Source organism: Panicum virgatum, chromosome 1N (assembly GCF_016808335.1).
Source record: "Panicum virgatum strain AP13 chromosome 1N, P.virgatum_v5, whole genome shotgun sequence".
NCBI classification, from domain to species: Eukaryota; Viridiplantae; Streptophyta; class Magnoliopsida; order Poales; family Poaceae; genus Panicum; species Panicum virgatum.
Genome location: NC_053145.1, coordinates 14,503,342 through 14,574,767, shown reverse-complemented (window position 1 = coordinate 14,574,767; position 71,426 = coordinate 14,503,342). Strand labels below are relative to the sequence as shown.

Below are 71,426 nucleotides of genomic sequence, written 5' to 3'. Positions count from 1 at the left end.
ACTTTCTGTCTTGCCGGGAGGCAGGGTACGTAACTCGATAGTGTTAGGTGTGGTGCCTAGACTTGGTTAGTTACTTAGGGTTGTGTTCCACCCCACGGTACCGCAGTGGTAGGCGGCAGGTGGTGACAACCCTATCCATCCTTTGTAGTCCACCATGTTCGGGTGTTTTCATAGCAGTAGGATTGCCAAAAGTATGTTGGGCCCCTTCTCACCCCTGTCTGAGCCCTTCGCTTAGGCCGCCGAAGCAGATCAAGATAGTTTTGTTGCTAGTCTTCTGGGTAATGAGTTGGCTAACCGACGTTAGCCCCTCTGCCCACTTACCTCTCTTCCCCTGGTGGGTCCGGTTGAACTAGTTCTACATCTGGTCGCGCTTTATCATTCCCCGTGGATTCGATACCCTGGAATACTCCAAGGCGAAAGCTACATCAGTCTCTGTGTGCTTGCGGAGTAATTCATTTAGGCTAAGGAGTGCCAACATGCATCCATCTTTGTGGAGAGGCAAGAGGAGGGACACGCTTTGCCTGTCCAGAGGCCGGTATACTTCATCAGTGAAGTACTGTCCGAAACCAAGACGCGATATCCACAGATCCAGAAGCTGCTTTACGCAGTGGTCCTGGCTCGGCGCAAGCTGCGCCACTACTTCGAGGCTCATCCCGTCACCGTGGTCTCGTCCTTCCCTCTAGGGGAGATAGTCCACAATCGGAAAGCCATGGGTAGGATTGCCAAGTGGTCAGTGGAACTCATGGGAGAAGCTCTCACTTACGCGCCCCGCAAGGCGATCAAATCCCAAGTTTTGGTAGACTTCATTGCTGAGTGGACCGACACTCAGTTGCCCCCATCGCAAATCCAAGCAGAATGCTGGTTCATGTACTTCGACGGGTCGGCGATGACAACTGGCACAAGCACAGGCCTTTTTTTTTGTCTCACCCCTCGGAGTACACATGCGATACGTGGTGCGCCTGCACATCCCATCGTCCAACAACATGACGGAGTACGAGGCCCTCCTCAGTGGCCTTCGTATCGCCATCGAGCTTGGCATCAAACGCCTCGACGTGTGGGGAGACTCTCAACTCGTCATCGACCAGGTGATGAAAGAGTCTAGCTGCCACGACACAAAAATGGAGGCGTACTGCAACGCAGTACATCACCTCGAAGACAAGTTCGACGGCCTCGAGCTCAACCACATTGCGTGCAAGTACAATGAGGAGGCGGATGAGCTGGCCAAGATTGCGTTTGGCCGGACCATCGTTCCCCCGAACGTCTTCGCCCACGACCTCGCTAAACCATCCGTCGATTTCCAGGACCCAGCGCGAGCTGGCGCCACGACCGCCGAACCCTCGGGGGCTACGACCACCGAGCCCTCGGTCGAGGACCCCTCGGCGGAGGAGTCCGAGGTCATGGAGATGGAGATGGAGATCTCCTCGGCTGTAACACCCCATTTTTAAATTCTAGCCCTATCCTGATCTCTTAAGCTTCAATGGTCCCTGCTCCTCCGGCTTGGTCTGTGCACCTGTGCTTGTACCCCCGTGAGGTGGGCCCCATCATCGCCGATCCAGCTATTAGCGGTTACGCCTTACCAACGAGATTCTTTGTAACGGCCTCATAGTGAGTTTGCTAGTCATCTTACCTAAGAAAGTGTGATGAACAACTAGCGTAGCTCACGACTTGTGGGTAAAGATGTGCAACCTCTGCAGAGTGTAAAACGGGTATACTAGCCGTGCTCACGGTCATGAGTGGCCCAGATCCTCCTTTTGATTAGTGGGGTTATCTTCCTTTGGTTAGAAGGGTTTCCCCGGGTGGTTGATTTGGTTTGGTTCTCAGTAGCATCATAATTTAATTCTGATTAATTACTATGTAACTGGGTTTATGGTAATTCATCCACTTGTAGTAATTAGCTTTAATAAAATTTTGCCAAGATTAAAAGCTAATGCAGTCGAGTCAGCCAACCTTAGAGCCTCATAGTTTGTGTTATACTTATTGAGTACAAGTTGTGTACTCACTCTTGCCTACTCTACTCTTTTTCCTCTTGGGGATACTCTACTGCTGCTCAGTTCCTGCAGACGCGAGGGAGTTCACCCGGAGCTATCAGGAGTACGAGGACTTCTAGGCATTTGTCTCCCAGTCGATGTCCCTGTGGTGCCCAGCTTCCGAGAGACTACGTATATGTATTTTACGCTTCTGCTGTATCAGACATTTTGTCATTATTGTAATAAATAACATTCGTACTCGCGTTACTATATCTTTTTACGTGATATGTTCAGTGATATACTATTCATTCTGTTGTATATATGTGTGACTTGATCCTGGCACGTATATGATTGCTCGGTTTATGTCCTTTTATAAACCGGGTGTTACATCGGAGGACGAGGCTGAAGCGATGTTGATTGACGAGGCCCTGCCTTCTCAAGACTGGCACTCCAAGTACTGTTGGCCTGATCGGTCGGCTAATGTATCAGACACTCCCACGCCCACATGAGAGCAGAATTAGCCGATGTCGATGGCCGGAACTGTAGAGTCGGGCGAGGGAGCGGAAGTAGCCGATGGCGAAGAAGCTGTAGGAGCACCGGCGGTAGTTCTTCAACCGGACGAAAATTTTTGTATGGGTCTCCATATTTCATCACCAAATCTCCGCTTATGCCCCCCCGAGCCGGATCCTTCATGTATTGGAGGAGATCGGCTCTCCAATCGGCCGTGCCCAACTGCAATATTTCATCCTCGTCCAACTCAGCGCTACAAATCACGTGAGACATAACATAATAAACAGGGGCCGGTGGCCTGCATCGGCCGATATTACTTCACTATGAACCGGATAATTCAGATGTTTTGCCGCCGATTGCTGGAATCGGCTGTGTTTGGGGCTGATCTGCCCATCGGCCTGGACTCGGATGTTAGCCATGCAGCTAATTTGTTCTGCTACTATTTCTTTTGACTTTCTTTTTCTAAAGGCGATGCTGGTGCACCGGCTTTTCTGGGCTCCGATGGCATCGCATCGGCTGGGGCCGATCGCTTAGATCAGCCACTACAGGGCATGATCCCGTAGAATTCATGAAGCTTACGGGACATCATGTCGTGCCGCGTCTTTAGCTCCTGCAGCTGAATCAATCTACGGCTTGCACTTCTAGACCAAACTGCGCCTTGACCGTAGGCTTGGTATTTCTGAGATCTCATTGAACCTTTCCAGTAGCCGAAGGTAGTCCTCTTCGGCTTGTTTGAGACTGCACAGGAATTGGACCCTGCGCTTCTGCGGCCTCGACAGTCCTCCTGGGCACCACCTTGGCAGGTGGCATTAGTCACGGTGTTGGCTGTCATCGGCATGTTGATCATGCGCCTGTTGCCGATGACGCTTTGGTGGTGGCACTCGCTTCGGTGGTGGCGACGGCAGCCGTTGATCCTGGCGACGCAGAGGGCGTCGATGTGGCGAGGAAGGAGCATGTTGACGTTGTGGCGAAGGTGTTTGCTGGCGAGGTGGTGAACAGGCACGGTGTAGGCGCTCGAACACCGATGGCTTCTCATGCCGCCCTCTGGGAGCAGAACACTGTGGGCAATCATCGGGGGTCGGGAGCCTGTCCATACCTTGGTTCTAGTAGAAGTGGAAGAATGGGCACTCCCAGTGCACCCTAATTCTTCTGTCATCATGACGGGTGCGCCCCTCATCGTGGTGCCGCTCGCGGCGGCGGCGTTCTTCTGAAGGCACGGACAGATCCATTCCGCGAAGAGCCGATTCAGGATCGCCGACAAGTTTGATCCCCCAGTGCGAGTCCATGCGTAGTTCTTGAGGACTTGCTCTACCAGGTCTACCATGACCTGGTCATACCTCCACCTGTGCTCTCCTATGAGGTCCTCCAGCGTTGGCAGACCCGATCTTCTCTTAGGGACGAAGGCTTCCTTGGCTTCCTTGTCGGCCTTGGAACCAGGCAGCTTCGGAGGCATGGTTTTGATCGTTCATGCCGCCGTCGAGGTCTGGCTATCAGATCGGTGTGCCGGAATGTGTTTATTCTGTGAGGCCAGTGGATAAGACCAGCCTCAACCCGTTTTTTGTTGCTTCAATCCGATCACAGTTTTCCAGTGCAATCCCTGAGATCGGCTTTTGTCCTTCCGCATCCTAGGCGTTCATGTCTGCGAGCGAAACCTCATTGGAGTCATCTGCACAGACCACCTCCACTTCGTCACCATCCCATTGAACCAAACACTGGTGCATTGTGGAAGGAACACAACAATTGGCGTGAATCCAATCCCTCCCAAGCAGCACTGTGTACATACTCTTACTGTTGACGATGAAGAACGAGGTTGGGACGGTCTTGTGGCCAACTATCAACTCCACATTGAGGACGCCCTTTGCCTCCGACGGCTGCCCATTGAAATCATTGAGCATTACGTTGGTCTTGATAAGGTCAACAGCAGAACGACCCAATCGGCGCAGCACTGAATACGGCATCAAATTGACTGCGGCGCCGGTGTCGACCAACATCCTGTTCACATGCTTGCCGTCGATGAGACCCTTGAGATATAACCCCTTCAGGTGCTTGTAGCTTTTCTCCTTGGGCTTCTCAAAGATGATCGGCTATGGGCCAAGATCCAGCTGCGCAACGGCCAGCTCCTCCGGATGAGGCGCTCGAAATTCCGACGGGAGCACAAATACCATATTCACATCAGCCGATGGTTTCTCATCATCTTTCAAATGTTTGGGACGCTACTCCCTCCTTGGAGGGTGCCTTGCCACTCTTTGCGGGCGCCTGACTTGCCCCGCGAGATCCGAGCGCGCCTTCCTCAACACGTCGAGGTACCTTGCTTCCGCTTCTTCGAGATTGCGCAAGCGCTGCACTCTGCGCTTCTGTGAGCGACTGAGTCCATCAGGACACCATCGTGGATGATGATACTTATCCTCCCCTTAGAGCTCAAGATCATCCCTGGGTGGCCACTCAACATGGTCGTCATGACGTGCTTTGGGCCCCAAGCGTCGGAACACCGATGTCTCGCCTGACTGGCATCCCCGAGGCCTGCACTCCAGGCAATCATCGATAGTAGGCAATCGGCTCATACCGGAATTCCAACAGTACCTGAAGAACAGGCAATGCCAGTGATCGCGTACAGCCTGGCGCCTCCCCAGCGTTCTCCCCGCGCGGTGCTCATACTCCTCTTCCGATTCATACCGGCGACGCAGCTTGTACTTATACTCGTATTTTTCAAGAAGCCGATTGGAAGCTGGGAGTTGATTGCGGATGTGACGCACTTGTTCTTCAGTAATATGTTGCTGCTCCGACTCGTCTTCATCCTGGGGCCGTTTGCCAGAATCGGCCTTTTTCCTCTACTCGTCACGGCGGCGTACGGATCCCACCATATTAATCCGGAACGCAAAATTCTGGCCCTCAGATCTAAGATCTGACAGCCCCACCATGTTAGCCTGTGGGAACGGTTGACTATCAAACTTCATCGTGTGTTGGGCCAGAATTAATCGGCCTTGCTCAATAGCCGATTGGATCTGCCGACGCAGCTCCTTCCAGTCATTCGTGGCATGGGTGAACGAGTGGTGCCACTTGCAGTACGGCCTCCCCTGTAGCTCTTGCGCCGTTGGCATCTTGTGATTCTCTGGGAGCTTCAACTGTTTTTCCTTGAACAGTAGATAGAATATCTGCTCTGCCTTGGCCACGTCAAAGTCAAAACCCTTCACAAGCACTTCTGTTTGACCCACTTGCACGGGATGGGGTTTGCCCCCCCGGGTCCACTCTGCCACAACTACTTCTTGCTCCCCGCTAGAATCATCAGAATCATCTACTTGGGCCATATTCACATGGCGCTTAAAATTTTCCTGGTACAACTCAGGGTGATAGTGTTCATACATCATGAGCTTCTGCACCATCTACGCCAGAGAGGTGAAATCCAACTGAAAAACTAGATCCTTGATCGGCTTAGAGAGCCCCAGAACTGCCAAATCGACTACCTCCTTTTCTGTGATGCGCGATGAGTAGCATCGATTCTTAACTTCTCTGAAGCGCTGCACGTACTCCGACACACTTTCCCCTCGTTTCTGCTTGACTTGGATGAGGTCGGCAATCCCAGCTTCAGCAGCCTCTGAGTGATACTAGGTGTAGAACTGATCTTCCAGCTACCTCCAAGTGCGGATCGAATCTGGGGCCAATGATGTGTACCATCGAAAGGCCGAGCCCGTGAGAGACTGGCAGAAGAACCGGACCCTCAGAGGATCCGATACTGAAATCATCCCGAGCTGTGTTAGGTCTCGGCTCACATGCTCGATGGAGCTAGCCCCTTCTGACCCGCTGAACTTAGTGAACTCTGGGAGCTGATACTTGGGTGGCAAAGGGATCAAGTCGTAGTCGCTTGGGTATGGCTTGGAATAGCCGATCGCCTTTCTCTTGGGCAGAATGCCGAACTAGTCCCATAGTATTGCGCTGATCTCTTCCACACTAAGAACTCCTGGGGCCGAGGGTTCAACACTCGGCCCGGTAGCGTACTTCGCTAGCCATGCTTGTTTCTCTGCATCTGTCCCTGAAGCTCCTGTACTCGCCAACTATCTCGCGTGTGTTGGGTTGATGTTGTCAGGTATGTACACGCACGTGTAGCCATGTGGGATCTCCTTAGGCGGCTCGCTCAGGAACTGGCCCTCCCCGGGATCTCCGCCGATCTTGTAGATGACGTAGATCGGAGAACTCTGCGGCCCTGGAGTTGTGAGTGAGTATGGCAAAGGCGGCCTAGACTGAAGTGGGGCTTCTGCCCTGTGACTCCCCAGGATTGGTCCCGATGGGGAGTACTGGTTCTTGATCACCTCCTGGACGACGCGATGTGCCACGTGCTCGAGCTCGTTCACCAGGCTTTCTGAGTGCCGATGAAGCGAGTGAGCCACCATGTAGTTCATCTCCTGGCGCAGGGCCCTGGTGCGCTCCTCTGAAGGTACGGACAGGTCGATGTTGTCGAGAGCGCCTTCGGGTGAGAACCCCTTCCACCTGATGCCGTGGTTGTGGGTCCTCTCGAAAGAGCTGATGAGATCGGCTTCGAACTGAGCTTTGACCTCAACATACTACTGCTGGTGTTTGGGGGTCAGCTCTTCATACGTGACAGGGTTGGTGACCGGCGGAACCGGCGCTTGGTTCTGAGCTCTAGTCATCCCGGCGGTGGACGTTGTTGCTCATGAAGATCCCGCCGGGCGTGCCAGAATGTGTTGTCGGTCAAAACCCACCGGCGAGTAGCGACAGGCAACACGAAGAGCCGGGAGGCTGCCGGGGCGCTGGCTGGCACCGGTCCCTCGGCCAACGGCCCAGATCCTGGCACACGCTGACGCTTCCGGAGATGCAGGGCGTGCCACCTGACCTATACCCGATCAGGAAGTTGCAAACATGCTTTCGATGGTTTGCCTGCATGCACAAACACTTGTAAACATTAGTCCGAGCCGTGGTCAGCTCCCCGGGACGACTCTTGCATCGACTTTAAAGAGCCAATCGAGTCCCGGTGTCAGATCAGATCTGCATATCTGGATGTTAATAGATAAAGCAAATAACTGCAAAAACTGCTTCAATTAGATCTAGTTAATCCAATCCACAACGGTAAAAGCTTCACTGCTAGATTAGAACATCCTACACGTAATTAGGCCTAATGAGCGTAATAGATAACCAAACTTTAACCAGAAAAGAGGCCTAAGAATAAGCGAAAGCCGATTTCCGGATCAATCCCTATTAAGATCAGAGCAAAGCATCTAATACGTCATCGACATCGACATCGACATCGCCTAATTCTGCTCTCATGGAGATGAAGATCGAGATCTCCTTGGTGGACGAGGCTGAAACGATGTTGATTGACGAGGCCCTGCCTTCTCAAGACTGGCGCAACCAGTATCTCAACTGGATAAACCGAGGGTGCTACCCTCGAATTGCGCTCGGGTGCGGCGCATCGCCAGGCGGGCCAAGTCTTTCGTCTTGATCGACAACGAGCTATACAAACGCAGCCCCTCGGGCGTTCTGCAATACTGCATCCCCATTCCCGAGGGCAGGGAACTGATCCGAGACATCCACACCGAAGTTTGTGGCCACTACATGGCATCACGCACCCTCGTGGGCAATGCATTCAGACAAGGCTTTTACTGGCCCACAGCAATCCCGATGCCACCGAAATTGTGCGGACTTGCGAGGGTTGCCAGTTCTACGCTCGGAAGACGCATCTCCCGGCTCATACTCTACAAACCATCCCCATCACATGGCCTTTCGCCGTGTGGGGACTGGACCTCGTCAGGCCATTGCAGAAAGCGCCTGGGGGCTTCACCCACTTGCTGGTAGAAATCGACAAGTTCTCCAAGTGGATCGAGGCTCAACCCATCGGCAAGATCAAATCCGAACAAGCCGTGCTGTTCTTCACTGACATAGTTTACAGGTTCGGGGTCCCGAACTCGATCATCACAGACAATGGCACCCAGTTCACAGGAAAGAAGTTTTTGGCATTCTGCGATGACTACCACATACGTGTGGATTGGTCGGCTGTGGCGCATCCACAAACGAACGGTCAAGTAGAACGTGCCAATGGCATAATCCTACAGGGCCTCAAGCCAAGAATCTTCAACAAGCTGAACAAGTTTGGCCGGAGATGGCTCACGGAGCTACTCTCAGTCATCTAGAGCCTAAGAACGACCCTGAGCAGAGCTACTGGCTTCACCCCGTTCTTCCTCGTCTATGGCGCCGAGGCCGTCCTCCCCACCGACATGGAGTACAGGTCGCCAAGGCTTAAGGCCTACCAAGAGCAGCAGAACTAGCAAACCCACGAGGACTCTCTGGATCAGGTGGACGAGGCTCGAGATGTGGCGCTCCTACACTCAATGCGGTACCATCAATCCCTACGACGATACCAGTGTTATCGCCAGAATTTGACCAGGATTGGTAGGCCAAATGTCAAAAGAAGCCTACGGTAAAGGAGTCCACTTAGCCAGGCTTATATCATAAGTTTGGCCAAATACAATGATAATTGGGCATTCAAGGGTCAAGCTGAGATGGGGTCACGTGCCTAATCCATGTTGAAGCCCAGTCTATTCACGAAGCTGGATTGCAGGAAGAGGCTGCACTCGTTGACACCTCCGACGTGCTACATGCGGCCATCGGCCGATCCCAACCAACATCTGCGTGGGAGGTCTGCCTCGCCCGACCCCGCAGCAGGGGTTCCCGATGCTGCAGGAATCACGTCAAGATATGTTCAGAGTCGACGGGGATTGCCGAAACAATAAGATCTACCACGATTATTTCGGCTGATATCTGGAAGCTTCATGAAGATCTAGATTGACGGAAGGCAGGAGTCCAGATTTAGTTAGTTATTTAGATATTATATTTTGTTTCCTTTTGTTAGTTATAGTTTGCCTTACGGGTCAAGTCATCTAAACTATAAATATGTACCTATTTATTTAATGAAGAGAGAGAACGTCATCACGTCTCGCAACAACAATTCTCGGCGCACCGCTACCCCTAATCCTAGGGTTTCATCCAAGTAAGCGGCATGCTATCCTGATCACTTTTTGTGATCAGGGCAGCATTGTTCTTGTTTTTACCTTGGTATTACTCATACTGAAGCATTTTTGATGGCGAGTAATGCCAGTTATCCTGATGTTCGTAGCATGACCATTAGTAGATCTATCATGCTCTTGTTGTTTATCATCTACGAATATCATGTTATCTCTGCGTGATCATGTATGAATCTTACGCTATTTGTCGTTGCATAGGAATTAGTCGCGTAGAGATAACACCCTGCTTCTTTTTTATCTAGTAGATCTAATCTGTTATGGTTTGTTCTTATACTTAAGAATCGGCTTAATATCTGCTAGGTTAGGCCTTGCAAACGGGTTGGATGATCCGGCGACGTATTAGATGCTTTGCTCTAATCTTAATAGGGATTGATCCGGGAATCGGCTTTCGCTTATTCTTAGGCCTCTTTTCTGGTTAAAGTTTGGTTATCTATTACGCTCGTTAGGCCTAATTACGTGTAGGATGTTCCGATCTAGCAGTAAAGCTTTTACTGTTGTGGATTGGATTAACTAGATCTAATTGAAGCAGTTTTTGTAGTTATTTTCTTTATCTATTAACATCCAGATATGCAGATCTGATCTGACACCGGGACTTGATCGGCTCTTTAAAGCCAATGTAAGAGTCATCCCGGGGACTAATGTTTACGTGTGTTTGTGCATGCAGGCAAACCATCGAAAGCACGTTTGCACCTTCCTGATCGGGTATAGGTCAGGTGGCATGCCCTGCATCTCCAGAAGCGTCGGCGTGTGCCAGGATCTGGGCCGTTGACCGAGGGACCGGTGCCAGCAAGCGCCCCGGCAGCCTCCTGGCTCTTCGTGTTGCCTGTCGCTACTCGCTTGTGGGTTTTGACCGACAACAACCAGGCACAAAGGGTTCGACGCCAAGACCTCAACAAGGGGGATCTAGTGCTGAGGCTTTGGCAAGACAGCCGAGGGCGCCACAAGCTCACCTACAAGACTGCAGAAGTCCTCAAGCCCGACACCTACAAACTAGCTAACAAGAAGGGTGAAGTCTTCACCAACGCTTGGAACATCCAGCTGCTACGTCGCTTCTATCCTTGAAATTCCAAGCTCTTTGTACATACTTTTTACTTGTATTATGAAGTTCTCAAAATAATAAAGAAGTATATTTTACTTGCAAATTTTTCGGGAATCATTCGAACCCTCGGGGGTTTGGACGCGCACGGCAAAACCAAGCCTTCCTCTGGGGCTATGACGGGGGTTCCCCCCAAACGTCCCCAAAATGCCATCATTTTTTCGAAATTTTTTCATATCTAAGCCTCTTGTACACTTAGAGAAAATGGACGCGAGACATAAGCAACTCGGGACAGGGCCGGCCGAGCCGCGGGACCGCCTACGCCTTCGGGATACGGCATCCCCACTCACCTCCCTACGCCTAAGTCGCTTATGAACACAAAAATTCTCGCACAAATCTATCTAAGTCGCATACGAGAGGACGAAGACTTAGTAAAGAAAATGATGCGCGCGCAAACATACACAAAGGCCTCGAGCGGCCACACTGTCAAATTTACATCTCCGATTTCTTTATACAGAAAGACAATCGAAACAAAATTCTAAACTATCTACTTGGTCTCCATGGCCCAAGCTCCCTACAGGTTGCCCTCCCCGTCGTCGGCATCGGGGAGGAGATCGCCTTCGAGAAGCTTGGCCAAGGCGAAGGCGGCGCCCTCTGCAGCTGCATCAGCCTGCTCCATAGCATCAACCTTGGCATCATCATCGCCATCGGGGACGACATAGCTCATGGCCAACTGATCAAAGTTGATGATGTAGTGCGTCGACACCACGCCGAGGGCCTTCTGAACGCTGAGGCGGAGGGCGCCCTTGAGGCGCTCGGACACCCAACCGCCCAAGGACCTCAGGCGACTGGCCAGCGAGCTGCCAGACGAGCCACCCCCGCCCTGGAGTTCTTGGCACGCGACCACGGCGGCCCTCTCCAGGTCTTCATAATCCCTCTACGCCGATGTGTATGCAACCTGGAGGGCTTCGTTCGCCATAGTCTCGTCCGCCGCCGCCTTCCGCAGCGCTGAGCAAGAAAACTAAGATAAGCTCCGGCGAACTAAAATTAATGTGAACTAATTCAGACACTTACCCTCGGTATGCTCTCTCTCTTTCTCCAGCTGTGCCTGCACGACATCTACCTGCTGCTAGAGCACCGACAGGGCAGCCCCCTCTCTTCAAGGGCAGTCTCTGCGTCGCGGAGCACCACCCCCTGCGCCTCGAGGATGACGTCCTTCTGCACAAGGGTGTCGTTGAGCGCCACGATGGCCTCCTCCTTGAGCTGGAACTTAGCCGCCCTCGCCTCGAGTGCCTCCGTGTTCTGCTGCAGCACGGTGGCTTGCGACTCGACCTCCTGGCCTTTTGCTCGGTCGCGGCCGTCTACGCATCGCGCTCACCATTGGCTCGGGCAAGCTCGAGCTCCAGCGCTCAGTTGCGCACCTCCAGGGCGGACACCTGGGCATTGGCCTCGCCTAGCCGCACACCCAGGCTAGCATTGTACCTCCCGAACCAGTCCACCCTAGAGTACAGCTACGCCAGCTTCATGCTCTTGTCGCGCGACATAAGCATCAGCTGCTGCAAACAGGAGGACGTGAGTAGATACCGTATAAGCACGATCAGATATGGATAAGACATAGGAGAGGCACCTACATTGTTGATGCTGAAATTCATCCCCATGTGAAGCTCCAAGGCACGAGCGTTATTGGTCTCGATCTGGGCGCCGACATCGAGCTGTGCCTGCCAAGCGTCGTCCTCCTGTCGCTTGGCGCGGACAAAATCCGAGGGGACCCCAGGCTAGATAATCGCCCAGGGACCCCCTGACTGGGCCCCTCGGACGGTCTGGCGCCGAGACCACCCTCGGAGGTAGGGGCGATGTCTGTAAATAGGCCGATAGTGCCGGGTGTGACGTTCGGTGCGACCTCCCCAGGGTCCTCGAGCCACCCTGGCGCCCCCATCTCCGGCATTTCCGCCGCCGGCATCCCCACCGCCGACACCTCATCTGCCGACGCCGTCTGCATTGTAGCCGCTGCCACGGCCTCCTCGTCCCCAGCCCCTGTGGGCTCTGGGGTGGGAACCTACTCCTCCACTTGGCCGGCGGGCCGCTCCGATGCGGCCCTGCCGGTCTCCCCTCCTTTGGCATCTGGTCAGGCAGCGTCCTCCGCGCTGCCCCGGCCGGCATCTTCTTCAGCATCCGGCCGGGCGGCATCCTCCGCGCCGCCCCGGCCGGCCTCTCCTTCGGCACCCGACCGAGCAGTGTCCTTTGTGCTGCTCCGACTGGCGTCGCCCGCGCCCGCCTGTGCCCGGACCGCCGCGGCTCCCCGGGCAATCGCCTCCCGGTACCACGCGGTGATCGCCTCTGCCGTCTGAGGCCCTCCGGTCAGGGACTGCGCCGCCATGCATGGCATAGCACTTGCCCCCGACTTAAGGGCCTTGGTAGGCGCCAGCGAGGGAACGGCCGCGGTGAACTTCAGGCTGAGCCGACGGGGCAAAGGGTCGAGATCAGCAGGGACCAAGGAACTAGACAAGAACAAAGAGTAGACAAAAAACTACTTACCCCGAAATAGGGCTCATCTCGCGCTTCCTCGAGCTTCTCGGGGCTGTAACCACCCCACCGGCTCCTGTCGATCGGCCGGCGGGCGGCACCCTCGAACTAGCTTGCTCCCTCGGCGGCGTCGTCCGTCTGAGGGTCGTCATGCCCACTGCCGGTGTGGGCGTCCTCTCTCCCACCGCCGGCACTAGCGTCCTCTCGACCGCTGATGCAGGCGTGCTCTCGATCGCCGCCAGCATGGGCGTCTCCTCGCCGACCGCCGACGCCGGGACCTTGGTGCCAGCCCTCTGCTGGCCCAACGATTGGCCTCCGACCACCCCCGTGTCGGGGTCCTCGAACATTGTGAGGTCCATGCCGATGGAAGAAGAGTCGTCGTCCGGCTCCGGCGTGGACTCGTGCGAGGGCTGCGGCGAGAGGCCCTCCCTCCCCCGTGCCCTGTTCGCCTTCTCGTGCTCCTCCTTCCTCCTCTTCCTATCGTGGCTCATTCTCCGCGGCTTTCCGCTTCTTCTCCGCCTCCGTGTGCCGGTGGTTCGCGGCACGGGTCTCGGAGAGCGGGGGGTCCGAGACATACCCACTCCGGGTCAGCCCCTGTGAGCGCGACTAAGATCAGAAAGGGAAAGGGGGCAACACAAAACTATCAATAATCGAAAACAATCCTTACCAGCTGGATGTACCCCGCCTTGGGGCGCATCTTGATCACCGAGAGATCTGCGGGGTTGGATGGGAATGCCGCCACCGTGCGCTTCGCCCTCTAGGAGTCGATGTCGTGGGAGAGCAGCTCCTCCGTCATCCCCGAACCATCAGACGAGGCTTGGGGCATCAGCTGGTAGATGGGGAGCCTCGTCTCCATGAGGGGAAGCACCCTCTGCTGGTGGAAATTGGCGATGACGGCGACCGCGGTCAGCCCCCTGTCCGCCAGGCGACGCAATGCCATGGTGAACACCTCGAGCTTGGCCTGGTGCTCAGCGGGCAACACCCCATTCGCCCAGGACTCCGGCCTCTCCATCAGTATCTTGCCGGTGTATGCCGGGAGCCGCCCGTCGTTGTTGCGGAGGTTAAACCATGCCTTATCCCAGTCACGATTGTTCGTTGTCATTGTGCTGGGGATGTACAGGTCCTTCCTCTTCTCCTGCACGTGGAGTGTGAAGCCGCCGGCGCGAACGGGCCTCCTCAACCCTCGCTGGATGGAATCGGTGTGGAGCTCCCCCCGGAACAGGTGTCGCCACAAGGCCCAGTGCACACTCACCCCCAAATAGCCCTCGCAGACGGCGATGAAGGCCGCCACCTGCAAGATGGCGTTGGGGGAGAAATTGTGCAGCTCCACCCTATAGTAGTGGCAGAGCGCGCGGAAGAACCTGCTGGCGGGGACGCCGAATCCCCGCTCGTGCAGCCGCGCCCGACTCCTTCTCCGTCGATGCCAGAGCAATCCACACCGGGCGTGCCGAATCGGTGTTCGGCGGCAGGTTCCCGGTGGCTACCAGCGAATCCAAGAACGCCCGGTCGGTGGTGGACTTGCCCCACGGCACGGGATCAAGCAGCTGCGCCATCACGTCGATGAAAGTGGGAAAGGGGAATGGTCTCGAACAAGGGAAAGGTGTGCCACCTTCTTCCCTTGTTCTGGCAAGGTGGAGGCAAGGATGCATGCGGCGAAGGAGGCGAAGGCAAAGGCAAGGTAACCCGAACGGATGCCGCCACGCCTCTCTTTATAACCGCGGCACCAGGCGGATTCGCCACGGCTGCCCCAAATCAACCACATTAAATGCGGTAGATTTCGCAGTCGCTAACAGTTGGGCCCCACGGCTGTGGAGATCCGAGCGCACACGCAGTAACTACAGTGGTGCGGTAACCGAAGCGGTACAGGGCCACTTGTTGACGCGAGATGATCACACACCAAGCCCAGGAGCCCCGTACGCCAAGCCCGGACTGCACTAGATTTGAACCAAAGCATGCCAGTCAATTTGACCTGTAAATTGACAAGGAAACAGCAAACAGTCAAATTCAAAAGTGCATCGGCTAGATTTCCGAATCACTCTTACGCGGGGTATCGGCAAAGCCCTGCCGATATAGAAGACGACAACAGATCGGGTATGATGAGCGTGTAATAAAAGCGATCTGCAAGGGATCGGCAAAGAGCTGCCGATGCCGATAAGCAACTAGACGGCTAAATCTAAAGCCGACATGTGCCGAGTAACAATGTACAAACCCACGAATGTATGGATCTGGACAAAGCTTTATAAGATTTATCGTGATAAACAAGGAGCTTACAGCCGATTAAACAGATCACTAAGCCAGATATTTTGTGAATGAATCTAAACGAGAAAACAGCGATGCGCCCGAGATCAAAGCTTAGATAAATTCGATAAATTTTGAATAGATCTGAACGAAGCCACAGCGATGCGCCCGGAAGCTAAAGCTCAGATTTACTCGGTAAACGAAAACTTACCAGCAAACCAAGTGGCTCGAATGTGAGATGTCCTTGATCAGCTCGAAAGAACTCACGGAAAGAAAAAAGATGGCGAAGCCGCCGACAAGAAAGCAAATTGCGAGTAGAGTAAAGTTTGTTTGTTGGATGTGTATCAATCTTTACAATAGCCGGAGGGTTTATATTTATACCCTACGTTAACACAATCCTAGCCGATTACGGCAAAGGACAATTCTATCTTAAGAAACCTACTTTAATAAACAAAAAACACCGCCTTCCAAACCGAGACCGTCTCGTATCAAAACTTGCCCAAAAAACACTGAGACGCCTGATCGGCACCAAACCGTGCCCGATCCCTTTCTTCTGCGCACCATCATCATTTTCAACCTGGCATTCCTTTCGTTCACCAATCCTTTGATACGTGCCAAAAAAATAGTGTCAACACATGCCCCCCATTTTCGGAGTGAGATATCTTTTCACTCCGAAATTATTTCCTTCAAACGGTTGCCTAGAAAGCGTTCCATGCCGTTGTGATGTAAACGGCTCGTCAATCCGGAATCTCGATTTTTTAGGTGGGGTCACCTTATAAATACGTCAGCACACTTTATCCCCCTTCCTTCTCCAGTTCATTGCACCCAGGCCATTCCTCTCCTTGCTCAAGAACTCATCTGTTCCGCCGCCTTCGAAGTCCAGCGCATCTTCCCCGATCACAAGAGGCTTCTCCCAGGTTTTGCAAATGGCTTCCATCTCCGAGATCCCCAGGTGCGCTAATCTTACATCCCCCTTCTGTGCCAGTGTTTTAACTTTTGATTTGTAACTGCTCTTCATTTTCTCCTTTTCTAGGCCCTTAGGAACTCGATCTTCATACCTCTGTCCTAGCAAACTAGCATGATCTGTCTAGGCCACATGGGCAACCCAGATCCAACCAATATAATCAATCTGAAAACCGGCAAAATCCCCCTCAAAGCTTCAAATATGACCTCAAATTGGTCTATTGCTTTAGATCTTGGCCGAGTGTCACCCCAGGGTTCAGGAATTGGTTCCGTAGGGTAGCAAGAGTTTATCGGGCTGACTGGGAGCAATACGACATTAGTCAATGCCTGAATCTTTCTCTATCTGAGATGGTCAAGAATGAGCCGATGCTCGCATCGGCTTCCTATTTCTGGTCTGATGCCATGAATGCCTTCTTGTTTGGACATGGCCTGATGACTCCAACTCTTCTAGATGGCATGATGTTGACTGGTCGGAATATCACTGCTTCCGACCGATCCTTTAATTTCTTGGACCAAGCTTCTTTTAAGGTAAAGACCAGAACCATCGGTGGTTGGAGCGGATATGTCACCGAGAACATGAAAACCGGCTTTGTGTCAGTCAGAGAACACACTGCTTTCCTCAACATGTGGTTGGAAAAATTCATCTTCTACGGCAAAACAGTAGGCCCAACCAACAATACTCTGAAGATGGCCGAAACCCTGGCTAGTGGAAATCCAGTACCCCTTGGCAATCATCTTCTAGGATCAGTTTACCACCTACTCCATCAAATATCGGTCAAACTTAGGGCCGATCAACCAATCTCCAACTTAGGAGGCCCCTGGTGGTTCATTCAGCTATGGTTGAACATGTATATGCATAAAACCATGGGTATCAAGCTGTCAGAAATGTCCTTCCCATCTGAAGAATTTGATGAACAATAAGACCCAATCACTCGCCGTTGCACTTCCTTCGGCGAAGCAGCTATTATGATTGCCAATGATTCTAGTGTCTTTGGCAAAACTGATTTCTTCAAATGTTTCTATAATAGTTTTACTGAGAATTCTACCATCTGGTTCGCGTACCATGATGACAACAAAGAATATGAAAATCCTTTCAAATTAGTCTTGACTCTTGGAGAGATGACAATGGAGCCACAGACATCATGAGAGAGATCATATCTCCAAGAATTCTGCCGGCCAATTTTACCTCTGGAAAAAGTGCAATTGGCTATGAATTCTGCTATTCGTCAGTGGTAGCCAGGCAATTGGGATTTGTTCAAGTGCCGCCCCTCCTCTACTTCGCCGACAAGGTGCAGACGAGAAACCCAATCGGCACTGCTCTTACATACAATCGGCTGAAGAGTCTGGAGCCGGTTTTCGACATGACACAGCTAGCCGATTGGCAAATAGCACCTCTTACCACCATACCCTTTGTACAATGGTGGTCAGAATGGCAAGAGCATCTCTTCTGTGGATCACTGAAGATCTATTGCATTGCCCTGGACGAGAATTACCAGAGTGCCGACGATGAGGTAAACACATAAACTTCTCTTGCTGTATTTTTATCTTATACTGCTTTTCTGTATTCTGACAAACCCTCTTAACAGGTTGATTGCCCCTCGCCCCTAACAACCAGCAGAAGCTGGCAGCCGATCAGATATTCTCCGCCAACCGACTATCCTCTCATCGGCTATAACGCACCAACTCTCGCTGACGTCGCTGTTGGCAAGAAACGCAAGATGACCAGCACTAAGAGAACAATTCAGAGGACCCCAGGCTCTTCCAGTCAGATTCTGACTATTGCACCGGCACCAGACACTGATGCTCCAACAGATGCTACTCCTCCTCGCTTAGAAGGTAATAAACAACTTTTATTTCCTCTACTGACTACAATGCATCTCTCACTGATCATATTATTCGGCATTTTAAGATATAGCTGCCGAAGATACAGACGAGGAAGACATCCAAGAAACCGCTTCTCAAACATCTCCAATAGTTCAGGTATTTCACTCATCTATCCACCATTCTCTAGTATTCATCTGACATTTGTATTTTCAAACCAGATTCAATGCTTGCACTCCAAAAGAGCCAGAACAATTGCCTCACCAATTCAGGTAACATAACCATTTTCTTCTTCTGATTCAATCTTACATCTGACATCAGTTCCTCTATTCAGCAAATATCAACTGTCGTGCAAGAACCATCAGTTATCCCACAAAACGCTCTCCCTGATTTTGGTGCCTCGGCATTGCTACTTGCATCTTCTTCTGCACCTATTATTGATGAAGCTCCTCGAATTCAAGTAAGATATTTCATTTTTAGAAATTTAGAAAGGAAACATCTAATTATCATCCCTTCTTCCTTAACCAGGTACAAGACAGTCCAAACAACAATCTGTTCTCTTTTCAACTCGGGACCATCAGTGCAGAAGATGAGGCTATATCATCAGTAGAATCGGCTCCACTGTCTGAAGAAACCAAGGCCAAACTCCATGAAATCTTGCAGTTGTTGAACCAAGATATTGGCCAACTGGTTCAAGATGCTGAGCCAATTCACGTTATCCTGAAGTCTCTGAAGGGCATTCTGCCTGAATCTCTTGAAGAAGCAATGCATCCCGCTGCTTACATCGAAAGTCACCAGATCTCTATTCTTAAAGCCCAGAAGCGTCTCTCTGATTGGCTTTACCAAGAGCAAATGATCAAACAAAGAGATGACCTGAAGAATCTTGTGGAAACAACCTGCGGGAAGATTGCCTCTCTGACTCAGTCCAAGGCTGATATGGAACAGTCGAAAAGAGACTTGGAAGTCAAACGGGAACGCATCATCAAAGAACTAGAACAAGTAAATCAAGAAATTGCCGATGTGGATAACAAATTATCCTAGCTTCCAACGGCTCTTCAACAACTCGAGGCAGAGAAACAAGAGCAAGCTCGCCAAACTTATCAACTCCACAAGAGCATCAAAACAGTACCAGGTTCTGCCGAGGCTGACATCAAAGAGATCTAGGATGCTGATGATATTCGCCTGCGTGCGATTTCTGTGATCCAGAATGCTCTTGGATCCTTGTAAACTGCTACTTATTCTTGTTGTGGTGGAAAAAACCTCAATCTGATGAGTTGTAAACAATGTTTGAATTACAGTCCTTGTCTCTATCCAATACATCCTTCTCCTTTTGGATTTTATTGCCCTAAGGTCGATACAAAATTATATCGGCCATCCATAGCCAATGTTATCACAATATCACTGGCTTTTACATTTTTTGCTCTAAAGGCGACACTTACTATGTCGGCTATACTAAAACCTAGCTGATGTTTGCATCATCAGCTTTTACAATGCTATTCAGGATTCATCTGTAGATCCAGCTGCTGAACTCGACGACATCTCGTAATCGGCGACCTTCAGAAACTCTACTTCCCATGCTTGGTCAGAAAAACATCTTACTTTTTCATAGCTTTCCTCACAGGTTTCTGCCGATGCAATACTGAATGACGAATCGGCAGCAACAACTTCAACAACATCGCCGATCCATTGTATAAGGCACTGATGCATAGTAGATGGTATGCATCAATTGGCATGAATCCAATCTTTCCCCAACAGCAAACTGTATGATCCCTTCCCATTAATGACAAAGAAAGTAGTAGGAAGAGTCTTACTACCGATGGTCAAATCAACACACAATGCTCCAACTGCCGGAGATACGACTCCTTCAAAATCCTTGAACATCATATCCGTCTTGGTCAGGTCTTCACTACCCTTTCCGAGCTTGCGTAGCATAGCATAAGGCATTATGTTCACTGCTGCTCCTCCATCTACTAGCATCTTTGTAACAGGCTTACCATCAACAAATCCTTTCAAGAACAGAGCTTTGAGATGCTTACATTTTTCATCTTCTGGTTTCTCAAAAGTAGCCGGTATAGGTTCTAAATTTAGCTGAGCCATGGCTTCTTTCTAATCTTGCTCCTCATCGTCATCATCTGGAGCCATGAACTCACTGGGTAGCATAAAAACCATGTTGATAGGGACAGCCGATGACCTTGATTGTTGCCCTTCATCGGCCTTTGGCTTGACATGCCAAACTTCTGACCTGACCCCCCCTCCTGTGAACCTCTTTTCTTTCCTCTTCCTCCAGTGCCTTTGTCTGACGCAGCCTCTGAACTCGTCTCTTCTGTGACCTGGTCAAACCTCTTCGGGCACCATCGAGACCGATCAATGTTGTCATGAACAGGCTCTCTCTCTCTGGATCCCTGCGATGTGGGTACTCATCTGGAACTTGAGCAGCAGCAGCCCGCTCAACTTGTTCATCGGCAGAAATCCTTCCTCCTGCAGGATCACGTAGCATGGTCCTGCCCCCAGCTGATCATGCACTGAAACCCTGCCCCCCAGCCGATCATGTACAGAGATGCGTCTATCATCACTTCTCTCTCTAATGATTGGCCCTCGAGGCCTCTGGTCGAAACGTGGCTTCTTATGCGACCGGTCTTCACGACAGAAACCATTGCACTCTGGACAATTATCCATTGTCAGTAGAGTCAACTCTTCTTCCCAATAGTACACAAAGAAAGGACATCTCCAGTGCCCTTCATGTCGTCGTGCAGACTCCTCCCTGTACTGTCTTCTTTCTTGATCACTCTGGAATTTGTTCAGCAACATCTGAGACGTGACCTTCTTTTTTGGTGTCGCTGATTCCTCTTTCTGTTGCGGCTCTTTACCTTTGGCTTCATTGGCCGTTATCTGTGCTTTGGAATCAACAGCACCAGATTCCTTGGCCGATTGCGATGTGAGCATCTTTGTTTGTAATGCGTTTTCTTTCTTTCCAACATCCACCATGTTTGCTAGAAATGGATGCCCATCAATCTTCATCGGCTTTTTGGGTGTTTCAAACTTGAGCATACCCTGTTCTATAGCCGATTGTATCTGCTGATGAAATATTTTGCACTCATTTGTGTCATGAGACATTGCATTGTGCCACTTGCAGTATTTGATATTCTTCAACTCTTGATCTGTCGGGATTGTATGATACAGCTTCAACTTGATCTGCCCCTATGACAGTAACAGGTCTAAGATCTTGTTAGCTTTGGTAATATCAAACCCATACTTCTTGGGTTCTTTATTACCTAAAGGACATGAGATCGGCTTTTTATTATTCTGAACCCACTCAGCCGATCCCACCATCTGATTATCATCTAAATCAGAAGTATCTGAGCAGTCAACGAAATTGACTTTCTTCTAGAAGTTGCTTCTCTTCTCCTCATACAGTCTTGCCTCCCTTCTCATCCTATTGGCCATCTGACTGATGTTGTAGAACTCCTGGGAAGCATACTTCTCCTTGATGTGTGGCAGGAGTCCTTGAAAGGCAACTTCTGCAAGCTGCTGATCAGATAAAACCAGGCTAAAGCACCGGTTCTTGACATCTCTGAACCTCTGAATGAAGGCAGTGACCGATTCATCATTCCTTTGCCTCAGGTTGGTCAAATCGGTCAGTTTCATCTCTTCTATACCAGAGTAGAAGAACTGGTGTAACTGTTTTTCCAGATCGGCCCAGTATATAATGGAGTTGGCTGGCAACGTCGTGAACCACGTAAAGGCCGATCCGGACAAGGACATAGAAAACAAACGCACTTTTAATGCGTCTTGCTGAGCCGCTTCTCCACACTATATGATGAATCTGTTGATGTGTTCCACTGTGGAGACTTCCCCTTGTCAAGAAAACTTGGTGAAATCTGGAAGCTTGTACTTGTGGGGCAATGGCAATTGATCATAAGCAGCCGGATACGGAGTTCTGTACATCAGATTCTGCTGCTTTGGCTTCAAACCAAACTGATCTCTCATCACCTCAGCAATCTTGGATGCCCAGTCAATCTGTTGACCACCAGCTGATGCTGCCTGTGGTGTTGGTGGAGCCAACGGCAAAGCTGCCGATGCCGGCTGGACGCTTGGTGTGGTCATCGGCTGAGCAGCCGATGCAGTCTGTGTGACTTGCTGAGGGGGTTAATTGGAAGGTGATTGGTAGAGCACCATCTCATTACCATGACTGCCCTGTGTTGACCTCTGACTAGGCTGTTGTTGTGCTACAGGAGGCACGTTCACGTGACGCACAAAACCAGTTGCAAGATCATGGAAAACCCAGGTGACTCCATTGGCATGTGGAATCCTGTTTGCCAGAACTTCTGTAGGAGACTTGGGCTGCAGTATCATCGCCAGATTCTGTTGTTGAGGTGTCGGCCATGGGGCTGACACGTTGCTTGGGCTTGCTGGCGAAGGTACTGATGTAGGTGTAACCGTCGGTTGTGAAGCTGGTGCGGTATCTTGAGGCAGGGTCGACTGTGGAGCCGACACATTAACTTGTTGATTCATTGGCTGAGAAGCCGATGTACTAGGCTGCCCTGTTGGAGATGGAATCATGTACTCTGGAGGCATACCAAGTCCAGCAGTTGGATCCCAACTAGCTAGGTATCCTGACATGAAGCTTCCCTGTGCATATGTAGCCATTGGCGTAGAATTGGTGTACACAGGAGGAAACTGAGTTGACGCTACAGTACTAATCGGCTGTGCATCTATAACACCCTCATCTGCCTGAGCTTGAGGATGAATCTGTGACGTCCCAGTAGCCGATCCAGTAGGAGAAAAGACCATCTGACTGGCCTGATGATAAGCTGGCCCCACAAAGCTAGGTGTTCCCCTATCTTGTAGCGTCTTGAGCACATTATTATGGACATAGTTGGCCATGATCTGAGCATGATTCACAAAAGCATGCCCAATCGCTTGATTCATCTGATGCATCATCCTATCCTCCTTCTGTGATTCTTCATATGGTACAAAAGTGGGAAAATTGAACTTTTTTATTACCTCCCCACTTCTGTTGGTGCTGTAGGATAAAAGACACTACTGCTCAAAAGCTTATGTGATCGATTTAAGTTCTGCCTTTTGTTCTTCCTTCAGCTTCTCCTTGTCGATCAGGATCTGGTTTCGCCCAGAAACCTCTGCTTTCCCGTCGGTTGTCATCTTGATGTTTCTTGTCCCACTGGGCGTGCCAAAAGATGTGTTGACACGAGATGATCACACACCAAGCCCAGGAGCCCCGTACGCCAAGCCCGGACTGCACTAGATTGGAACCAAGGCGTGCCAGTCAATTTGACCTGTGAATTGACAAGGAAACAGCAAACAGTCAAATTCAAGAGTGCATCGGCTGGATTTCCGAATCACTATTACGCGGGGTATCAGCAAAGCCCTGCCGATATAGAAGATGACAAAAGATCGGGTTTGATGAGCATGTAATAAAAGTGATCTGCAAGGGATTGACAATGAGCCGCCGATGCCGATAAGCAACTAGACGTCTAAATCTAAAGCCGACACGTGCTGAGTAACAATGTACAAACCCACGAATATATGGACCGTACAAAGCTAAGCTTATGATTCAATCTAATCAGCTTTATAAGATTTATCGTGATAAACAAGGAGCTTACAGCCGATTAAACAGATCACTAAGCCGGGTAGTTTGTGAATGAATCTAAACAAGAAAACAGCGATGCGCCCGAGATCAAAACTTAGATAAATTCGATAAATTTGGAATAGATCTGAACGAAGCCACAGCGATGCGCCCGGAAGCTAAATCTCAGATTTACTCAATAAACGAAAACTTACCAGCAAACCAAGTCGCTCGAATGTGAGACGTCCTTGATCAGCTCGAAAGAACTCGCGGAAAGAAAAAAGATGGTGAAGCCTCCAACAAGAGAGTAAATTGCAAGTAGAGTAAAGTTTGTTTGTTGGATGTGTATCAATCTTTACAATAGCCGGGGGGTTCATATTTATACTCCACGTTAACACAATCCTAGCCGATTACGGCAAAGCACAATTCTATCTTAAGAAACCTACTTTAATAAACAAAAAACACTGCCTTCCAAACCGAGACCGTCTCGTATCAAAACTTGCCCAAAAAATGCTGAGACGCCTGATCGGCACCAAACCGTGCACGATCCCTTTCTTCTGCGCACCATCATCATTTTCAACCTGGTATTCCTTTCTTTCAGCAATCCTTTGACACGTGCCAAAAAATGGTGTCAACAACACTGTAGCGCCGTACCATCAACCGGCCACCGCCCACGCTGCTCCGTCTGCTCGAGGCCGCTGCCTGAAAAGGCGCGCCCACACCACATGCACCGGGCCATGTCACACACGACCGGCGGACGACCTGCGCACGACCCACGACTCCGCGCCGCGAGCGAACTGTGACGAAATATTCCCTCAGGGGATTCCTTACTGACAAAGGAATGTTATTTCGAGCCCTACTGATCAGGGGTTCAAAGGCTGGCTCGCCGAGGGTTCGACAGATGCCCCAGATCAACATAGTCAGGGACAACATGGACGTGCTCAAACAAGCCTAGCCTCGAACGCGAGTTCGAGACGTCCTACGCTGTGTTCGAGGCCAGCCGAGGGTGCCTAGCACGAGAGATCCCACCGAGGGAGAGCATCGAGCCCTTGAACCCTATCTAACTGGTCCGAGCCCGGCCTAGCGAACCTTTGCGAGTGCTTTATAGGATGTGTCTCCGGACCACGAACCAACCCTTATCGAACGGGGCACGGACGTCCACTTGAACCACCCCCTAACAGCTCACCGAAGCATCCATGGCTCGCCGCCCGGGCAAGGGTAGCATGGCTCGCTTCACCCCTCCTCCTTTCAAAAGGGAGATGAGGGTCATAACACTAAGCCGAGGGTACTCCTTGATCGCCTTCACATGGGCTAGGGCTCGGGGGCTCCTCGCGCATCACGGCTCATGAACCAAACCCCCAAAGTTAGCACCCGAGTCACTACTTCGTGGGCTCAAGCCTCTGCAGGATTGATGCACACTCCCACAAAGGCTCGGGGGCTACTGTCGGGTACCATAATATGAGGCACCCTAATCTAGGGATTAAAACACCCTCAGAAGCGCAAAACATAATTAAGCAATCGGGCCCAAAGCACCCGCAAATATTTGTCGCCATCTCGTCTCTCTCACTAACCGCACCAACCGCCTCGTCGGATTCTACAGCCATGGGAGCCAAGGCGAGCCGTCTCCCTCCGATTCGAAGTGGAAGAAGGACTACTCGACGCCCAAATCCTCTCCAGGATCCAAAGAGGCCCAATATGCACTCAGTCCACGGCCCAGCACCGAAGTACGGCCCGTCCGAGGCATCCCCGCCGAGATCCCTGACAACGCACTACATCTCCACCTCGCCCGAAGGTAGGAGACCTACCCTCGGAGAGCCAACGGACTCTGCCTCGTTCGAGGCCCCCTCGACCAATCCCCCCTCGGGCACTCGGTTCGGGGGGAAACTCTGCCTCTATCGAGGCTACCCCTCGACAGACGGGGACTGCAACCCACCCGCTCAACGGACCGGCGCATTTATTGTCAACCACTCCACCGCAGAGCGCGGAACTCAGACAGCGTCAGTACCCACGCCGCACAGCGGACATGACCGGAGTCCCGTCCGCCAACTTCGGTCACTGTGCCGCCATCCCCGGCGCTGTGCGGACCTGCGGCGCGCTGTGCGGACATGCCTGACACTGCTCCCGCCACTGTGCTACCAAATCTTTGTACTTCCTCCTCTGCAGGACTCTCGGCGAGCATGGGAACAACCCTCGAACGCGGTAAGACCCTTGACCAGAGCAAGACTGCTGTCAGCGGCACCCTCGGCGCTCCGCTCGGTCAGACGCGGAGGACGGTACGTCCTACAGAAGTCACCACGCCGCCCACTGACGCCACAGGACGCCGACACATTCCGCACATGGCTAAAAGCTTGCCAGGACGACGGCCACGCCCGACGCCATGCCCCACAGCGCCCAGCAACAGCAACTATCCACTGCTCCCCCCCTGATTCGGGGAGAGGATGACGAAATCAAAGATCACCCCGTGCATGTAACCGCCCCTCCTTGAGCCTATAAAAGGAGGAGGCGGGCTTCTTCTCCAGGGGAGAGCACACGAGAACTCAGCAAACTCCCACACACACATACGTGCTCACTCGAGCCCGTTCCTCCCGATATTGGCACTTGCCTCAATCAACCCTAGCACACACAGAGACTTAGGAGTTTCTCTCCCTCTCTCGCCTTACTTGTAACCCCCTACTACAAGCACCCCGGTGCAAGATAATACAGTGCTCGCACACTTTGCTGGACATACGGCCCCATTGGCCGGAACTAGGATAAATCTTGTGTCATTGTGTTACCTATTGCATCAACCATCTAGAGACTGGGACACGCAGCATCATCACTAGTTGGTGCTAGACCGCGTGGTCCGGATACCAACAAGTAACAATCCTCTAATCGTGTGGTCAAGATCTCATTAGATTCGTCTCACGAAGTAGCGCAGGGGTTCTGAAGTTAGTTTTGCAAACTGCCTGCATTTAATACCCCTAATTATTGGTCAAAGTTTGCTACAGTAGTTTGTGCTACAAAACCAAATAGGACCTTAGTTTCAGCATCCCCCTGACCTCCTCCGCTGCACCTTCAACAACTTTGTTACTCTCAACTCAAGAATTGGGGGGAGGGATGAAGAAATTAAATTTATACTACCTTTAAATTTGATCACAGGAATCAAGCTAAAATTTTGAGGCTTTTGGCTTGGCTCTTTTTGCAATTCAGTTTTGTGAGCTAAACTAAACGAGCTTCAGTGGAGCTAAGAACAGCACGTACATATCGGCCATGTTTGGTTTATACCCCTACTAGTGTGCCAAGCCAAAATTTGTCCACGGCCAAACCAGGGCATAGCCAAAATTTGGCTATAATGGTAAAGTTTGGATTGCAGCCGTGCCAAAACCCAATTGAGTACTACTGCTAAACGTACATTCATTTGAGGCCTTGTTTAGTTTTCTTTGCCAAATTTTTTTGGATCAGAATCTTACTATTTCAGAGTACTAAATAAAGTCTATTTATAAAACTTTTTGCAGGGATGGATTGTAAATCGCGAGACGAATCTAATGAGCCTAATTAATCCATGATTAATTAATAATTAGCGAATGGTTACTGTAGCATTACTGTTGTAAATTATGAATTAAGTAGGCTCATTAGATTCGTCTCGCGATTTACAGCCCATCCGTACAAAAATTTTTGTAAATAGACTTCATTTAGTACTCTATGCATATGTCCAAATATTCGATATGATGTTTTTGGGTATAAAATGTTGGGATCTAAACAAGGCCTGAATATGTATCACAACACAAGATCCAACATTTGAAATGGCCTAGATGATAAGCTCATAAATGCATCAAATGGTTTAGATGAATGATTGTACTAAGGCTGAGCATTTCCCTATGTCATACGAAAGATAAATCAGTGACAGCTATCTCCATTGTTTTGGTTTTAGTAATGAGCTATTCCTGCAGGTTGCTTGAGCAACATGCATTCCGGTTCGATTCACCGATTAAACTGAGCCCTTGTTTAGTTGGGCCTGTAATTTTTTTGAAATGGAATCTTTGCACATTTGAAATATTAAACATAGACTAATTACAAAACTAATTACAGAATTTGTCTGTAAACTACGAGACGAGTCTAGTGAGTCTAATTAATCCATCATTAGAGTATGTGTCTAATGATAATCTAATTAGACTCATTAGATTCGTCTCGCAATTTACAAGCAAACTATGCAATTCGTATTTTATTTCATCTAGATTTAATACTTCATGCATGTAAGATTCTCTTTCGATGTGATAGATTTGGAATTTTGAATTTTGCAACTAAACAAGGGCTGAAACATATACAAATTGCAAACTTGAGACATTCTTTTTTGAGGAGGTAACTTGAGACATTGAACTTACAAAACTGAAATTATAATTTTAACTTATTATTCTGAGTTTCAGAACAATGCTTCTCCAACTGTTGTCTGTCATCAATTTCCAATTGAAAACGGCGTGATCCAACATAGAGATTTTGAAGTGCCAATCTAACAAATTTAATTTTCGACAGAGCATTAATAAAATCTAAAACTTACTAACTATCAATTATTACTTTGAACTAAACAGAGCACTGCTCCACCTAGAGAGTTTATAGTACATTGACTTGATTTTGGAGCTTTTGCTACTTTTTGGAGCTTGCATGCCTCTCGAACCATTGCCCTTACTTGGTTTACAAACGACTCTATTTGTTACAGATTGTAGGCCATTTTTGACAAATAAATGCAGTATCAAATATACTATATGGTATATCTAGTAAAAATAGTTTGATGTTGCAGATACTTGTGAATTTGTTTATAAATAAATTTGGTCAAAACTAAATAAATTTGACTTGTGACAAAACCAAGAAAACTTACAATTTGGAACTGAGGGGGTAGATATTTAAAAGATAGGATATTTAGAACTCTCATGTTGAAAATGTCTCGCTCACATTGAAAGGTTGGGTTAAAAGGATTGGTTAAATAAAATTCTAAACTACCTGCATTTGGAACCAGACGGAATATTTTGTATTGGGCCAAGCATTATTTCTACTCTGAGAATCTATTTCTGTTCATTGTTGGGCCTGACATCTTCTACATGGGCTCATGGGTTTCAACATAACATGGGCCCTCGCGTGAACCTGTTTACCTTCCCTTCCTACACCATCGGACAGCGCCAAAGCTATATATCTTCCGATAAATTTTTTCTTATTAATCTTTTACTGTTTAAGATTTATGCAAACAACCTAAGCCCTTGAATCCACTCCAAACTCTACCCCTCTCTCTCTCACCCTTCTCTCTTCCTGTGCGCCGCCGCCGGCCACCTGCGCGCCCGCCCGTGCTGCTGCGCCCTCCCGCTACCGGCGGGCGTCTGCTGCTGCGCGCCCACCCGCCTGCTGCTCCCCGCGTGCGGCCGCGCGCTTGCTTGCTGCGCGCGGCCGCATGCTCCGCGCGCCTGCCTGCTCTGCCGCGGTCGCATGCTCCGTGCGCTGCCACGTGCCTACCTGCGACGCCGCTGTCGCCGCCCTCCCCGCCGCTTGCTCCGCCGCCGCCTGTGCCCCACGCCGCCGCCGGCCACTGGCGCTGGAGAAGAAGTCGAGAAAAATGTTGAGATTCAACATTTTCAAAATACTACTTCAATATTTTCGAAATACTAGTTCAACATTTTCGAAAATACTAGTTCAATATTTTTAAATACTAGTTCAATATTAATTGGGTTTTAATGGATGATTTGCTTAACCTCTTCACGGGATCCATAGGTACCCCATCGGGCAGGGCGAGCGATTCCTCTGGCGGCCAGGGCACATGAGTGGCGACGAGGATTTGCCGCCCGGCGGCGGCCGCCGCCGCCGCAGATCACCGGCGCCGGCGCCCCCGCTAGACAACGACGACCTACTCTCTGATATCCTCCTCCGCCTCTCCCCGTCGCCGTCCTCCCTGCCCCGCGCCTCCCTCGTCTGCAAGCGCTGGCGGCGCCTCGTGTCCGCCCCCGCCTTCGTCCGCAGCTTCCGCGCCCACCACCGCCGCAACGCTCCCCTCCTCGGCTTCTTCACCGAGGGAGAAAGCCGCGTCTCCTTCACCTCCACACTGGAACCGCCTGACCGTCTCCCGCGTGGCCACTTCTCCTTGGATCTCGAGGGCAGGCTCCACATGCTCGGCTGCCGCCATGGCCTCGTCCTTCTCCTCAACCGGATGGAGCATTACTTCCAGGTGTGGGAACCCGTCGCCGGCGACCTGAGCCGCGTTGCCTTCCCCCCGGAGTTCGGTAACGGTGGGAGCGCGGTGTACCAACACGCCGCGGTGCTTCGCGCACCCGGCGACGTCCAGGCCGGTGAGGGCCCTTCGATCCCTTTCCTGGTGGTCTTGGTCGGCAGCGACACAACAGTTACACGGGCTTTCGCATGTGTGTACTCATCGGAGACTGGCGTATGGGGCAATCTCGTCTCAACCGCGTGCCCATCCAAGGTGCCTATGTACAATCCCAGTACTCTGATAGGAAGTTCCCTTTACTGGTTGCTTGGTCCGGAAATGGCTATCCTAAAGTTTGATCTGGATAGACAGTTCCTAGAGGTGATAGATGCGCCATTGCATAATTGCCACTACGACATGCTGCGTTACTGGGTTATGCCTGCTGAGGGTGGTGGCCTCGGCTTCCTCTGTATGTCAGGCTACAACGCCCAATTATGGATGAGGAAGATGGATTGTGATGGTATTTCTGGATGGGTGCTGGGAAGAACAATTGAGCTTGATAAGCTTTTGCTGAATTCAGGGGAGGATTTTCCCCCATTGATAATTGGGTTCGCTGAGGAGGACAATATGTCTTTTCTTATGGCCTCTATTGATGGCAATATTAGTGGCATTATGGTCAAGCTAGATTCAACTCAATTTCAGAAACCTTTCAGAATTGAATGCCTTGGCATCTATCATCCATTCGCTAGCGTCTATACACCAGGTAAAAGCGTTGTTTACATAAGTTCTTGTTCGTACTTGTTGATGGAATGATTTCATATCACTATGTGTTAAACTAAAAATTTAAATTTTAGTTGCGTCAGTTGTCTCTGTCCCTTGATGATGTCACATAATAGGTACTATGTTTTCTGTTAACACAATGGTTGGCGATTCTTTCACGAATTGTAGAACTAAGTTTTATTGTTGCTTGCCTATGGCCTCATGCTCAAAATTTCTTACAGTAGTAATATTTCCATGTGCAAAGCTGTAGATGACTTTATTTTAAGGAAAAATTGGATCTGTACCTAAAAGATGCCAAAGTTAGATATATACCATCGTGACCCACATGTCATTGACTCCTGTGAACCCCACATGTCAGTGAGATAACGATAGTATATATCTAACTTTGAGATCTTTTAATGGTACAGATCCAAATTTCCCCTTTTTTTTATGATGCGGTATGCATAACTGTAGCAGTAGCAGATGAAAAAACTAAGCTTTGAAATAACTTAAACACCAACCTGAGTAACATAACTCAATAGCATGGTAGTAAAGTTTATTCAATGCTTCTTTTTCCTATCACTGCCGCATTGCTTATAAATTATAATTAAGACCATAAAATAATGAGTTAATAACATGGCTTGATCTTTGTCAACTAACAGTTCAGTTTGGTCATCTATTCAGGAGCCCTAATGCTAATGTTTTTTTATTCTGAATGTATTCAATTATTATAATCATAATCATTTTTGTACCCAAGTTGTTTGAATTTATTTATGACATCTGATTAAGATTACATGGAACAAGCAAAAGAAAAATCTAGTTATTTTTGTTTTCATTATCAGTCAAGTAATCTGAAACCTGATCTTTATCGTTGGATAGATAAGAATTACTTTTTTCTGAAATATTCTTTGTGTGGTGGCACTTATAATTTTGTTATCTATTTTCATTTTTCAATGTTCTAGAGCAAATGCATTGTCTTTCTCAATTTATATATGTGGGTTCATTTGCATCTTTTTTTTTTTGCCTCATATCTGTCTATTCATTCAACTTTTTACCTATGCTCGTAGGTATTGGCATTGGTGGTGGGCATGCTGGAGCTGAACATAGATGACTGTCTGGTTATATTTGCTAGCCTAATATGTTTGAAGTTTGAACAGGTATGCAATATTATTAGGTTCTTAATTTAGGCTGTGTTATATGTCATTCTCTTGTTTGTAAAAAATGCCTTCACTTCTACCATCTCTAAAAGAACAAAATTCTAAGAGAACACTCCATAATCGTGTCTGCAACTCTCCTGCCCGGTTATAAACCTCCCATCATCATGCTTAGCAGGCTGCCTCCTAGCTCTTTTCTTTAGGGCTGGCTTCCTCATCCTGTCATCTCTTGCTTAGCAGCTCTCTATTCACTTCATCATGTCTACTTGTCTACCTTCACCCACCTCCCCTCTCTTTTAGCTAGATGTTCCACTTCCAATCCCCTTATCCTGTATTTGCTGTTTTGGTCTCCCTCACTTCCTTTACTCTGCCTTGCTTCCAGTTTTCCTCAATTGTCCAATACTCAGTGCAATTGTCCAGTACTTAGGCCATTCTCAGTGCAAGGTTTCATTACGTGATTTCCAAGAGTGATGTGTCATCTATTGATCATTGAGTTAATGAATCAAACTAGATCTCTCAATGCAAAATTTCACTTCACTTTTTCATATGTTAGTATATCATTTAAATGTTTCATCTAAGTGACCAGTAGGAGTTGATGAATGTGTGTAGATGAAACTCAAATCTTGTCAATGGAGTTTCATTCTAGTTTTCATGTTCTTGGTAACTGCGAACACCAAGTTTCATCCCTATGAAACTCTATTCTTCTCTTTCATCATAAATTGCATGCCATGCATCACTTTTGCCTGTGTGACATGTCATTTAATGAGAATGAAACCCTAACACTTGCATTGAGAATGGCCTTACTAATTTTTAGCACTTAATCTTGCAGCTTCTCAGATAGTGTATGTTCTAGGACCCCTGCTGTTCTCTTTTTCATATGTTGTTTTTTTGTGTAATAACGCTGAGATTATTCAATTTTGGAAATCTATGTACAAGTGTGAGTTTCCCACCAGGTTGCGGTTAATGCTTATCATTGAATCCTAAGTAGTACAAGTGGTTATGTTGATGAGATTTATGGTCCTGCAGGCATCTAGAGTTTTGTTCCGGCTGCTGATAATGCATAGATGGCTTCTTGGGGTGGGTTTATCTTCTCCATTTGGTACGCTGGCCTGCGATGTGGTATGGTGGTCCGTGTGGAAATTGACCTTTTATGCAGCATATATTGTTAGCCCAACTGGGAAGCACTGGAGCGCACTAGTTGGGATCGGTCGTTTGGTTTGCAGTCTTCAATCTATTTTCGAAGTTTTTGAGACGTTAGTGAATTGGCAGGATGGTACTGTGACTTGCTTCGACTGGTGCAGGAATAATTACTCTGTTAGCCTGTTTGCAGATTAGTGCCTTCAATCGTTCATTTGCTTATGTCTTTTGAGCAAGTGTTTGAGCCGAATGCCCGTGTGCTGGCAGATATTTGTTTGGCAAAATTGGCCAGTTGAAAGCTGGTTTTTGCCCTAAAGCCACTAAAAAATTATGCCTTTGCTAAAAGACATTGCACAACACTGGTAATTTGTTGCTATAGGACACTCATTGTAATATTACTTTTAATAGAAAGCTGCAGAAATTTCCCTCCTTACCCTTGCCCGTCTCCTATGGTCCCACCTACACGCCACTCGAATCCAAGCGGCCAAGTTCTCCGCTGGAGCGCTGCCGTCCGCTCTATCTTCTCCAACCCCGGCATGCCAAGCCGCTCTATCTTCTCCAACCCCGGCATGCCAAGCGGTCCTCCCCCTCGTCCTTCACACTTGCCTACTGAGAATGAGGATGTCGGCCATGGTTCGCAAAGCCGCCGTTGGCGCCTCCCTCTGTGGCGGCCGTGCAGGGAGAGCACAGGCAGCCCGCAGCCGGGATAAGTTTGTCTTTTTACATCACTATGCAATTAAATAGAATAAAATAGTGGGTACAATGTTTCTCAGTAAATGTACGTAATTTATTAGTGTCTCTAAACAAAAACGATCTTTTTTAGTCGTTTTGAGTAAATGCAACCTTTTAACGGTGTTTAGGGGCAATTTTTTACTATTTGTTTTCTTTGGTACTCATCTTGTTTTGTGGAAGCTCAATTCCAAACTTTCCAAAATCCGAATCCCTCATCTTCATAATTTGTTTCGTGATTTGTTCAGAGCGGTATATATAATTTGTTCAGTTTAACAGGGCTTTGTTTTTCCGCTTCTGCAAAAACAACCTACTGTTTCGTATCCATGGGTTACACATGTTTCTGACTGGGGGCCTCTGGGCTCACATCGCAAGTCGGAATTCCCCACACGAGCGACGAGGAGGGATCGATGGCCCGCCGCGGCTGCCCCAGCTCGCCGGCGCCGGCGCCCCCGCTGGACAACGACGACATCCTCTCCGAGATCCTCCTCCGCCTCCCCCCGGCGCCGTCCTCCCTACCCCGCGCCTCCCTCGTCTGCACGCACTGGCGCCGCCTGGTCACGAACCCCGCCTTCCTCCGCCGCTTCCGCACCCGCCACCGCCGCGCCGCTCCCCTCCTCGGTTTCTTCACCGAAGGGCTGCGCGGCCTCCTGTTCACGCCTACTCTCGAGCCTCCGAACCGCGTCCCGAGGGGCTGCTTCACATTGCAGCTCGACGACGTCGGCGAATGGCGAATCCTCAGCTGCCGCCATGGCCTCGTCCTCCTCCTCCACTTGCTGCAGCTCCAGGTCCTGGTGTGGGACCCCGTCACCGGTGACCAGCGCCGTATTGCCGTTCCCCGGAACTTCCGCACCGGGGAGGGGACGATAATCAACAATGGGGCCGTGCTTCGTGCTGCCGGCGATGTCCACGGAGGTAGCCAATCGAGCACCTTCCAGGTGGTCTTGGTAGGCAACAACCAAGGATTCACACGACCTTTAGTGACTTTCGTCTGTGTTTACTCATCGGAGAATGGCGAATGGCGCGATCCCATCTCTATAGCTTGTCCGTTGACGTCTGTTACTCGTTACATCCCCGGTATTTTTCTTGGAAGTTCCCTTTACTGGTATCTTGTTGGGAATTCAACTGCTATCCTTGAGTTCGATCTGTACCGGCAGCGCCTAGCACTGATAGATATGCCGCCACTTAAGGTGCCAACTGATGTCTGGGTGATACCTGCGGATGGTGTGCTTGGATTTCTGTATATGTCAAAATACAATGTCTACTTATGGAAGAGGGAGGCCGATGGTGATGGTGTTGCAGGATGGGTGCTGGGGAAAACTATCCAGCTCGACAATCTTCTTCCCCTCAGTTCAACTGAAGCATCGTACCCTAGGATATATGGGTTCGCTGAGGATGACAAAGTGTTTCTTATAAGGACAACTGATCGCATCTTCACCATCCAGCTGGAGTCAATGAAGTTTGTGCAGTTCAAGATCTGCTCTGCAATACTTTACTCCAGCATCTTCTATCCATTCTCAAGTGTCTATACTACAGGTAACGGCATTCTACATTGCAGATGTAGCAACATAAGTTATTTTTATAATTGTTGTTAGAATGCTTTTCTATCTTTGGGTGCTAAACTGTAATTTAAATTCAGGTCCCATCGATAAATACATAACTGCAGTGCATTAAAAACTAAGCTTCAGTTTACTGAAGTATCGGATAAGTAAATATGAGTAGCCCAGTTAGCACATTTCGGACGCGTAAAGATAGTTACATGCTTCCATTGGATATATACAGTTTATCTACATTGATATTAACATTGGGCTCAAATGACTGAAATATCAAATGAATACAAATGAGTAGCCCAGTTAGCACATTTCGGAGGCTTAAAGGTAGTATTCTTCCATTCAATTCTTTCATGAAATCACATTTCATTCTTATCAGTTATTAAGGAACCTTACTGCAATTTCAATCTAATCATTTCCCTGTCAGTTGATCACTTTTGCCACTGGAGTTCAGTAGTTTTAGTGTGTTTTGTGCTATCCACTGCATGGTACAATTTGAAGAACAATTTTAGATAACATTTTCTCCTTATTGGTTAAGTAGTCAGCAAACATATGCTTCATTATGAGATATTTGAATATTACTGTTTTAAGGACTATTCTTTGCATTAGACTAGACAGTACATTTTCTCCTTATTGGTTTATCTATTCCTACTGTTCTAGGCTTTATTCTAGCAAGATTGAGCAAATTTTCTTATATTACATTGAGTATATTTCAAAAAAACTACAGTAGTTGGTCTAAATCATCACAAAAGTACACTTTTTTAACCCATTTCAAATCTTAAAACAACACTTGTTAGGTAACACTATTAGTTTGGACACCCACTAGCATCCCCGACCCACACGTAAGACACGTGGAGCTCAGATTACATCAAAGCTAACAATGTCTTACATGTGGGCCTAGGATCTCAATTGTCATCCAAAAATTAATGGCGTTGGCTCAAAAGTTTAGGTTTGTGATGCTATGGGCAATGCATGTGTAGTTTGTGAAATAGCCCCAAGAACCATAGTTTTGTGTTAATTCAGTCCACACCAATTGTGGTTCTCTGAAACTTACTCTATTATTTATATGTGTGCACCTAATTTTTGCTGTCTCATATCCATTCTGCTTGTTGTTAGGATATTATTGATTTTTCTGCTTCTTATTTTCATAGGCATGGGACTTGGTGATGGACATGAAGGAGCTGAGCTGTTGTTCAATGCCTAAGATGATGTGCTGTTGACTATATTCATGTAAGATTACCTTCTGAGGCTTTGAGCTTTGGTTGATTTTTTTTATGAAAATATTTCATTTACCCTTTCTACCTTTTAAGGCTCTAATTTTCTTCCGTATTGTCCTCCCTCCAGCACCACCTCTCTTGTATCCACAGATGTTTCACCCCCTCCTGGATTTTCTCTTTTACTTGCTTCCCTTCCATTCAGCATTTCAGCTGCATCTCTCTTCTCGAGGCTTTTACTGCATGTATATAAATTTATATAGGGTTGTTAGAGTCTGCCTAGATCATGCATTTTCAGATTTTCTAAATGATTTTGCTTACTTCACTTGGTTAGTAGTAACTGACTAGTTCTTAACATTTCTAAATACTTCTGCTTTTATACCTGCACTCATATGCCTGTGAAGCACGTAATGTACTACGTATGATTTGAGGCAATGAATCACTGATCTTTTAATAGCTGGTGAGATCATATGTGGCAAAACGAATGAGAACATACCAGGAGTTCTGGCTATGACCTGTATAGGATTCCCCCCCCCCCCCCCCCCTAAAGACACGACGTCACGACCTGTATAGATTAACTGTTCTTGTACTGCTGTTCTCTGTTTGTTGGCTTTTGTGTAATAATACTGAGATTATTCAAATTTGGAAATTTATGTACAAGTGTGAGTATCCCACAAGGTTGGAGTTAATGCTTATTGTTTGAACCCTAGTAGTACAATTGTACAATTGGTTACGCTAATGGGATTTATGGTCCTTCAGGCGTCTAGGATTTTGTTCCGGCTGATGAGATGGATGACACCTTCTTGGGGCTGGCCGGCTGGGTTTGTCTTCTCCATTTGGTATGTTGGCCTGCGATTTGGTATCATGGTCCATGTCGAAATTGACCTTCTATGTAGCATGTACTCGTCAGCTCAACTGTGAAGCACTGAGCGTACTAGTTGGGATCAGCTGTTTAGTTGGCAGTCTTCACTCAAATTTCGTAAGTTTTTGAGACATTAGTGAATTGGCAGGATGAAGCGTACTAGTTGGGATCAGCTGTTTAGTTGGCAGTCTTCACTCAAATTTCTTAAGTTTTTGAGACATTAGTGAATTGGCAGGATGGTAAGGTGACTTGCTTTGACTGGTGCAGGAATGATGACTCTGTTAGTCTGTTTGCCTTCAATCGTCCATTTACTGATGTCTTTTGAGCAAGTGTTTGAGCTGAATGCACGTGTGGTGATAGATGTTTATTTTCTCTGGTACTCCTCTTGTTTTCTGCACGCTCGATTCCAAACAGTTGGCATACTGCACGATACAACTTCCTAGCTTTTATTGGCTGGTATACCGAGTCCATTCCGGCTTTCGATCTTGGAGGTCATGCCTGCCTTGTTTTCGTTTGTGGTTTGATGGTTTAATTTGTTTCAAGAAAGTATTTTGTTTCCATGATTTTCGTTGTGTTCGCTTGGCTGTGGCTGATGGTTTGTGCTGATTTGTTATGAGAGAACAATACTGCTGACTGGTAGCTGGTGGCTGGTGCTGATTTAGTATGAGAGAACAGTACTGCTGGCTGGTTGGCTGTTTGGTCCCTAACTTTGAATTGCTCACCTTCTGGTACCGAGCCAGTTGTTTACAATGCATAGAGGGTGCTCTATTTTTTACTTTGGAAAAAGAAGCTATTTCCAATGGCAGAAGAGTGCTTGTCGATTTCAATCGCTTGAGAGTTATCACTTATCACAGCAAGAGAGAGCAGGAACTTGTAAAAATACAGAAACAGAACAGCTGCACGATGTTCTGGCAAAAAAATACTGTGGTTACGCCATTTTGAAATGGATGCAGTCATGCAGATGCCTGGCTCAGGAGATGGATGCCCTGTCGCTGGCAAGAAAGGTGTCCATTCCGATCCATTCCAGCAGAATTTCAGAGTCTCGAGAAAGGTTATGTATATGCAGATCAGATGAGAAGCAAGTGTTCTTGTTTCATACAGTGTGCTGTGTACAACATATAATCTGGAGGCAGCAAGCAAGAAGCAAGTGAATTTATAGCGATAACGCCCTCTGAGAAGCAGCAACACAGGAACGCAAAGGCTATGAGCTCATCACTGGGTGACGGCGATCGCCGCCGCCGCCGGAGCGCCCCCGCTTACGCCTTCCACCAGGGGTCCTCGCCGGTCCTGAAGTCGGTCTCCACCCACGGGACGAAGAGCACCTTGCCGTCGTCGACGTCGGCGTGCACCAGGGCCAGCGACTGTCGTCGGTCGGTCGTATTCACAAACAAGCAAGAGCCAATTAATTCGATCAGAGATGAGTTCATCAGTTAGTTGATTATCATGAGGTGAAGAGACAGACAGACAGACAGATGAACTTGTTCTCACCAGGGGCGCCGGGCCACGGACGACCTTGCCCTGGTTGTTGTACTGGGAGCCGTGGCAGGGGCAGATGAACTTGTTCTCGGCGCTGTTCCAGGGCACGACGCAGCCGAGGTGGGTGCAGACGGCGTTGATGCCGTAGGTGGCCAGCGTCTTGTCCTGCTCCACCACCAGGTAGGTCGGGTCGCCCTTGAGCCCCTGCGCGAGGGTGCGGTCGTTGGGGCCGTGCGTCTGCAGCCACTCCTCCACCTTGATGTCGTTGCCCAGCTTGTCCTTGGCGTAGGTGCCGCCGCCGGCGCCGCCGGACCCGGCGGGGATGAAGAAGGAGCCGTAGGGGACGAGCATGCCGGCGGTGGGCAGCGAGATGGCGCCCAGGAGGAGGAGGTTCATCAGCTTGCGCTTCTCCATGTCGGGGACGCGGTCGGCGGGGATGCTGCTCGCCGCCTGGCACGTGACGCCGCCGCCGCTGCTGCGCTGGGAGAAGCGGTCGCGGCCTGTCCCGAGGCCCAGGCCCTTCGCCGGCTTGTTGGGAGAGGCGCGGGGGCGGCAGAGCTGCCGGCGGCCATTGCAGGCGTATGCATGCATGCAGTGCAGACAAACTTGTATTCAGATTCAAAGTTTCAGATTAGACTTGGAGGAAAGATGACCAATCCATCTGCAAATCTGTATTCTGGTGCTATGCTACTTCATCATATCATTCTGCAGGTACATACGGCTCATGCGGCATGTTCTTGCTGCAGGTTCTCCGTTTCCACGGAGCTCATGTAACAGCAAGGGAAGGGAACAATGAAGGGAGCAGCAGGTCGCGTACCTGGGTGGGGTTGGCGGAGGTGGAGAGCGCCGTGGAGGCCGCCATGGCTGCTGCTGCAGCAGCAGGCGGAGGGGAGGATCGGTTGCTGGGGAGGGAGGGAAGGAGCAAGGAAGAGGCTAGTGTCGCTGGCGACCACAGGCTTGCGGATGAGCCCCGGGGCTATATCATGTCTGTGTCGTACGCTCAGTAAGGCGGGCGGTGATTGGTTGATGCGCAGCGACGGGGCCGCGACCGCGACGGCCACACATGTTGCGAGGGGCGCGCGGCTGTGGCACACGCGCGCAGGGTTATCGCTCCCCTCCTCCCCTGGGTGTGGCTTTGGGCGTTTTTGGCAACACAAGTATCTTGGGTCACCTTGGATTAGTGAACGTGGCTCGCACTCGCACACGGCGGCTTCGACTGGTTGCCTCCAATTTAGCCAGTGAGTCCAGGGCACAAGGCCCGGCCCGCGCCCGCCCGTATATTTTACTATTTAGCCCTTTCTCTAAAAGATTTCCATGTTTAGATTTTTTTTAAAAAACAATTTGTATTTTTAGACCCTAAGAGTCGGCGCCATAGATCGTGGTGCAGATATAACATATTTCGTCGTCATAAATCATAAATCGTAGCGCCGAGCTATTTACCACTAAACTGAAATGGCGTTGACGCGGCAACTATCTCCTGCGCCGCAACCTATGGCGCCGAGTTACCGCAGCCTGAATCCAAAGTGCCCCGCGCGCGCCTAGCCTACCGGCGGCGCTGACATATGCGTACGGCATCGGCATGGGCGACGGGGCAGCTGCACTATGCGCAGATAGAAGATTAAGAATTGGTTGCTAACTGAAACTGAGATTCGCATGTACAGTACAACTGTTATTAGTTTTACGGAGACTTACATGCACTTTTTTATTTTAATGATCAGGGTGCAAGTGTCATGAGAAAAAAAAGTAAATTTACGGTTATGACTACTTAAAAAATTTCAACCGTGATGCACATTTTTCTCTAGGGACACAAAATGCGCTCTCATATTCACAAAAAAATCTCAAAAATATTTATTATTAAAGATGCACATATATTTGCACATCTAATTTGGATGAGATGCACACATTTTTGTGCAAATAATTTTTTTAACATACATATTAATACTATTCAATTAAAATATTGTTCTCTATATTTAGGTTGTGTTTAGTTTGTGAAAAAGTTTAGGTTATGGGTACTGTAGTATTTTCGTTGTTATTTGTTAATTAATGTCCAATCATATACTAATTAGATTTAAAAGATTTGTTTTATGCCAATCAGTTGAACTGTGTAATTAGTTATTTTTTTAATTGTATACAATGCTCCATGCACGTGTTCGAAGATTCGATGTGATGAATACGGTAGGAAAAAATTTGGGAACTAAACAAGCCTTAAATAGAAATAGAAAAAAATACATAAACAGTGCCGCAACACGGCAGATCACGGAGGTGATGTAGCGGTTGCATGTAGGGCCATACAGTCTTGCACGGAAATCGATGAATCTTTATTAAAAAAATCGATGAGGCACGGTAACTGAGCTGAGAGAGAGAGGCGAGTCCCCAAGCGGAGAGGAGAGTGATGATGGGCACCCTCGTGACTTACACCCTGCAAGCCAGTGGCCTATCCACACCACATGCATGCACAAGTGCCATACGTAAGACTGACTCCAACAAGACGTTGTAATTTTATGAGGCAAAACTTGTTTTACATTGCGTGCACAGTGGAGCGGAGGGAAGGCAAAAAATGCGGTCTCCAACAGACGATGCTTTTCCCCCACACCCCGCTCGCCGCACCGCCGCTTGCCGTCCTTGTCTCGCGGCCTGCCGTGGCTCGCGCCGCCGTCACGCCTCCGCCTCCCCCCGGCCACACCACCGTCGCCCGCGCCGCCGTCGCGCTTCCGCCTGCTCGCCACGCCGCACGCCTCCGCCCTGCTCGCTACACGCCGCCGGAGGAGGGGCCCACCCACGCTGCCGTCGCCGGCCATGGCCTCCGCCACCGCGCGCAAGCTCGGCCATGGCCTCCGCCGGGCCTCCGCTGCCGCGCACGAGCTCGCCGCATGGGCCTCGGCTGCCGCGCGCGAGCTCGCCGCGCGGGCCTTCGTCGGGTCTCCAGCTTGCCGGTGAGGGAGGGGGCGGCGCAAACCCGCAGCCCGGCGGCGGAGGAAGCTAGAGGAGGCCCGCCATGGCCTTCACCGCGACGAGGGAGGAGGGCGGGGAGCTGGGCCACCGGGGCGCGCCACCGCAGCTGCATCGCGGAGATCCGAGGGAGGAAAGGGGCAGCCGCCGCGGGAGCTTGGGCGAGCAGGGTGCCCCCTCCCGCCCTCCTCGCAGTGGCCGGCGGGACCTCGACCCGCTGCCGACGGCCGCTCCTGACCTGGCTCGCGTGCCCCTGCGTGGAGGCCGCGCAGGGCCATGGCGGAGCAGAGGCCGCGGCCCCGGAGCTCCCTCCCGGCCGGATCCGCCTCAGGCCGTGGAGGTCCGGCGGTGGCCGCTCAACCTTAGGCCATGGAGGTCTGGCGGCGGCGGCTCGAGTAGAGGTCCACGCCTCCGCCTCCGCCTCCACCCCGCGACGCGCCTCCGCCTCCACCCCGCTCCGCGCCGCGCCACCGCCTCCGTCCGGCGCGGCAGCCCCACGCCGCAGCGGGTCCCAAAGCAGCAGCGTTTGCATTCGAGGAGAGAGGGATTGCAATATTGCATCGCCTCTCTCCTCCGATGCACTTTGCCTCTCGACTATGCGTGGTCTGTTGGAGGAGATGCCTCACATGAACAGTGTCGTTTCGAAAGGCAAAATGCATTTGGCTGCCGTTGTTGGGGTCAGTCTAAGCGGAATTGCAGGTGCCACACGAGCTATGAGCATGCAGCACGTAGCTCGGCGCCATAGATTGTGGCGCCGAGCTCGGCGTTATAAACCATGGTGATGAGGTAGCTGCCACGTCAACGCCACTTTAGTTTAGTGGTAAATAACTCGGTGTTACGATTTATGGCGCCGAGATATGTTAGCTCGGCACCACGATCTATAGCGCCGATTCTCAGAGTCTAAAAACGCAAATTGTTTTATAAAAATCTAAATGTGGAAATCTTTTAGAAAAAAACTAAATAGTAAAATATACGGCCGCCCCGCCCGTGCTCGTTTATTTTTTCCTTTAGGAGAGACCATGCTCAACTTTTTTTTTAGCACGCGGGTCCTGAGAATACTCTCTCCGTTTGAAAAGGTAATATATTTTAAGTTTTATCGACTTTTCCTAGATTTAATTAACTTTACAGAAATAATATATAAGCCATGTTTGGATTCAAGGGCTATAGCTATTTCTAGCCTAAAATAGTTCAAAATAGTCCAAAATTATCTCATCCAAATAACCTACCTCAAAAATAACCTACCTCAAAAAACCTATCTCAAAAAACTATCTCATCTAAAGAGTGATTATTTGGGCTATTTAGGAGGAGCCCACCATAGCAAGAGAGGTAATATGGCTGTAATAATTGAAAAAGGTGCTTTAAAGGCCAAATAGCTCTTGGATCCAAACATGTCAAGGGTTATTTTATTAGATTGGAGGGCTATTTTATTGAGCTAATTAGCTCTAGCCCAAATAGCTCTAACCCTTGGACCCAAACACGGCCATAATCATCTATATATGGATGGTGTCAGTTAAATACAATAGCTACATGCTGCTCATCTTGCTCACCGACGTCGCCACCGCCTACATGGCTACATCCCTTGGCCCTGCTTATCGGAGCATTCGTTTTCGTTCTCAGATATTAACTCGCGGGGATTTGGGGATGGCGCCACGTGAATAAGAGTAGAGGGCAACGCACACTGTATTGATCTCATGAATCGTGTACATATATAATACAAGCCGATGCCCACTCGAGATGCCAATGATCGCCGAGGATAACGGATCGTGGCGAGCACCGTGGGCTGAGCCAGAAGACTCGGAAGCTAGCAACTAACTTAGTCTAGCCGGTACAACACAATGTGATTAGCCACTTTGACACCCCGCAATTTGTGCGTCGTCGTCGAGGCACAAACTAGACCTGAACTCTTCAAACATTGCCTTGGTCAAGTCTTTGGTCATGATGTCTGCGATCTGCTGGCTTCGACATCTTCTCGGCGAACTCCACGTCAAGATCGACAAGGCCACTCTTCTGTACTGCGACAATGTGTCTGCGGTCACCACGGACACTTGGGCAGGAGGGGAAGCACAGTTGTTGGGTTGAGCGGATAGCGGGACTTGGCATTGGACCGACGACCGGCTTTTTTATTTTTATATTTTTCAAAATCGTTTTTTACAGAAATATATTTTTGGTTTCATAATTTACAGATTTATACCCCTACCGTCCGGCTGCAGGGCGGCCGGCCCCCTGCCGCCCTCCTGCCGGGCGGTAGGGGCCTTAATGTAAATAAAATTTATTTTTAATCGCATTTTGGCCTCTGGGGGGAGGCTGCCGCCCGGTGGCGGAGCGGTAGGCCTACTCGCCGCCCGGCAGGGGGGGCGGCAGGCCCCTCCCGCAGGTTAAACCTTGACCGTCAGTGCGGCAGTGCGGCATTAGATGTGGTTTTAAATATTTTGGATAGAAATAAAAACCGTTAGTAAAGTAGATGAATATGAAAAGTATAACTTCGGAATTCATACACATACGCAACTGAGAACGAAATAGGTGATGCACGAGAACGAAATAAGTATAACATGACGACATGTCCATAACAAAAATACAGAAACAACTAGAAGCACCTACTAACCACCCCGGCCATGTCGACCTCTTTTACGCTGTGCGTGGACGTGGTCTGTAGGGTATGTGTGTCGGTCTGGAAGCCCTACGTCTCTACCTGGACGTCCGGTGGCCACAGGTGTCTGGAAGGTAGGATCGGCCTGCTGGTTAAGTGTAGAAAATAACCGACTCCAGTCTTCGAAGCTCGCCTCAAATGTATCATGTGTGGCCCCTATGCAGTAGCAATTAAGGTATCTTAATCATACGTACCTATTGGTGGTGTATACGAAGAAGGACCCATATCAGGAAGCTGGTGGTACAATCCTGTAAACCGTTCAAATTATTTAAAATATTCATAGAAATAAGAAGAACATGATAAATTCGGGCTACGGATTAGGTATTTACCTTGCGTTCCTTCTGCTGTCGCCATAGGGTAATACGAAAAATGTACCGCATCATATAACTGTTGTGATCCTATATGTAAATGCAAAAGGAATTAGACTTCATACCAAAATTAATTGAAATTAAGATATCGACTATATGTTTACCGAAAGGTCGTGGTGGTGGCTGTGTTGGTTGAAATGACATCCCTGCAGCTGGTGCCATGGTACTAAACTAGGTCCCTCCGTGAGATTGATAAGGTGGGTGTCCATCACCTGTATGGACTGAGAATTAATTTTTGTTATCAAAGTAGGAAGTCAGTAAGTATCCTCACGTACCTGGATAATGCTGCTGAGACCAATAAGGTGCTGGGGAAGGTTTCTGCTGTGTGGGACCACAAGGAAACGAGGTCGAGGCTTGAGACGAATCGTAGGAGTCCTCGTACGATGTCCGGCAACCAAAGGCTTCAAGCATGGAATGGGCTCTTTGTGAAACTCGGGTCCAGGCCGACTCTTGCTCATTCCTATCCATCATAGATCCCGCTTGAATCCTCATTAAATTCGCCCTGGCATCTACGTCCATCAATCTGCACATTTCAAACTGCAAGCAAGAAAAAGAAAGACATTAACACTCTAATCCAAAATATTTGAAAAACGATGATAACTTTGACTCACCGCCCCAGCTAATGCCTTATCCCTATATCGTGCATAGCCATCCTGTGGGGTCGCAACATGCGGTTGTTGATGCATGTCAGCATATAGCAAGCGGCAACGAGTCTTAGGCTCGTACCAGCTCAGGTACGCCCTGTATGAAGCCTCCGTGTGTGCAGGGGTCGAAAGTGCAACGTTCTCCTCTGCCTGGTCCCAGCCATCGACCCAAGGCTGCACCCTTGTCACCCACATGTTCGAGAATGGTTGACCAGTCCTCGACAAACTAAATATTAAAAACAATTTAGTCAAATATGATTAGTTAACTGTACAATGCGTAGTCACTGAAATGACATTTGAATCGTTACCTGTGGTCATGGCGTTGTACCCGATCTAATGCTGACGGCACATGATACAACTGCCTTTGACCGAACTGTCTCATGACTCTGTCCGAGCAGTGAGCCTCAATGTAAACGTCGTACACCAACGCTGTAGTTGTCATCCAAAAGGCCTGGTCCTGAAAACATACCGAAGATATCCCGAACTGTGCACAAGTGGTTATAGCCAACTCGGAGTAGGGCTCCCACACAACGTCTTCAGGTGTCAACCGATCAAACTCAGCCACAAAGTCAGGATGGACCCGATGAGACTGTACGTGGGCCCAACGCTTCTGCACAAAATTAATAATAATATATACCAATAAGAAATACAAAGAGGATCAAACAAAGCAATAGAATTGCCAACAGAATAGTAGGAGTAGTAGTTATTTCCGTACCTGACGAGCATACCAGAGAGTCCCCATGGTGGGCCTATCATCCTCGGTGTCACCGTACATATCCACGGTGAGTGGTCAATAATCGGACGACCAATTGCTATCCTCTTGTTCGACCAAAGTTGTAGCAGAATCGGACATCCTGTAAAAATTGCATTGTGCTTATTCTGCACCGATATTTTGCAGAGGCCACGGTACGTGGCTGCAAGTACCGCTAAACCCTAACTGTATTGAGGCATTTCCTCCACAGCTGCCTCTGCGATTTCCTGTGCGTAAGGCACAAGCACCCTATCCACATAGACCCCGTGTGAGTTGTTGAACATTATGTATCCAAACAACCACAACAGGTATGCCACAAGGGATCGAGTGACGCTATCATCATCAGCATCATGTGCCAAATTGTCGGTCTGCATAGAAAAGATGAACATTTATGAGTACGAGATCAATTATAAATAAAACCATAACTGCACTAGTCAAAAGCATAACTCTAACATTAATCATAATAAAACGAGATATGTACCTGGAACTGCAGGATCCCTGACTTGGCAGGCCCTGTTGCTTTTGGGTGCTCCTCTACATCAATCGCGATGTCAATATTTGCAAAACGCTCTTCTAGATCGTCCAACCACGTAGACGGGACAACGCGGGGCCCTACGGCATCCCCACTGATAGGAAGACCCAGCAGCATCGCAACGTCCTGTAGGGTCGGTGCCATCTCCCCACAAGGGAGGTGGAAGGTGTGTGTCTCAGGCCTCCATCTATCAACCAGAGCCGTCAGTAGGGACCTGTCCAGCTTTACCAAACCACTCTCAGCAAGACGGCCTATAGTAAGAAGACCAGCCTCACTCAACCTGAAAAGTAGAATGATCAAAGGTAAGTACATTATGTAGGAAACGTATACGAAACAAACATATTCTCAGAAACATAATCCAACGACATATCACCTGGGCACCCATCGTGGGTCAACAGGAATCCACTCCGCTGGTGGACGTGGACATAGCACGTTAAGTTTCACGCGCTGAACCACTGCAAGAAAGGACCGGTGCGACGAGTCTATGACTCGGTCAAGTAGAGCTGGCGTATCTTCGGCCATACCTTACACCAAAAATATAATTTTTCTACATTTTCTATAATTTATCTGAAATTTTCATAAACTTTTCTAGCATTTTCTACATTTTTTGTACAATAAAATTTTATAAATAAATTTTTCTAATATTTTCTACAATTTTTCTGCATTTTCTACAATTTATCTGAATTTTTCATATAGTTTTCTAGCATTTTCTACAATTTCTGAGCATTTTTCAAAAAAATTTCTCGCATTAAACAACTAATCAATACCACAAAAATGGTTGGTAAACCTAAATGGTTTTTTCTAAAAACTAATCCTAATTCTACCTAAATTATAATAAAAACAGTACCTAAATCGCTAAAATATCATTACTGCTGCATACACTAATTATAGAATTAAACATACAAAAATTTTAAAATGAGAAAGTTGAGAAATATTTATTACCTACGGTTCGGATCTAAAATCCGGCAGGACTTCGTCGCTGCAACTCCCTCCCTCACCCCTCATCTTTCCCTCCCTCTCTGGATGTCGTGAGAAGCAAATGAGAGGGGAGGGGGAAGCCTGCCGGGCGGCTACCTGGCCTACCGCCCAGCCACCGGGCGGCGGGTACCTGCCGCCGGGCTGCCGGGCGGCAGCCTCCCCCAGGGGCTAAAATATGATTAAAAATAAATTTTATTTATATTAAGGTCCCTACCGCCCGGCAGGAGGGCGGCAGGGGTATAAATCTGTAAATTATGAAACCGAAAATATATTTCTGTAAAAAACGATTTTGAAAAATATAAAAATAAAAAAAACGCCCGACGACCTGTCATTTGCTGCGAAGCCCATAGGACCCTTATCCGACACGGCCCATTTAGACAGTTGAGGCCTCGTGAAATTGAATCATCTGTCGTGGACCGGAGTAGCAAGGGCCTGTTTAGAGCTACATCTTATTCTGATTTTCTATGGAAACTGATTCTCTGAAAGAAATGATTATATTTGACAAACTTTTAAAATCAGGATGAAAAATCACTTCACAGAATCAAAAGAAACTACCTTTTCAGTTTCCAACCTTTTAGTTCATTTCATATAATCACTTTATAGAATTAACAGAGAATCTTCTCATTGAAAAACTATTTCACAGAGCTCCTACTTTCAGTAGAAAATCAACTTTACACCGTATTGTGTCGCTTTTCTCAGCCTCAAACATTGCACAATACTTTGACTGACAGTTTGCACAATAGACTTTTTTTTCCGTATCAAAACCAGCAGAAGAGAAGGGTGGAACTATCTCAGCCTCAAACATTGCACAATACTTTGACTGACAGTTTGCACAATAGACTTTTTTTTCCGTATCAAAACCAGCAGAAGAGAAGGATGGAACTAGACATCCGAATTCTCAGAACAAATTTGATATTTTAAAATAGATATGCTTGAAATTTTATGCTAACCTTTTTTTATATTATCAAGCATATTATTACACATAAGAATAAAATTTTGTATAGATTTTTTATGCATTATTTGCTCCCTACAATTAAAAAGGTGAAAAAATATCTGAATCCATATCCGATCCGTATTCGAATTTTTATATCTATTATTTGAGAATATATATGATAAATTTGAGGTTTAGTTTTTATGAATCTTTACAAGGTCAATGTTAAATACATGACTTTGAATTTACATAGTAAATTCTATATCTTATTTGTTCATAATCGAAGAAAAATGATAAAAAAATCTGACATTCGAATAAATATCCGTTTCCGACCACGCCCCCAGTACCCAGCGGTGTAGCATTGCCAGGCAAGAGGCATCCCGGTCACAGAAGCTTCAGGAGAATTTTGCTGCGGGCTGCAGCATTGTTACCTGTAATGCAGGGGGCCAGGGAGGTCAAACTAGCAGCGGGCGTACAACGCTGGATTCCATGCCGCCATGGCGGGTACCGGGTAGGCAGAGGCCTGCTGATGAGAGGAGATCCAGTCCTGAGATCCGCCGCCCTCTGAACACCTGGCTGGGATGCATTTCAGTTCATAGCCGCATCCAAGAATAGCTCGACATCAACGGCCTTGAAGCATCAGTGTTGCATCCGTCAATGGATCGGAACATCTCTCACTCAGGGCAGGGTGACGAAAAACCAAGACGCACGGCCAAGAAGGCGCCAAGCTCAATTCGACTCGGTTATGTTCAGCGAATTCTTCTCAATTGCTCTAATCCTATGTGTGACAATTTTCCCGCCCCGAGGCGAATCAACCAATGCACAATTGAATCGGCTACATATCCAGGAGAAATGGAGGGGAAAAAAGTCTGAAGAATGACGGTGCACAGTTGCCGTCTCCTCGGAGCCGGCACCCGGCGGCGCGCTATCTGAACCCCTTCTTGAGCGAGTACCTCCCCTGCCTCGCCGCGGCGCCGTCCGAGGCTCCAGCGGCCCGCGCGCGCACGGCGGCCCCCGGCACCTCCGCGTCCGCGAGCGCCAGCAGAGCGGCCGGCGGCGGAGGCCGGCACGGCGAGGCGAGGAAGAGGCCCGTGATGTCGCGCAGCGGCGGCCGCCTCCACGCAGCCTTGCCGCCCGCCCCGGTCCTCTTCATAACGATCTGGTTCTTGACGGCGATGCCGCGCACGGCCACGGCCGCCGGCGGCGCGTTCTCCTTGCCGCCGCCGCCGAGGTTGAGAACGGCCATCTGGGATGGGTTGGATTGGCCGATTGGATTCCTTCGGGCTACGGGAGGGCGCTCGTGTGGAGGCGGCAGCAGCGGCGATCCCGCAGCGGAGTGGGAGAGGGTGGGAATGGTACGGGGTGAATGAGCAGGTGCCGGTGCTTGCTGGTATTTGTAATTGGAGGTGGAGGAGGACCATGCCGCCATGGCTCTGAAATTTTGAGGCTTTGGAGGGAGTGGGAGGAAGTGCCGGAGCCCATTGCATGTGGTCCGTTCGAGTTCGCGGGGAATCTTGGATGCAGAGGGAGAGGGGCGACGGCCTGACCTTTTCTTTTCCCGATTTGGATTCGAGAGCGCGGAGGCGACTGACGCTGAGGGCGCGGGAGCGAAGGCGGAGGCGGGCGCGGCGCGGCGCGGCGCGGGAGGTTTTGGCTTGGGATTCTTTGGGAAGGTTCCAATTTCTCAGCCCGGTTTGGGAAGCCGCGAGTCCCGATGATTCGCGCCAAATTAGAACGTGATACGGCGATGCTGATTGATTGATGCTGACAATACAAATTGGAAGTCCAGTTGGAATTGGAAGAGACTACGAGAGTACGTTGGTGAGCCAGAAATGTAATTACTGCTTCTTTCTTAAACAGCACTTGAGATATGATTTTTGATAGCAGGTGCCACTAGTGCCACTAACTAAAGGTAAAATCTAAATTACTCTTATGAACTATAACCAAAATTTGAATAATCTGTTAAACTATGCACTTTGGTTCAAATTACCCGCTAATATAGTTTATCTTTTTATTTTTTCATGCATAGTGGAGTCTTAAGCTAAAATTTACAAGTTGATAGTACACATCATAACACATCTTAGAAAAATACATCATAATTTTTTATAATTATTTTTATAGATTATGGTATTTAACAATAAATTAATTATTAGAATTCAAAACTTATGAAAAATAATGATAACAAATTATAACAAATTCTTTTAATATGTATTGTGATGTCCACTACTGACCCGCAAAATTTGAAATTAAAATTCAACTTGTGTATGGAGAAGCAAAAAAGATAAATCGTATTATGCGGTAAAATGGTCTAAATTGCATAGTATAGAGGGTAAATTGTCGGTGTTTACCGCCAAGCCTGCTCAGGGATACCCTTAGTAGTAGGATTGTAGGCAGCGATCGACTAGCTCTGAAACTCGATGGTGCAAGGAACACAAGGATTTAGACAGATTCGGGCCGCGATATGCGTAATACCCTATTTCCTGTGTGGTTGCTTGTATTGCCTTAGGTGTTGATGTATTTTGAGGGGTTCCCGCCCGCCCTTATATATCCGGTGGGACAGGGTTACATGGAAAATCCTAACCGAGTACAGTTGGAGTCCTACTATAACACGGTCGGGTAGTTTTCTTATACTGCAACTAGTTCTACACCTATTCGGGTAGCTACAAAAGAGGTAAGATACATCCATGTGCTATCCCTTACTTTAGAACATTCTATGCCTATAAGCAATCCTGCTGCCTCAGGTCTGACAAGCCCCCGAGCTTTTCGTAGCCGAGTCATGCAGGCGTCGAGTACTTGGTGAGGCACCTTCGAGTACTTCAAGTAGTCAGAACATCCTTCTGGTTGATTCTGGGTCTTCCTTCAGGTATGTCGAGTAGTCTTCCAATTACTTCCAGTTGCTCCGAGGTTGTGAGGTGCTCAAGCCCCGAAATCTTGTTCATATATGGTGCGCGAAGTAGTCGCGCTCCATGTGGAGTAGCCCCGAGCCTTAGGTTGAATTGCAGAATCAGGCTGAGGGTCACTTTAGTCTTTTTCTTCCTTTATTTTCCAAAAAAAATAAAAAATAAATCATTGATGCCACATATCCCGCAGCCCCCGAGCCTTAAATCAAAATCTCATATCTTGTGGGTAGACCCCCGAGCCAAGATTTTGGAATTAAGGATCTAATTTGTGGCGTCAAATTTTTTTCCAAGAATATTTGCAAAGTTTAATCCGATATCCGAAAAGATCCCTTTTTCGGGTAATATCCCAGAAAAATGATACGCTTGGATATGCCACACTGATTGCACCCGTGATATCCTCAAAAATAAAACCCAAGATATTTATCTCTTTACTGTGCGCTCACATGGGTCTTCACTGTGCAGGGAATCTACACTATTATGCCCGTGATTGCCGTGTCTGTAGTGTTCACGAGTCATCGTTTAGTGAAGCCTGCACAGCTATAAAAAGTCAGCAAGAGGCCTTGCCTGAAGCACCATCCCACTGAAGCCATGGCATACAATTGGTGCGCTCGTTTAGGCAGGTCTCACCGTCCTGAAAGTTGTGTGATTTTTTCCAGGAAAAGATGCTAGAAGAGTGCTTGCGAGTGGTAAGAGAAGTCTCTGCTGCCAAATCCTGCAACCCCGCTGCTCTCATCGGATCCATTCTGGGAATCACTTTCTTGCATATTCCAATGAGGCAGTGTAACACCCGGTTTACAAAAGGACATAAACCGAGCAATCATATACGTGCCAGGATCAAGTCACACGTATATACAACAGAATGAACAGTATATCATAGCACATATCACGTAAAAAGATATAATAAAGCGAGTACAAATGTTATTTATTACATAAAAGACAAATGTCTGATACAGGGTATGCGGAAGTGTAAAACAAGTACGAAACTCGGAAGCTGAGCGCCACAGGGACGTCGACTGGGAGACGAACGCCTAGAAGTCCTCGTACTCCTAGTAGTTCCGGGTGAACTCCCTCGCATCGGCAGGAACTGAGCAGCAGTAGAGCATCCCCAAAAAGAAAAAGAGAAAGAGAGTAGAGTAGGAAAGTGTGAGGACACAACTAGTACTCAACAAGTATAACACAAACTATGAGGCTCTACGGTTGGCTGACTCAACTGCATTAGCTTTTAAGTCTTAGCAAAATTTTATTAAAGCTAATTACTGCAAGTTGATGAATTACCATAAACCCAGTTATATAATAATTAATCAAAATTAATTATGAACTACTGAGAACCAAACCAAACCAAACCACCCGGGGAACCCCCCAATCAAAGGAAGATAACCCCACTAATCAAAAGGAGGATCTGAGCCGCTCATAACCGTGAGCACGACTAGTATACCAGTGTTACACTCTGCAAAGGTTGCACATCTTTACCCACAAGTCATGAGCTACGCTAGTTGTTCATCACACTTCCGTAGGTGAGATGACTAGCAAACTCACTACGAGGCCGTTACAAAGGACCACGTTGGTAAGGTGTAACAACTAAGGATTCAGGCTCCGCAACGATGGGGCCCACCTCGAGGGGGGTACAAGATAACACAGACCAAGCCTCGTAACGCAGGGACCATTGAAGCTCACCCCCCCTCTTGCCCCGTCGGTAAGTTACTCCCGAACCAAAATGACCTAATTAGTAAGCCAAGACCGTCCCATTACAGTCTTGTGGTAGCGCTGTTGTCCCAGGTTGTCGCTCTATGATCTGGTCCTTATGGAGAGTGGCCAACCCAGCACTAAGCACCGTGCTGGCCCCCCCTAAACCATGTTTCTAAAAAAACACTTTTTAACGAGATGTGAGCCACTCAAGAGGGTCACTCCCAGAATTAAGTTGCATATACCATTAATCAAATTAATTAAAAAGGACCAAGTGTGTTATAGCACGGCACCTAGCACAACTAACCAAAATGCAACCCAAGGGATATGTAAAGGATATAAAGTGGCTAGGAAAAATCCTTATAGGCATACAGTATTAAAATGCAGTATGAAATTGTATTTAAAAGTGATATGTGGTGTTCATATTATACTTGCCTTCCTCAAACTGCTCCTGCTGCTGCTTAAACTGCTCTGAAGACGGTGGCTGCTCCGGGTACTGGTACTGATGCTCCTCCGGTAGCTCAACGTCTACTCACGAACACATGGCCAAAAACAAGGCAACAACATAAACATACAAGCAAACAAGAGCAAACACTAAGAAATAGTACAACAATATATGAAAACATCAAACAAAAGTAAGCTAGAACTATTCTACATGTTACAACAATCGCGTGAACATAAAGAACGCCTAAAACGGAGCTAGAACGCGAAAACTAGGCCTAAAACAAGATCCAGGGACTAAACTGCAAGAAAAAACTAAGTTTCCAGGGGTTTTCTGCAAAAACCAAGGACTTATACATAATTAAAGGATAGATCCAGGGGCTAACACGCAAAACTACGCTGGCTGGACTGCGGGTTCAAAACGGGAAAAGAGCAGGGGTCTAAATGAATAAAACAGGGCCAAACTTGAAATACTTTTGAACTACATGGACTGCGGGTTGATTCCCTAAAAAGTCAGGGGCTCTTTAGCAAAACAGCCGGGTTGAAGCGGTATCTTCGCATCTCGGCCGTTGGATCGCGATCGTGCGGCTCGGAGCCAAACGGTACACAGGATATAATCCTACGCGTTGGTCTCGGATCGGGCGGCCCAGGATGGCTGAGCGCGCGGGCGGCGGCGGCGCGGTGCCGAACTTCGCTGGAGTCCACCGAAATCGATGCTCCAGGGGCTAATCCGACCGGGGGTTGGGTCAGGGAGGTACAGCGTGAGATTCGTGATCCACCAGTGCAGTTTATGCGGGGCTTCGGGGTGCGGGTTAGCTTGCGCGGCGGTGGAGGCGGGGCTGCACGACGGGGCATCGCCGGCGAGCATGCGTTCACGCGTACCCGGCCTGGGTTCTGGGCGTGCTCGAGCCAGTGTGTGCGTGGGGTGCAAGAGCAAGAAAAAACAGGGCACGTGCGGCACAGTGCGACGCTGCAGAGAGCCCGCCACGGCGGAGCAATGGCGTGCTCAGCGGCGGAGCGGCGTTCCAGTGCCTAGGGTGGGTTACGATCTACGATGGCTAGCGCAACATGAAGAGGGAGTCGGGGTGTTGCTCACCGAGGGCTCGGGTCAGGCGGGAACGGCGTGCAGGGTCGTCGGCGTCGTTGACCGGCGGCGGAGCGGAGGCAGAGCTCGCGGACGGGGTGCTGCAGGTCTTCTCCCGGCGTCTGGATCCCACGGGTGGCTTCAACGTCGAGCTACGAACCCAGTGGAGAGGTCAGCGTGGCCAGAGGACCACCGGCAGCGTGAGATTGCGGTGGCGGCCGAGCTTACCTGCGGCGAGATCTTGGGGAAAATTCCCGACGCAGGCGGGGGTCTGGATAGAGGCAGAGTGCTCGGGAAGGTCCCTGAGCACGAGGCGAAGCTGCGGCGCGACTCGGGGGAGGCTGCGGTGTGGCGAAGCAGCGTGGCCTCGGCGGCGCAGGGGCCTCTTCACGGCGGAGCTATGCTGGCGCGACGGGCTAGGGTTTGGGGTGGTGCTGTAGAGGTAGGGATGGTTCGCAGGGGCTGCGGCGTGGGGGTTTAAAGAGGAAGGCCAGGGTCTTGGCGTGCGAGCCCGGGAAGGGGAGCTCGCCGGAGATCTCGGCGTGACGGGCGAGCGAGGGACGCGGGGGACGGGGATGACAAGTGGGGTCACGGCGTCAGAGAGGGGAGGGGGATGCGTGCGGGGCTGGCATGGGCGCGCTTCGCGAGGAGATGGGCGAGCATGGGGTTCTACTGGGCTGAAGCGGGGTGAGCGAGCGTGCCGGCTGGGAGGTGGACCGGGCCGGCGAGAGGGAAAGGAGGAGGAGGCGACTTGGGCCACGCTGGGCCGTGCAGGAAGAGGAGGAGGAGGCGGGCTGGGCTGCAGAGCGGGGTTGGGCTGGGTTTTGGGCTGGGTTTTCTTTCGCTTTTCTATTTCCTTTCCTTTCTCTTTTCTCTATTTCTTTTCCAAACTACACCCAAATCTATTTGAATTTAAACTAAATTTTGAATTCAAACCCTATGCATTCAAACAAAATAAAACCATGCACCAGCATGAATGCAACAACAAGTTTAAACCTAGAAAAAATTTAATTACTTGTGAAAGAAAATTAAATTAAATGCAAGGCTAAGCATATAAAACCTTAGAAAATTAAGTAAAGCCAATTAAATTAATTATTAAATACTGAAATTTAAATTGGAGTGTTACAAACCCTACCCCCTTATAGGAATCTCGTCCCCGTGATTTAGCTGGACTGGCTAGCAAAGAGATTTGGATATGTCTTCCTCAGCTCATCTTCTCGCTACCATGTAGCCTCAGCTTCACTGTGATGACTCCACTGAACTCTGCACATCTTGATGCGCTTGTTCCGTGTAACCCTCGCTGATGTCTCCAGAATATTCACCGGATGCTCAGTATAGATCATATCTTCCTACACATCTAACCCATCCAGTGGTGCCTGCTCCTCAGGTACTCGTAGGCACTTCTTCAACTGAGAAATGTGGAAGATATCATGCACTCTAGAGAGGTTGGTAGGCAACTCCAGGCGATAAGCGACTTCGCCTTTCCTCTCTAGCACCTTGAATGGACCAATATACCGAGGTGCTAGCTTCCCTTTCACATTAAACCTGCGGATTCCTGTCATCGGGGACACCTTTAGATATACATAATCATCAACGCTGAAGGTCAGGTCCCTCCATTTGCCATCTGCATAGCTCTTCTGCCTAGTCTGTGCAATCCTCAGATTCTCCCGCACAGTCTGTACCATCTGCTCTGCATCTTCTATAATGTCAGGGCCAAATAGCTGCTTCTCGCCAATCTGATCCCAATAAAGAGGAGTCCTGCACTTTCTGCCATACAATGCCTCAAACGGGGACTTCTTCAGACTAGCCTGGTAGCTGTTGTTGTAGGAAAACTCAGCATACGATAGGCACTTATCCCAACTGGTACCATACTGAATAGCACAAGCTCTCAGCATATCCTCCAACACTTGGTTGGTTCTCTCTATCTGAGGATGATAGGCGGTACTGAAGCGCAGCTTCGTATCCAACGAATCATGGAGCTACTCCCAGAACCGTGAAGTGAACTGTGATCCTCTATCAGATATGATCGTCTTGGGCACACCATGCAAACAGACAATCCGGGAGATATACAACTCTGCAAGTCTAGCACCAGAGTAAGTAGTGTTCACCGGAATGAAGTGAGCAACCTTCATCAAATGGTCCACTACTACCCATATAGAGTTGTACCCCTGCTGAGTATGAGGCAATCCCACTATGAAATCCATTGTGATCTCCTCCCATTTCCACTCGGGAATCTTCAATGACTGCAACAAACCGGCTGGCCTCTGATGCTCTGCCTTCACACGCTGACATGTGTCGCAGATGGCCACATACTCGGCAATTGAATGCTTCATCCCGTACCACCAGAATCGTTCCTTAAGATTATAGTACATCTTGGTACTGCCCGGATGAATAGAGTAAGCTGTATCATGAGCCTCACTCAGGATCAACTTCTTGAGATCCTTCACATCTGGCACACAGATCCGGTTCTTGTACCACAAGGTACCCTGATCATCCTCTCTGAAATGAGGAGCCTTGCCTTTCTTGAGCAACTCACAAATCTCCTGCAACTTCTCATCTTCCTTCTGATGCTGCCGGGTCTCTGCCTCTAGAGTGGGCTCTGCCTCGAATGCTGCACTCGAAGTATGATGCAAGAAACCCAGACTCAACTGTTCAAACTCCTCGCATAACTCTGGAGGTATCTGGAAAGGCACGGCCATGTTGACATAGCTTCTTCTGCTCTGAGCGTCTGCCACACCATTGGCCTTACCCGGATGATAGTGAATTTCCAGGTCATAATCCTTGACCAGCTCTAACCATCTCCTCTGCCGCATGTTCAGCTCATTCTGCGTGAAAATATACTTGAGGCTCTTGTGATTAGTGTAGATATCACACTGCTGCCCGAACAAGTAATGCCTCCAAATCTTCAGAGCATGCACAACTGCGGCTAACTCAAGATCATGAGTGGGATAGTTCAGCTCATGCCGACGTAATTGCCGTGAAGCATAAGCAATCACTCTGCCCTCCTGCATCAGAACACAACAAAGACCATCCTTCGAAGCATCACAATACACCGTGAACCTCTTGCTCTGGTATGGTAGAGTAAGGACTGGCCCCGTAGTCAACCTCTTCTTCAGCCCATCAAATGCCATCTGACGCTCATCAGTCCATATGAAATCCGAATTCTTCTCTAGCAAAGAAGTCAAAGGCTTCGCGATTTTGGAGAAATTCTCAATGAACCTCCGATAATATCCTGCTAAGACCAAGAATGACCGGACTTCCTTCACCGCCTGTGGTGTCTCCCACTCGAGCACATCCTTCACCTTGCTCGGATCAACTGCAATGCCTCCCTTGGAGATGATATGACCGAGGAAGGAACCTCGTCAATCCAGAACTCGCACTTACTGAACTTGGCATACAGCTGATGCTCCCTCAATCTCTGCAACACGAGCTTCAGATGAACTTCATGCTCTGCCTCTGACTTGGAAAAGATCAGAATATCATCAATGAAGATCACCACGAAGACATCCAGATAATCCATGAAAACCATGTTCATCAGGTGCATGAAGAAAGCCGGGGCATTAGTCAAGCCGAAAGACATGACCGTGTACTCATACAGCCCGGACTTGAAGGTGAATGCCATCTTCGGAAAATACTCGGGACGGATCCTCAGCTGAAAATAACCCGAACGCAGATCAATCTTCGAGAATACACAAGCTCCTCGAAGAAGATCAAAAAGATCCTCAATGCGGGGCAGTGGATGCTTGTTCTTAATGGTAACTGCATTCAGATCCCTATAATCAACGCACATTCTCTTCGAACCATCCTTCTTATCTACTAACAACAACGGAAAAGCCCAAGGAGAAAAGCTGCAACGGATATAGCCCTTGGCTAGCAACTCATCAATGGTCTTCTTGACTTCCTCATGCTCTATATGTGCCATGCGGTAGGGCCACTTTGCAATAGGAGCTGTTCCAGGCAAGAGATCAGTAGAAAACTCAATGTCGCGTTCAGGCGGCATACCTGACAAATCATCTGGAAAGACATCCGGGAATTCAGACACCACGCGAATACCATCCGTGGGTCTAGCCTCCTTTTGATGGAGAAATCCAGAATTCTCCGTAGCACTGACCGTCACCTCTTGGCCATCAGATGCTGACAAGTGAACTGTCCGCTGAGCACAATCAATTCTGACTCCCACTTGGCAAGAGTATCCATTCCCAGTATCACATCAATACCCTTGGTGTCTAGCACCATCAGATTAGCATTGAACTTTGCCCCCCTTATGACTATACTGACTCGGGGGCAAACAATATGGGATCTCAACTCCCCTCCCGGTGAAGAGACTAGCAGACACTTCTTTAATGCGGTGGTAAAGAAACTATGATGTTTAACATATGACTTGGTGATGAATGAATGAGTAGCACCAGTATCGAAAAGCACTGTACCTGGATGGGAGTTGACCATGAACGTACCAATAACCACATTAGGAGCCTCGGCCACTGACTCAGCCGTAACGTGGTTCACCCTCCCCTGAAGTGGCGCCCTGGGCTGAGCTGGGCGCCCCTGCTGCCCCACCTGGGCCTTCCGGGGGCAAGAGTAGGCATAGTGCCCCGGCTGGCCGCAGTGATAGCACGCGCGAGGAGGTGCTGGAGCCTGTTGTCCGACAGGAGGAGCTGCCTGCCGTGGAGCCTGAGGTGCGGGCGGAGCTGGTGGAGCGGCACGAGGCGGAGGTGCCAGAAACCTCTAGCCCTGGCCCGCCTGCTGCTGCTGTCGAAGCGGGTACTGCTGCGGCCGCTGCTGGTACTGCTGGGGAGGCCGGTACTGCTGCTGCTGCTGGTACTGCTGGGGCGGCTAGAGGCGAGGACGGGTGTTGCTGCCAGAAGCAACTGGAGTGATCTTCCTCTTCTTATACTCTATCTCCCGGTGCTTGCGCTCCGTGTTGAGCGCGCTGTCAACCAGATGGTTGAAGTCGTCGAAGCGGAGGTTGAGCAGCGCATACTGGATGTAGTCCTCAAGACCCTCCATGAAATGCTCCTACTTGTCGTGGTCATCCGCGACCTCAGCAGGGGCGTAGCGAGCGAGCTGAAGGAAATGGTCACGGTACTCCATCACCGTCATGGTCCCCTGAAGTGAAAATGAAAGATGTATGACGAATGATTAGCTCCTGTTTCAGAAAGATAGAACAAGGGAGATCTTAGCTCAAAAGGAAATGCTGAAAGATTATATCTGAGTTTACCTGCTTAAGTGCAAGGAACTCCTTCTTCTTTGTCTTCATCACGCCCGCGGGGACGTTGTGGCTGCGGAACCGCTCCCGGAACTGGATCCAGGTGAAAGCCTCGCGGTCCTGAACCCGGTGGGACTCCCACCAGTCCAAAGCTGCCCCTCGCAGCTGTCCTGTTGCATACAAGACACGCACCCGATCATCGCACTGGGCGATGTCCAACTGACGCTCCATTGCACGGAGCCAGTCATCCGCCTGGAGTGGGTCAGACGTGTGGGAGAACATTGGCGGGTGACCCCTCAGAAACTCCGCACGCTTGTCGCGGGGCTGCGGTGGTGGAGGAGGTGGAGGCGGCGGCTGAGCGTGGACCTGCTGCAGTGCCTGAACGGTGTTGTTCAGGGTGGCCATCATCTGCATCTGGAGCTGGAAGAACTGCTCTGGAGTCAAGGGTGGAGGCATCGGCATTCCGGTACCCTGGTTGTTCTGCCCCTGCTGGCCAGAACCGGAACCGGTGCTCCTGGTGTTCACCATCTGATTTGAACAAAAGATGTATGAGCAAAGATATTGCAGAAATAATTTCAGACGGATATGATATCTTTCTGCAAGGAAAACTTAGGCATGATAAAGTAGACATGATAGAGTGGACGGTTTTACCCCCAACGATCTAACTCATTTTATTAATTGATTAAACTTTAACTTAGGAACTGATTTTTTATTAAACAAATTTAACTACTAAACTATGCAATCATCCAAAAATCCAAATCAAACATGTAGCATAATAACAAGCATTCAAAAGTTCATACTTTAGTCGAGTTTAGCACGCGACTCGACTACCACAACGCGTCGTAGAACGTTCTATGGCACTATTATAAAGGGTCATTTAACTTACACCTATGATGGTCAGTCGACTTACTTCAGGCCAGAATCTATGGAAATTATTCTATAGAGGGAAATCAAGGTAAGACGAGTAAAAATCTTAGAATTCAAGGAATATAATAGCAAAATAGTTTCAGCAGACAAGGATAGAGAGAAGAAGACCTAAAACTCGACCAGTTCTATCTAGGCTTTCGTCCTATAGTCGATATAGCTCTGATACCACTCTGTAACACCCGGTTTACAAAAGGACATAAACCGAGCAATCATATACGTGCCAGGATCAAGTCACACGTATATACAACAGAATGAACATTATATCATAGCACATATCACGTAGAAAGATATAATAAAGCGAGTACGACTGTTATTTATTACATAAATGACAAATGTCTGATTCAGAGTATGCGGAAGCGTAAAACAAGTACGAAACTCGGAAGCTGGGCGCCACAGGGACGTCAACTGGGAGACGAACGCCTATAAGTCCTCGTACTCCTGGTAGCTCCGGGTGAACTCCCTCGCGTCGGCAGGAACTGAGCAGCAGTAGAGCATCCCCAAAAAGAACAAGAGGAAGAGAGTAGAGTAGGCAAGTGTGAGTACACAACTAGTACTCAACAAGTATAACACAAACTATGAGGCTCTACGGTTGGCTGACTCAACTGCATTAGCTTTTAAGTCTTAGTAAAATTTTATTAAAGCTAATTACTACAAGTTGATGAATTAACATAAACCCAGTTACATAATAATTAATCAAAATTAATTATGAACTACTGAGAACCAAACCAAACCAAACCACCCGGGGAACCCCCCAATCAAAGGAAGATAACCCCACTAATCAAAAGGAGGATATGGGCCGCTCATAACCGTGAGCACGGCTAGTATACTAGTTTTACACTCTGCAGAGGTTGCACATCTTTACCCACAAGTCGTGAGCTACGCTAGTTGTTGATCACACTTCCATAGGTGAGATGACTACCAAACTCACTACGAGGCCGTTACAAAGGACCACGTTGGTAAGGTGTAACCGCTAAGGATTCAGGCTCCATAACGATGGGGCCCACCTCGAGGGGGTACACAATAACTGTTATCGCCATAAATTAACTTGTTTAATTTATGGGCCCAAATCAAGATGGGCTTAAAGCAGAAGACTGAAGAAGACTTGTAAATCGGCTCCTGCGTGAGCATCTGGGCCACATGGGCCATGTATCTTTAGATTTAGTTCAAGGTTAGAGATAGAGTCCGATCGGGACAAGATTAGTTTAGATTGTTTCCCAAGTCTCCGGACTATAAATATGTATCCTTTGTTATTCATGAAAGAGAGCGTCATCACGTCTCGCAAACAACAACTCTCGGCGCATCGCCACCCCTAATCCTAGGGTTTCATCCAAGTAAGTGCCATGCTGCCCTGATCGCTCCTTGCGATCAGGGCAGTATTGTTCTTGCTTTTACCTTGGTATTACTCGTACTAAAGCATTTTTGATGGCGAGTTATACTAGTTATCTTGATGTTCGTAGCATGGCTTTTAGTAGATCTGTTGTGCTTCGTTGCTTATCATCTATGAATATCATGTTGTCTCTGTGTAGTCACGTTTCAATCTCATGCTAGTTCTTGTCGCATAGAATTAGTTGCACAGAGGCAACACCCTGCTTCTTTTATGTCTAGTAGATTTGATCTGTTATGGTTTGCTCTTATCTTAAGAGTTGGCGTAATATCTGCTAGGTTAAGCCTTGCAAACGGATTGGATGATCCGGTGGTGTAATAGATGCTTTATCTTAGCCCAGATAGGGATTGTTCCGGGAATCGGCTCTTGCTAGTTCTTAGGCCTCTGTTTTGGGTTGTGGTTTAGTTGTCTGTTATGTTCATTAGGCCTAGTCACGTGTAGGATGTTCCGATCTAGCAGTGAAGCTGTTACCATCGTGGATTAGATCAGTTAGATTTAATTGAAGCAGCTTTATTTTTATTTGCTTTATTCATCAATATCTGGATGCGACAGATCCAATTTGACACCGGGACTCGATCGGCTCTTTAAAGCCGATGCAAGAGTCGTCCCAAGGAGCCGACCACGGCTCGGACTTACATTTACACGTGTCTTTGTATGCAGGAAACTGTTCGGAGCACGTCTACACCTTCCTGATCGGGTGTAGGTCAGGTGGCACGCCTGGCTTTCACACATCCTCCGGGCGCGTGATGGAATTGCGGGCCGTCGACGAGGGAGCAGTGCCTGCCAGCGCCCCAGCAACCTCCCGGCTCTTCGTGTTGCCCGTCGCTGCTCGCCGGTGGGTTTCGACTGACAACACATTCTGGCACGCCTGGTGGGACACTCGTCAACAGCAACGCCCACCGTAGAGATGATTGGAGCTCAAGAGCAAGAACCCGTTCCCAAGCCCGTCATGTATGAAGAGCTCTCTTCTGAACACAAGAAGAAGTATGATGAGATCAAAGCTCTGCTGGAAGCCGATCTCATCGGCTCTTTTGAGAGGACCCGCAACCATGGCATCAGGTGGAAGGGGTTCTCGCCTGAAGGCGCTCTCGACAACGTGGACTTGTCTGTACCATCAGAGGAGCGCACCAGGGCCCTGCGTCAGGAGATGAACTACATGGTGGCCCATGCACTTCATCGGCACTCTCAGAGCCTGATGAACGAGCTTGAGCGCATGGCGCATCGCGTCATCCAGGAGATAATCAAGAACCAGTACTCTCCATGGGGGCCGACCCTGGGGAGTGGTGTATACGCGGCCCGATCTTCCGAGAGGTAGGGTAGATTCGATTGATGGAGTACGTGACGTTGGCAATCCGACTTCTAATCAGACACAAATTCGAAGCCTGCAACCGTTACACCACCGCTCCGCTGGTTATCAACCAAGCACAACTTGATTGACCTCGCCGAGAAGGCTTTTCCTGCAAGCGAATCGAAGAACACAAGCAAGAAAGGATAAACACGCAATCTGAAATTGCAGATGTGTATGAAGTGAAAATCAAAGTGGGGTTCAAGAACTCGATTCCAAAGGACTAATCGACACAGTGGAGGAGATCAAGAACGGGGGCCCTGGATCAATGTATAAGGACTTGTCGCCACAGATACAACGATGCAATGTCTGTTCCTCAAAGGAAAACTCAAGACTAAACAAAACCCAAGTCTAAAAGGCGGCGGCTACTGAGTTTATATCCTAAGGAAGGTCCTAGGGTTGCTGGTGGAGGCCAAGGGGGCGTCCACCACTTGGGCCAACATGGTACACGGGCCAACAGCCCAAAAGACGGCGGCGCAGCGCCCTGACAGATTCTGGACGTCATATTGTTTCGGCGATTCCTGTCGACTCCGAATGAATTTGGACCTCAAACTAGTGCCATTGGAAGCTCCTTGAAATTATCTTTCCGTCCATATAAAGATCATCCAAAACGGACTCCGTATGCGGCCTGGGCATTGATTTTTGTGCGGGCTACTCCTGGACTCCGAAGCAGACTCGAACTCGACTTGGATTGGGCCTCCAACTCGTCCACCACGCCTCCAAACTCCTCCCCAACGTCCTCCTCATCATCTCCATGGTTTCTAACAATAATTAAATCATTAGGTAGTAATTTATTCTCAAATCCAAATGACAAATTTATTTGGAACGATCTCACCTTATAATCAATGGTCGTATCCGAAGGTGTCGTGCCCTCATCATCCTCCCCTTCTTGAAAGAAAAGCCATCCTCGGCGCCGATTGTACTCGAAACTGATCCTATAGGCTCCTTGATCCGAATCCACTTGAGCTTGGTCAATACTATCCTGCAAAAGATTAGTACTAACAAAAGGCAGCATAGGAATACATGGCGTATGAATATCAATAGTGTGAGATCCACTTAGTTGATTACAATCTTGAACAATAAAAGAATAATTTAGATTTGCACAAATGTAAACCCGACGTATCAAATATTGTCCTTTATTGTTATATTTGCCAATAACATGATATATATGTCTAGACAACCATGGCCAATCAGCACACATAAAAAGTTTCTCCTTTAAATTACTTAGATTACACAAAACATCAAATTCAATATAGCCCAAGTTATGTAAAGAAGACAACAATTTCATCTCATCTGTATCACTAGCAACATGAATCACATTTGTAAATTCAGCAAAATCGTGTGGTTCAGTGCTCTCATGTTCATGACCAAGTAAGTCATCTTTATCACAGGGAATATGAATCAAATCATGTTGTGACAAAGGTAAATCAAGAGTTGGTCCCACTAATAGTTTCTCTGTCATAGCATGATTGGTGGAAGAATTTAGCACATCAAAAGAAGCCTCACCATCCATGAGTGCAGCACCATGAGCATTACCTTTGCTCTCAATTTCAGCGAGAGTAATAGGTGCATTGTGAAGTGATGGCTCTGAATTTTCACATGAGGATGTGAGCTCCTCGTTTTTGTCCATGTCATCCTTGTCCTCTTGCTTTTGTTCAGCAACCTGCAAAAGGTTAGGCGTAGCAAGAGAAATAACAATGGACTGGTCCTCTATGTTTTGCACCTCATTATATGAATTCAAAGCAGGAGGTGGATTAACAAAGGTTTCACGCATAAGAAGTTTCATATCTATCCAAGTTTGGGGTTTATCTGAAGAACTTAAAGAATCCCACCAAACTAAAGCTGAGTGTCGCAAAACACTAGCTGCATTTTTTACCTTTCTCCTTGGACACATGCAACGAGTTGCAAATATATTATCTATAGCAATTTCCCATTCCAAGTACGCATCAGCACCCTCACCATCATATGTTGGTGGATATGAAGAACCTGTCATTGTTAGAAGACAGCGAAAGACAACACAAAAGTATTATCCCTATCAACTAGCAACTACTGGGTGGTGGTGAAAGTGGAATGCAATATCTCAAGCGGCTTACCACCGTCTTGCAAGTGTTCTTACCAAAGCCAATAGGTGGCACAATCAGTTGTCAAGCTTAGGTGTAACAGTTGCAAGATGAACCTGTGCTGATAGAAGTATATGTGTGGCTTTGGGTAGGCACAATATAGTAGCAAGGAATATCAATATTTCAATTCAGAATTGCAAAACTGAAAAATAGTCCCAAGCAAGTCTATGTCGCCGGCCTAAACTCGTCCTGGACCTAGTTCAAGCAAGCAACAATACAACTCTGCAAAGGAATACAAAGGATGTGAACACTTCTGAATTGTTTTTTCTGGTGCGGCTTTTCCTTTTTTTTTGTGCACCTCTGCCTTTTACTTTTGTTTTTTTTAGTGCGGCTTTTTCTTTTTTGCACTTCTTGCCTTTTCATTTGCTGTTTTTTTACAATCAGAAAGTGTCGCAAAGAATAGAGTTATAACTCAACACATGTACGTTGATGTGCATGTATTTACTAATCTGCGCAAAACAACTATGTGGAGCTCCCAGAATGTATTTCAACGTTGCTAACAGAGAATAAGATATATTTTTCTTTCCAACCTTACACGTGGATCAATCTCAATCAACAGAACCAATTTTCTATGCTCCGCAAAACAGAGGGCTGGACTCAAACCAAACCTATGAACAAGATCTAGACACAACGAACACAATGACTCCACGAGGGACTACAATTCAGAAAAACAATCTAAAAAGAAAAATTGTGAGGCACAAAAGGGTTATAGGACAGCGGAAACAAAAAAAAATTTTAGGGCTTTTTGTGGACTATAGGTGATGAACACGAATGAATCTAAAGGGGAAAAACACGATAATACCTCACGGGCAACCTGGAATCTTGATACCACTTGGTGTATACGCGGCCCGATCTTCCGAGAGGTAGGGTAGATTCGATTGATGGAGTACGTGACGTTGGCGATCCGACTTCTAATCAGACACGAATTCGAAGCCTGCAACCGTTACACCACCGCTCCGCTGGTTATCAACCAAGCACAACTTGATTGACCTCGCCGAGAAGGCTTTTCCTGCAAGCGAATCGAAGAACACAAGCAAGAAAGGATAAACACGCAATCTGAAATTGCAGATGTGTATGAAGTGAAAATCAAAGTGGGGTTCAAGAACTTGATTCCAAAGGACTAATCGACACAGTGGAGGAGATCAAGAACGGGGGTCCTGGATCAATGTATAAGGACTTGTCGCCACAGATACAACGATGCAATGTCTGTTCCTCAAAGGAAAACTCAAGACTAAACAAAACCCAAGTCTAAAAGGTGGCGGCTACTGAGTTTATATCCTAAGGAAGGTCCTAGGGTTGCTGGTGGAGGCCAAGGGGGCGTCCACCACTTGGGCCAACATGGTACACGGGCCAACAGCCCAAAAGACGGCGGCGCAGCGCCCTGACAGATTCTGGACGTCATATTGTTTCGGCGATTCCTGTCGACTCCGAATGAATTTGGACCTCAAACTAGTGCCATTGGAAGCTCCTTGAAATTATCTTTCCGTCCATATAAAGATCATCCAAAACGGACTCCGTATGCGGCCTGGGCATTGATTTTTGTGCGGGCTACTCCTGGACTCCGAAGCAGACTCGAACTCGACTTGGATTGGGCCTCCAACTCGTCCACCACGCCTCCAAACTCCTCCCCAACGCCCTCCTCATCATCTCCATGGTTTCTAACAATAATTAAATCATTAGGTAGTAATTTATTCTCAAATCCAAATGACAAATTTATTTGGAACGATCTCACCTTATAATCAATGGTCGTATCCGAAGGTGTCGTGCCCTCATCAGGGAGTCACACAGAGGAAGCTACGTTGCATTCTAGACCGGTGCTGCCGTTCTCGTTTGTGGCCCCAAGACCACAAAACTCGCCGATCTACGTCGTCCATAAGATCGGCGGCGATCCTGGAGAAGGCCAATTCCTCACCGAGCCACCCAAGGAGATCCCGCACGGCTACACGTGCGCCTACATCCCTGACAGCGTCAGTCGAACACGCTCGGTGCAGATGGTAAACCCAGGAGCTTCTGGAGCAGACGCGGAGAAACAAGCATGGCTGGCAAAGTACACTACTAGGCCGAGTGCTGAGCCATCGGCCCCATGAATTCTTAGTGTGGAGCAGGTCAGTGCAATACTGAGGGACCAGTTCGGCATCCTGCCCAAGAGGAAAGCGATCGGCTATTCCAAGCCATATCCAAGCGACTATGACTTGATCCCACTGCCACCCAAGTATCGGCTTCCTGAGTTCACCAAGTTCAACGGGTCAGAGGGAGCCAGCTCCATCGAGCATGTGAGCCGATTCTTAACGCAGCTTGGGATGATCTCAGTGTCGGATCCGTTGAGGGTCCGGTTCTTCGGCCAATCCCTTACAGGCCCAGCTTTTGTATGGTATGCATCACTGGCTCCGGATTCGATTCGGACTTGGAGGCAGCTTGAAGATCAATTCCATACCCAGTACCATTTAGAGGCTGCTGAAGCTGGAATTGCCGACCTCGCCCAGGTCAGGCAAAAGCGAGGGGAGACTGTGTCGGAGTATATACAGCACTTCAGAGAAGTCAAGAACCGATGCTACTCGTCGTGCATCACAGAGAAGGAGGCAGTCGATCTGGCTGTCCTCGGGCTTGCTAAGCCGATCAAGGATGCGGCTTTTCAGTTGGAGTTCACATCTCTGGCGCACCTAGTGCAGAAGCTTACGGCATACGAGCATTATCATCCTGAACTGTACCAGGACAAGTTCAAGCACCATGTAAACATGGCCCAGGCGGATGAATCTGATGAATCTGGTGAAGAGCAAGAAGTGGCCGTGGCAGAGTGGCTCGGGGGGCAAACCCTGTCCCGTGCAAGTGAGTCATACAGCAGGGGCTTGTGAAGGGCTTCGACTTCGACGTGACCAAGGTAGAGCAGATATTTGATCTGCTCCTCAAAGAAAAACAGCTGAAGCTCCCAGAAAATCACAAGCTACCAACGCCACAAGAGTTGCAGGGAAGACTATACTGCAAATGGCACCACTCGTTCACTCATTCCACGGGTGAATGCAAGGAATTACGTCGTCAGATACAATCGGCTATCGAGCAAGGCCGATTAATTTTGGCTCAACATACGATGAAGGTCGACACGAAGCCTTTCCCACAAGCCAATGTGGTAGAGTTGTCGGACTTCACTCCTACGGGTCAGAATTTTTCATTCCAGATCAACATGGTGGGACCCACGTGCCGCCATGACAAGCAGAGGAGAGAGGCCGCTTCTGGCAAACGGCCGCAGGATGAACGTGAGCTGGAACAGTGACCTGTAACTGAAGAGCAAGTGCGTCACATCCGCAACCAGCTTCCAGCTTCTAATCGGCTTCTGGAAAAGTACCAGTACCAGTACAAGTTGCGCCGCCGATACGAATCGGAGGAGGACGAGTATGAACTCCGCACAGGGAGGACACTGGGGAGACGCCAGGCTATACGCGACCATTGGCACTGCCCGTTCTTCAGATATTGCTGGAATTCCGGCATGAGCCGATTGCCTACTATAGATGATTGCTTGGAGTGAAGGCCTCGAGGACGCCAGCAGGACGAGACATCGGTGTTTCGGCGCTTGGGGCCCGGAATGCGTCAGGATGACCACGTGAGGCGCCCATCCAGGGGTGATTCCGAGCCAGAGGAAGAAGACAGGTACCATCGCCCAAGGTGGTGTCCTGATGGGCTCAATCGCTCGCAGAAGCGCAGGGTGCAGCGCTTGCGCAATCTGGAAGAGGCAGAAGCAAAGTATCTTGACGTGCTGAGGAAAGCGCGTCCGGATCTCGCGGAGCAAGTCAGATGACCACGAAGGGAGGAAAGGCGCCCTCCTTGAAAAGAGTGGCGCCCCAAGCAGACAAAAGCCGATGAGAAGCCATCGGCTGATGTGAACATGGTGTTCGTGCTCCCGTCGGAGTTTCGAGCACCCCAACTGGAGGAATTGGCCATCGCGCAGCTGGATCTCGGCCCACGGCCAATCATTTTCGAGAAGCCCAAGGAGAAGAGCTACAAGCACCTGAAGGGGTTATATCTCAAGGGCTTCATCAACGGCAAGCCTGTGAACAGGATGTTGGTCGACACTGGTGCCGCAGTCAACCTTATGCCATACTCTGTGCTGCGCCGATTGGGTCGTTCTTCTGCCGATCTGATCAAGACCAATGTGATGCTTAATGACTTTAATGGACAGCCATCAGAGGCGATGGGGGTTCTTAATGTGGAGCTTACAGTGGGCCGCAAGACTGTACCAACATCGTTCTTCATCGTTAACAGCAAGAGTACATACACAGTGCTGCTTGGAAGGGACTGGATTCATGCCAACTGTTGTATCCCTTCCACAATGCATCAGTACCTCGTCCAATGGGATGGTGATGAAGTAGAAGTGGTCCCTGCAGACGATTCCAGCGAGGTCTCGATCGCAGATATGAACGCCTAGGATGCGGAAGGACAAGAGCCGATCTCAGGGATCGCCCTGGAAGACTGTGATCGGATTGAGGCGACAAAAAATGGACTGAGGCTAGTCTTATCCACTGGCCTCACAGAATAGATGCATCCTGGCAAGCCACGGGGTGTAATAGAAATAGAGAGGCCGGTCCCAGCGATCGGCACCAAAAAATAGAAAAATTCTGTTTGTGGTCAGAATTGTTACGTCATGTGTAAGCATCTAGGCCCTCAAGGTATGTTTCGGTGATTAATGACAACCATTATTGTGACTAATGGGTTTGTGCAGCTTAATAGATCATTATCGCTCATTTGGTCATATGTCAAAAGAGGCCCCTCAATTTCATTATTCAAAAAGGCGATCTCGGTATTCAACTCATATTTATGTCAAGACTAAGGGTCTTTCTAGTCCTAAGTGTCATAAGGTTGAGAAGGACACTTAGGTTAGTATAGGATTTATAGTTTTGTAGTGATCGCACTATTAAGAGGGGTTAAGGCCAAGTAACTTGAGCATGGACATGGTCAATCAAAAATGGATGCACACTATGGTCACTCAGGTTCCTAGAAGTTCAAATAAGTGGTTCTCAACTTATATGTCAAGAATATTTGGATTTCATTCAAGACTCAAAACAGAAAAGGCAAAATCAGAAAAAGTCTTTAACACCGGTTTAACCGACGCTCACATTTTTCTATACGTCGGTTAAACGAAGTCAGCAGAGTCTGGACAAGTCAATTCACCGGTTAAACCGACGCGTTTGAATTGAACGTCGGTGCATTAGTCCAGAGTTGGTTTTTCCAGGGTATTTCAAGGTTGTATACACCGGTTAAACCGACGATGTTTGAATTGAGACCGCGGTGCAATTGACCAGTGAGATGGTTTTTCCAGGGATTTCTGAAGTTGTACTCACTGGTTAAACCGACGATGGTTTTGAGTTAACGTCGGTGCAGTTGTCCAGAGACTTGGTTTTTCAGTTGATCAGTGGACAACTTACACTCACCGGTTAAACCGATGATACGTCAGTTAATCTACCCAAGTTGTAACGGCTAGTTTTCAGAAGGGGCAGTTTACATTCATCGGTTAAACCGACGCTGGCTATTGGAGGATCGTCGGATTAACCGGCGCTACGCAGTTTTCTGGCAGCTTTTCTCCAACGGCTCTATTCGTGTGAGCTGCCTATATATACCCCTCCAATGGGTCATTTTGCCACTCTTGACACCAGGCAACATCCAAACACTCATACTATAGTCATGAGCCACCTTGAGCTTCATCTTTCACATACTTGTTCATTCAATCAATCAAGAAGCAAGATTAAGGACTTGAGTAGAGAGAAGCTTGTGTGCATCCGTTCTTGGTGATCGGTTCTTGCTCAAGTGAAGGCCTTAGCTTGTTACTCTTG

General features: G+C 48.7%; 3 protein-coding genes across 6 annotated transcripts; 2 read left to right on the top strand and 1 right to left on the bottom strand.

Annotated features, from left to right (window-relative positions):
• Positions 1-29,404: 29,404 nt before the first annotated feature.
• On the top strand, positions 29,405-38,377 carry LOC120655267. 3 transcript variants are annotated; one of them, XM_039933019.1, is made up of 6 exons: positions 29,405-30,599; positions 31,663-31,752; positions 32,776-34,692; positions 34,918-35,151; positions 36,317-36,395; positions 37,139-38,377. In XM_039933019.1, exons 3-5 carry the CDS (start codon positions 34,026-34,028, stop codon positions 36,367-36,369), a joined length of 954 nt encoding a protein of 317 aa, XP_039788953.1. In that variant the 5' UTR covers positions 29,405-30,599; positions 31,663-31,752; positions 32,776-34,025; the 3' UTR covers positions 36,370-36,395; positions 37,139-38,377. The 3 variants fall into 3 exon arrangements, with proteins under 3 accessions (XP_039788953.1, XP_039788951.1, XP_039788952.1); XM_039933017.1 differs by having other exon boundaries at positions 29,407-30,599; positions 32,776-35,151; XM_039933018.1 differs by lacking the exon at positions 31,663-31,752 and having other exon boundaries at positions 29,407-30,599; positions 32,776-35,151.
• Positions 30,176-31,706, top strand: LOC120653338. The gene is made up of 2 exons (XM_039931096.1): positions 30,176-30,599; positions 31,663-31,706. Exons 1-2 carry the CDS (start codon positions 30,176-30,178, stop codon positions 31,704-31,706), a joined length of 468 nt encoding a protein of 155 aa, XP_039787030.1.
• LOC120655269 (cytochrome b6-f complex iron-sulfur subunit, chloroplastic-like) lies at positions 38,274-39,936 on the bottom strand. Of its 2 annotated transcripts, none has more exons than XM_039933021.1 (3): positions 39,535-39,936; positions 38,730-39,322; positions 38,274-38,602 (listed from the first exon to the last, which is right to left on the bottom strand). In XM_039933021.1, exons 2-3 carry the CDS (start codon positions 39,306-39,308, stop codon positions 38,498-38,500), a joined length of 684 nt encoding a protein of 227 aa, XP_039788955.1. In that variant the 5' UTR covers positions 39,309-39,322; positions 39,535-39,936; the 3' UTR covers positions 38,274-38,497. The 2 variants fall into 2 exon arrangements, with proteins under 2 accessions (XP_039788955.1, XP_039788954.1); XM_039933020.1 differs by having other exon boundaries at positions 38,730-39,275; positions 39,535-39,913.
• Between the last annotated feature and the right edge of the window lie 31,490 nt (positions 39,937-71,426).

Bases quoted from the DNA above. Each gene is read 5' to 3' on its own strand.
- LOC120653338 (XM_039931096.1), top strand. From the start codon at position 30,176: ATGGCTATCCTAAAGTTTGATCTGGATAGACAGTTCCTAGAGGTGATA. The intron at 30,600-31,662 runs GTAAAAGCGTTG...CTATGCTCGTAG, and splicing joins CGCTAGCGTCTATACACCAG to GTATTGGCATTGGTGGTGGG.
- LOC120655267 (XM_039933018.1), top strand. From the start codon at position 34,026: ATGGCCCGCCGCGGCTGCCCCAGCTCGCCGGCGCCGGCGCCCCCGCTG. The intron at 35,152-36,316 runs GTAACGGCATTC...TTATTTTCATAG, and splicing joins CTCAAGTGTCTATACTACAG to GCATGGGACTTGGTGATGGA.
- LOC120655269 (XM_039933020.1), bottom strand. From the start codon at position 39,579: ATGGCGGCCTCCACGGCGCTCTCCACCTCCGCCAACCCCACCCAG. The intron at 39,276-39,534 runs GTACGCGACCTG...GGCCGCCGGCAG, and splicing joins CCTCCGCCAACCCCACCCAG to CTCTGCCGCCCCCGCGCCTC. The intron at 38,603-38,729 runs GTGAGAACAAGT...GACCGACGACAG, and splicing joins TCCGTGGCCCGGCGCCCCTG to TCGCTGGCCCTGGTGCACGC.